The sequence below is a fragment of the Rhinopithecus roxellana genome, chromosome 10 (assembly GCF_007565055.1).
Source record: "Rhinopithecus roxellana isolate Shanxi Qingling chromosome 10, ASM756505v1, whole genome shotgun sequence".
In the NCBI taxonomy this organism is placed as follows: Eukaryota; Metazoa; Chordata; class Mammalia; order Primates; family Cercopithecidae; genus Rhinopithecus; species Rhinopithecus roxellana.
The window spans coordinates 4,331,400-4,403,488 of record NC_044558.1 but is presented as its reverse complement, the minus strand read 5'-3'; the positions used below and the strand labels follow the sequence as shown (position 1 = coordinate 4,403,488).

The window sequence follows — 72,089 nt, the reverse complement described above, 5'->3', positions numbered from 1 at the left end:
TCTTTCCATTTCTTTTTGTTTAGTCCTTTAACAGGAAAAGTCTCTCTCTCTCTTTCTTTTTTGTTAAAGGAGCTTCCCTCTTGTTGCCCAGGCTGGAGTACAATGGCGCAATCTCGGCTCACCACAACCTCCGCCTCCCGGGTTCAAGCAATCCTCCTGCCTCAGCCTCCTGAGTAGCTGGGATTACAGGCATGCGCCACCACACCCGGCTAATTTTGTAGTTTTAGTATAAATGGGGTTTCTCCATGTTGGTCAGGCTGGTCTCGAACTCTCGACCTCAGGAGATCCGCCCGCCTCAGCCTCCCAAATGGCTGGGATAACAGACGTGACCCACCATGCCCAACCATTTCTGGTTATTAATAGGAACAAGATACCAGGGCATGCTTGGTCTAGGTCAGTCCTCATTCTTCACTGTGGATCAGAATCAGCTGGAGAACTTGTCAAAATTCCTGGGCTCTGAACCCCCGAGTTACTGACTCGGTAGGCCTAAGAGGCCTGAGAATTTGCATTTCTATCAAGCTCCCAGGTGATGCCGATGCGTAGGTCAAGGACCACACTTTGAGTAGCATCAGCCTGGAACACAGTGTTACCAGGTCTTGGTCTCCATCCAGTGCAGTAAACACTATGCAGATAACAACCTGGGGGCTCTTGAGCTTATAGGGAACAGTCAATGCAATAGAATCACTCGCTGCTAGGTCTCCAAGGAAACAGGGACAGTCTCTTCTCCCGCTGTTAGTTAATGAGAGTGTGGTTGTAACTAAACTACTGGCTAATTACCACGATTGTGGGAAGCGTCCCAGGTTGGCGCTATGAGCTTCTGCCACTAGGGGGAACCAGGGCTATTTCTCTACAGGCTGCAGGGTGTGAGAAGAGGTGTGAGAAGAGGAAAAGTACTGAGTGAGCAAAGCCTTTCAGAAAATACTGCAACACTGCGTGCCCGAGGCCCCCGCACATCGCTGCAATCTTGATGTGCACAGACACCGTCGAGAACCAAGGCTTGGCAGGGAGGGGGGCTGGCTTATTTTCTAAGTTGCTTGGTTTTCCTCCCTTTCCTTAAAGCACATCCACATTAAGCCCTTCATGCGACGGTGACCTGTGGTATGAGAAGAAACACAGGTCGCTATCCTGGCTTTGCAGATAGAGTAAGCTCAGGAGAGAGGAAAAGGAGCTGGGCAAGATGCCAGGAAGGGAGGGCTGAGCTGGCGGGACCTAGATGTTCCCTGCCCAGGAGTGTCATGGAGGGAAGGGGAGGCAGGCCTGGGGTTTGGACTGGCCAGCTTGCAGGTTGCTGTCAACCCTGAATGTTGTGGCATAGGTCAGGATGAGCTCCCTTGCTGTGGGGAAGGCAGAGGAATTCCTAAGGGAGAAAAATACAGGAAAGCAGATTTTGAGGCTAAGAAGACAAAATGACTGAGAGGGTATTTTAGCTGCCCTGAACTTGCAAACAAGTATGGATCATGAACTCTTGTGAGTGCTGCCGCACACCCTGTCAGCTGCTGTCTTCTGGGGGCATGCATATGCTGACCGCCACAGAGGGCAGCCTAGCAGCCACGGCATTCGCTGAGCGGGAACCTGCCACCTAACCTGTTCGTGGCGTCCTTGCCTTGTCCTCTCTCATTAAGGCCTCTTTCCCCGAACCACAGCTTTGGAAACAGCTTAATCTCTAACAAGTGATCTGGCAGGGACTTGCGTTTCAGTCCCTAAAAACCACTTTGTTCCCTTTCTTGGCATGACAGTGGCCTTCTAATGGTTTTGGAGATAAGATATGAGCCCAGGTGATGTTGGGATGTGTGGAATCCGTGGTGGGCTGCATATGTATTAATTCGAGGAACAAATTTCCATAATGTGTGTGTGTGTGTGTGTGTGTGTGTGTGTGTGTGTGTGTCTTTGTGGGCATGTGGGTGTACACCTCAATGGCAAATTATAATAGCAAAACATGAGTTATAAACATTTAGTTTGAGGACTTGGTGTATAGTTCCATCTCCAATGATCTCATTAGCTTACTAACATTCACTTGTCCCTGTGACCAACACATGCAACTCACTGTTCAGAGGGAGCCCCACCACAGCTAAACAGAGGGACCAGGAGTCATCCTTCTCAAGCTGCAGCCTGACTTTTCTCCAGCTTACTATGATAGTTTCTTGGCATGAGCAAAATAAGCAGACCCTGTCTCATAATTGAAAATGAAAAGTGTGTGTGTGTGTATGCATCCTTTTCATATTCCTTAAAACATTTTTAGCAGCTAAAATCATGTCTGTATGCTATTTTCTCACTGCCAGCCACAGAAAGGATCTTACACAAAGAAGTCCATGGGGCTCCCCTTCTCCTGCACTCAAGTCCTGGATAGGAATTCTGACTTTCTGAGTGACAGTTCCCAAAAGGGTTCCTTTTCACCTTTGTTGAGTGCAGAAGCAGTGGCTCTTCAAGAGAGAGCATCTCCCTCATCCCTTAGTCATTCCGAGCTGTTTGGCTCACAGGTACTTCCAGCATCAGATCTGGTCCTGACTCCAGCTTCCTCTGAGTGCACATCTTTAGGGCCTGTGCAGGGCAGAGCACCCATGCCTGGGAGGCCTCTCTCTCCCTGGATCCCTGTGGCCACTCCTCAAAGCTCTTATCGCCAAGCCAGGGATCTGCTGCTCCATGCTGCTATCTTGAGCACTGGCTGGCTGCTTGGACCAGGCAGGGTCTCCACAAGTCAGGGAATGGAGAGAGGTGTTTGCTGCAGACTGCAATTCGGATCCTTTCCCTGTCCTTGAAGGACCCCCTCCTCCCCTATCTCCCTCGCAGGCTTCTCCTGTGCGGGAGCTGACCCGGAACATCAGAGACAGGAAAGACACTGCTTCAGTTGAATTTTGCTGCAGTTTCTTTTTTTCTCCCCTAGATGCTGAGAGCTATTTTTAGCCAGGGACTTTTTTTTTTTTTTCCAGGGGATCCACAGTCTATTTTTAAAGGCCTTACGGAGGCCAGATCATTCAGTATTTCTCACAGGGACGTCAGGGAGAGTTAGGTGGGACAGGCCAGGGCAGTGGGGATGGTGGCACGTTCCTGAGGATGAGAGGGTATCAGGAGAGCCCTGGGGAAGGTTGGGAGAAGCGTGGTCCCAGGCAGGCAGAGTGGGGTACTTTCTCATACTGGAGAGCATAGGAGGAACCCACCATGTCCCTCCCTCCCATCACCCCAGGCTTCAGGGCCGGAGCCACCTGACTGTCTTCCCATCCCAGCGGCCACAATGACATTGCCCTCCAACGTGGCAGTGGGTTTAACCGACTGTGCTTTCCTTTCTTCTTCCTGAACTTCCATGTTCAGATCTCTTCCACATCTCCTCTTTCCATGGCACTCCCTTGCCTCTGCAAACTGAGCTGTGGAAAGTTTTGGATCACATCTTGGGCCTGAAGCCAGTCCCAAGTGGGCAAAGCTGAAGTCCTGGGTGAAGAGGGGACCTCGTGTGTCACAAGATGGGGACCAGGGTGGATAGGCTCCTGCTGCGACAGGGAGGCTACAGCCAGGAGGTAATTTTGTCCTGGGCTCCCCAGGAGGGAAAGAAGAAGGAGGAAAAGGAGGAATCAGAGGAGAGCCATTCAGAGTGACTTGGGCAAAGAGAGTAACAGGCTGCGGTGTCCTCAGAGACTCCTCTAGACTCACCCTTGCTCCCACTCCTGAGTCCAGCCCTTAGTGCATCACTCCAAGGTCTGTGGATTTGGGGTTTGGATTCACAAGATCAGGATAGAGTAGTTAGGGAGAAGGGGCTGGGTGGAAAATTCCAGACAGAGTTGGTGCAAATACTTCCAAACAGAGCTCAAGAGCTTTCCTCTCAGTGAATAGACAGAGGGCTGTCCTCGCAGGAGTCCCGCGACCACCCCATTGGATGAGCCTCTCACACTTCTCCTTGCTGTCTCCTTGCAGAACTTAGTGCACAGGGCCAGGGCCTGGAACTGCTCTGAAAATAACTGGGGATTCTTGGTGCTCTCTGAATCCCCCTGCCAATCTTCAGTTGTACCAAGGAGTGAGGAGGAAGGAGGCAGTGAGTGAGGAAGTCTAATTCTGGCTCTTTAGCCAACACCTGCACCACCCTTCAGAGAAAGGCAGGCTGGGGATGCTGTTTGTGCCCCCACTTGGGGTGCCAGGACCCCTGGTAAGGCTGCCTGCCTTGGGTGGGAGCTGAGACATAGCCTGGGCACCTTCTGCAGGGTGCATGGACCAGGACAGCCTGGCCTTCCTGGCTCCGTTGGCAGGTGAGGAAGGGGCGAGAGTGCAATGTGCTTCTAGAAAGATGTTTATGCTCCCCACATCAAAACCTCCCACCATCATCTTCTGAGAGCCTCAGGCCAAGCTGCAGGACCCTCTTTCCCTGTTCACATCGATCTTCACAACAATCCTGGGATGCCAGGTCTTCCCTTATTCTGAACTCTCCAGAACCCCCTAACTTTATCAATGATCCCTGTATCGGTGAGGCCCTTCCTGACCACTCTATTTAAAATAGTCACTTCCCTCGCTAGCACCCACCCCCCACACCCTCCTTACCTAAGTTACGGTTTCTCTCATCTGCCATAGATCTCATCATAGATCTCCCCACCTATGGTTTATTATCTGTCTCCCGACATGAGCTCCACAAGGACGGGAGCTCTTGTCTCTTGTTTATGGCTAAATCCCTCAGTGCCTAGACCGGTGCCAACATATGTGAAGCACCAAATATATGTTTGCTGAATGAATTAAGAAAAAGAGCAAAATGTGCCACGGCATAATCATCCCTGGGGAATCTTTCTGACCTTCTCGCTCCAGCCCAGCAGAGAATTTAGGGAAAAGAGTGACCTCTCACCCCTGCTGCAGCAGATCAGTTCAGGTCCTGTAATAATCAGCAGTTCAGAACCTCAGCATATCAAAGCAGGAAGGGGCCAAAGAGATCATTAGATTTAAGCCTTACATTTTTGTGGAAGAGGGAACTAAATCCCAGAGAGGTGAAGAAACTTTTCTAGAGTCACACAGCCAATTGGTGACAGCAGGTGGAACCCAAGTTCCCTCCTCCTAGGCTAAAATTCCTTCAATAAGCTCAAGTGGCCAAGAACCTCTCTCTGCTTAGAAATGTGGAATTAGCCAGGTACGGTGGTGTGCACGTGCAGTTCCAGCTATTTGGGAGGCTGAGGCAGGAGGATCGCTTGAGCCCAGGAGTTTGAGGCTGCAGTCAGCTATGATCACACCACTGCACTCCAGCCTGGATGACAGAACAAGACACTGTCTCCAAAACAAAACAAAACCAAAAAAAGAACAGAAAACAATCAAACAAAAAGCCCAGAAATGAGAGAAAGCATTACATTCCCTCCCAGGCCAAGGAGGCCAAAGTCCTCTTGAAAAGCAGGATAGGATTATCCTCACACTTGGGGCTAACAAACCCAAAATCCAGAGTGACCAGGCTCTGCCAGCTGGAGGGTTCTGGGAGGCTGTTGAAAAATGTGTCTTGTAAGATGTCTACTCTTGGCAGGACCCAAACTACACGTAGGGAAGAAACCACATCAGCAGGGACAGACACTGCTTCGAGAGGCCATCAAGGACTGACTGTAACCTCCACCCAGTGGAGTTAATGTATGTCTGTATTTGCAAGGAAGAGCTAGAAGCTGACCAGAATATAAATATATATATTTCACAAGTCACCCTGAATGGGAAAGCAGACCCGAACTCTTTACAGCCTCTCAGTTCATTCCCTTTCCCTACGCAGCACCAAGCAGGAGCCAGGCTCAAGTCCATGAGGCTGGCAATCTGAGTGACATGCCATATCCCTCTGTTTTCCACTCATGCGGCACCATTGCACCTAGATGGAGAGTGTGTTCAGCCTCCAGAATTAGTTCATTCTCAGAGGGTATCAATGCCTCATACGAATCACCTGCTGTGTTAGATTCTCCCCAGTGGGCCTTCAGATATGTGCAGATGAGTCTGAATTTATGTTGAACCCAGTTTTACATCTCAAGCTGATGTTTTGAGATGAGTCTGATTGGGGAGGGAGCTGGCAAGCTAGGGAGTTCAAACACCATGAGGACCTATGAAAGGTGTTAAAGGTTGCAATATAACTGCATTAGAATGTTAAGAGCATTTTCCTATTTTCACAACACATTTGCTTACACTGGGTCATCCTCTTTCTTTTAAGTCTCCGTGATGATCCACCAGCTCTCCAGGGAAATTTTGCTGCCTTGGCAAGCTCTGGAGTGGATTGGCCCTGCAATGGGATGGCTTAGACCTGAGCTTCCAGGTCTGAAGATTTGCAGCTTCCAGGAGGAGGTGGTTTCAGAAAAGAACCAGGGCTGAGCTAATAGTAACAAGTGCAGGGTGGAAAAGCCCTAGATTAAGTCTCATTAGTAGAAAAGTCCTTTTGTCTCTTTATGTCTCCAATGCAAGTGTCTTACTTGGCTGCTAGTTTATTTATCTGATCATAGTGTGGGGGACTTGCAAAGTCAGAGTTATTAACTGGGTTCTAGAAACCTTCAAAACCTGTCTTTGCCAGTGTTGGAGGATGAGGGTGGATGGCACTGAATTATTTCCTGAGACTTTTCTGGTCTGAAGAAATTTCCACTAAGGGCTGAAGAATTCAAAAAGATGTGTGCGAAGATACTTACTTACAGCCCAAGATATTTATGTGAATAATGATGATGATGATGATCTGAGGATGACAATAATAAAGATAAGATGATGAAACTAGTATAAGCAAATGTTTTTTATATGCTAACTCTGTCCTGGGCATTGGGCTGAGTCCTTGACGTGCAATAACTCATTTAATCCTTACAGTAACCCCAGGAGGTAGGTTCTTCTAGTATTCCCATTTTGCAGATAAGAAAACTGAGATTCAGAGAGGTTAAGCAACTTGCCTGAGCTCACATAGCAGGTAAGTGCTGGAGCTGAGCCTCACATGCAAGAAGTCTGCTTCCAGAGCCTCAGGGATGAAGCAATACCTTCTACCATGTTTTCAGTTCCTGGTTACCCCTCATGCATTCCAGGTCTGTAATCCAGGGTAATGGCCTCAACTCTCCCCTAAGAAAAAGTTAACGCTTTTTCTTGGCTCTTACCCAATAAAGGGGACACAAATAGTGTGCAGGCAATAATTAGAGCTGCCTAGACAGCGTATATGGAAAACAGCCACAAGAGGAGGTAGTGCGCAAAAGAGTGGAAGGAGAAGAAACTAGAGAGGTGGGTTGGCTGAAGAAATGAAGGAGGTTAGGGTTTAACTGCATCCTGGAGGCATTAGGGAGCCATCAGAGGTTTTGGAGCAGGGAAATGATGAGATGAAGCTTGTACTTTAGGAAGGCTTCAGTGACTACGATCTGGATGGTGTGGTTTTATGACTCTATCTGTATCTCTTCATGTCACAGCAGCAGGAAGGCCCTCTCTTCCACGCACTTCTGAGGCTGTGAGGCCTGTGAGGTGGAAAGCAGTAGAGCATTCTCCCATTTTATAGAGAAGGAAGTTGAGGCTCGCTTATGGGTTCCATGTCATTCTGGCTTCCTAGAGCACTGGGAGATGAGGAAATACACCTGTGCAAGCAGTGGTGTGTGGGTGAATGCTTAGCAACTGACCCTCTGGTGGAAAAAAGCCCTGACTAGAAGCATTTGCAAATTCCTGTGGTAAATACTCCCACGGATGCTAATTTCAAGCTACAATATGATGTCCACTGGGTTGCAGAACTCCTGAAAATTTAACAATGAGTCCTAGCAAATCAGCATGAGCTGGCTCCAACACCTCTGCGTGCAGTCTAGTGGCATCGCGGGGCGTGTATTCATGCAGACCTAGAGAGAGCTTGCAGCCAGCTAATGAGAGAGGCAAGGTAACTTGCCCAGGCCACAGCTGACTTGGAGATGCAGGAATTGAATGAGGGGTGGGAGCCGGCATCTTAGTTCCCAGGCCGTGTGTTTGTGCAGGCTCTGTTTAGGAAGGCAAAATTTGATCTTTGCCTGGTCTCCCTTCAGAAGAGAAGGGATAACAACCTTTTTCCTCTGGCTCCTAAGAAATATGTGTCAGCCACAACCTCCTACCAGAACTAGAAAAACAATGTCATGGAATATTTTTAATAGTGAGTACAAATCCCATACAGGGATGGATGAAGTGTGAAGATTCAAGTCCAGAGTGTCTGCTAGAAGATTACAAATCATTTTTCAGTTTGCATCATGCTTCTATTCATTTGCTCATTCATTCGGCCATTTATTCCATCATTCAGCTGACATAAATTGGGAGCCCCGAAATGGAGGTTATTAGCAACAGAAGAGAAGGACCACCAGTCGTGTACTGATGAGCGAGCAAGGCCAGTTGGTGGAGGGAGAGTGTCAGACATCAGAGGTCAGATGGCAGGGGCAGGCAGTTGATGATGAGTCTATGCTTGCAAGACAAAAGTTAAGAAGTCAGCAGTCTATCGCAAGAACAGAAAACCAAACACCGCATGTTCTCACTCATAGGTGGGAACTGAGCAATGGGATCACTTGGACTCGGGAAGGGGAACGTCACACACCGGGGCCTATCACGGGGAGGGGGGAGGGATTGCATTGGGAGTTATACCTGATGTAAATGACAAGTTGATGGGTGCAGCACACCAACATGGCACAAGTATACATATGTAACAAACCTGCACGTTTGTTACATGTACCCTAGAACTTAAAGTATAATTAAAAAATAAGAATAAAAAATAAAAATAAAAAAAGAAAGAAAGAAAGAAAAGCACTTTACAAGCAAAAAAAAAAAAAAAAAAAAAAAAAGTCAGCAGTAACTAGGGTTTCAAGAACCAATCGGTGAGAAGTGCAGAACCAGCAGGTGGGAGGGGAGTACTGAGCACCAGTGAGCAGAGAACGTCGCTCTAAGCAGACTTGTCCCAGTCACTGGCACTTACACACTTAAAAAAAAAAAAAAAAAAAAAAAACTATTTATTTATTTTTTAAGACAGGGTCTCACTCTCTCACCCAGGCTGGAGTGCAGTGGGGTACCATCTCAGCTCACTGCAGCCTTTATTTCCCAGGCTCCAACGATCCTCCCACCTCAGCCTCCTAAGTAGCCTACAATCCTAGCACTTTGGAAGGCCAAAGTGGGTGGATCACTTGAGGTCAGTTGTGTACCACCACAGCTGGTTAATTTTTGTATTTTCGGTTAGAGACAGGGTTTCACCATGTTGGCCAGTCTGGTTTTGAACTCCTGAGCTCAAGAGATCCACCAGTATCAGCCTCCCAAAGTGTTGGGATTACAGGCGTGTGCTCCTGCACCCAGCCTACACACTTCTTGTTGGGACAAGAGATAACATCAGGTAGGGGATTGCACAAAGGTGGAACAGGTAAAAGGAAAGGAATGAACGCTTGTAGAGAGACCCTGGCATCCATAGGCACTGTATGAGATTTGTTTTTTCAAGTCTTATCAGCAAAGGGAGATTTTTGTGAGATATGTGGTATTACTATTCGCTTGAGAAAACTGATGCTCAGAAAGTTTAAGTGACTTGCCTATGGTCACACAGCTAGTAAGTGGCAGAACCAAGGGGGATGAAATAAGCAGAGAAATACAGATTCAGCCAGATTGGCAGCTGAGTCAGTTAGGTGTCTCCCTGCACATGAGGGCTCTTTGGCTATTGGTGGGTTGGAGTGACTAGGGGCAGACAGGGTTGTAAGAAGGATAGCAATATTTTCATTCTCTCCAGGCCACTAGGAGCAAGGTGTTCACTGTCCTGTCCATGTGTCCTCCCTGGAGGAAGGGATTTGAGTGTTTACACAAGGGCACATTTCTGGTACGCTGAGGAGGGCCAAACTGTAAACGGAGATCGTGCCCCCAGCTCGGCAGATGCCTGAGAATGAGGCGCTCGCTGACATGCTGATGGAGAACAGGGACTTCTTGTTTACCCGGCTCACCATCTGGACTCGTGAAGCAGTGTCCAAGGAAGTGGCTGTAACTAAAAGCTCAGAGCTGCCTCCCTGGGTCCCTCCATGCTTGCGCTACTGCCTGTCCAGGGGCTGTGTGGCTGGTAGGGGAGGGAGGGCAGGGGCTCAGAACAGGGGCAGCATGGGGACACTGCCGTGGAGTCTAGGCAGGGTGGATGGTAACTACGAATGTCTGGGGGTGAGAAGCTGAGCCCATTCTCTCTGAGGACTTATATGAGTGAATGGACATCTTTCAGAAGAGAAATTTAGATCAGACAAGTGGGAGCACTTCCTCATTAAAGAGTTGGAAAACAGTATAATGTGTTAAGCAGACCATTCAGTGAAATGCATCTTAAAAAATTTTTATTTTAGGTTTGAGGGTACATGTGCATGTGTGTTACAGGGATATATCACGTAATGATGAGGTTTGGTCTTCTAGTACGTATACCCTTCGCCCAAATGGTGAACATTGTACCTAGTAGGTAATTTTTCAACCTTCACCTCCCTCCCAACCTCCCCACTTTCATAGTCCCCAGTATCTCTTATTTCCATCTTAATTTCCATGTGTACCCAATTGTTTAGCTTCCACTTATAAGTGAGAACATACAGTGTTTGATTTTCTGTGTCTGAGTTATTTCCCTTAGGATAATGGCCTCTAGGTACATCTATGCTGTTGCAAAGGACGTGACTGTATTCTTTTTATGGCTGCATATTACTCCACAGTGTATATGTACCATGTTTACTTTATCTAATCCACCATTGATGGACATTTAGGTGGATTCTATGACCTTGCTATTGTGAACAGTGCTGAGATAAACATAAAAGTGCAGATGTTTTTCTGATAAAATGTGTCTTTTTGATTTCTTTTCCTTTGGGATTGCTGTGTCAAATGGGGTTCTATTTTTGGTTCTTTGAGAAATCTCCATACTGTTTTCCATAGGGTTTGAACTAATCTATATTCCCATCAACAGTGTATAAGTTCCTGGATTGCTTTTGGGATTGGTGGAGAGAGACGGCTGGGAGCAGCGCCTCTGACTGGTTGGGAGGAGTAACTGATGAGGGTGACTCTCTCCCAGCCTAGAACATGCGGTTTGGGAGATATCAACTTATTCCACTTGAAAGAGCTGAGGAAACTGGGGAGGGCTTGAATTGTTGCATCCTTTATGGGGACGTGGGTGTGAAAGTAGGTCACTCGTTCCCTTGCCCTATGCCATTCCTGCCCTTTAGGGAGCACAGTGATCTGAAGAATCCAGAATTGTGAGCAATCCTCAAATTGTTTCTGTTTGGCATTAGGATGCCCTCTTTAATAGCTTTGGTTCAGGCTAATTTGAAACCTTGCTTTCATTTTGTATTGGTCAGGATAGAGTTTCACCAAATGATCCCAAAATCTCAATGGCTTCACTTGATAAATTGTACTTCTCACTCACATCACAACTGCATGTGAGTTGGTAAAAGAAGGAGGGCATGGGGGAGGCTGTGTTCTAGTAGTCATTCAGGGATCCAGGCCCTACCATTCCCCAGTCCCATGGGTTTCCACTGCTTGTTGCTGGGAGGTGGGGTAGGGAGGGAGAAAGAGAGTAGGATTTCTCAGAAGATTTTTTAGGGACTAGTTCTAGAAGTGACATAAATTATTCATGACTACATTTCACTGATGAGAATCAGTTATATGGACCCATCTACTGCAAGAAGGATTAAAAATGAAGTGCCCAGGAGGAAAAGGACACTGGGTTTGGTGAACTTATAGCAGTGTCTCTGGCCCACATGTCCTGAGGTTTCTGGGAGTACAATGCGTATTTGTATTAGGGCAATGGGTTGTAAGGTCCTCTATGAGTTCCCTCACAGACACAGGCTGAAATAAGCACTGTGTGGATAACTCATAGCTGTTTTAAAAGGGTCATGATGCATTCTCTTGGGAAAGCAGGACTCTCCACTCTGCGTTGTGGAGACACCTTGTACTGGTGGCAGCTCTGTCCTTGTCATTGGGAAAAGGTTGTGAATCTGGGACTTCATATGAATTGAGCCTTTGGAGGGTGGCTCCACGGTGGTTCATTTACAGTTCATTCATCTGAATGACTCAGGCATCAGATCTGGAGACTTTCAGGACCTGAGCTCAAGAACTTTAAGAGGTTTTGCTAGCTTCCTGGGACCATTGCACTAGATTGTATTTGTAAGATAATAGGTCTAAGATCCCTGTAGACTCTAGGTTCCAATCCCCTCCTGTCTACAGGACATCCAGGCCTGTCCATCATGGATTTTCTAGCATTTCTACCTAACTCTACGTAGAGAAGCTCATAGATGTGAAGGAAAAATCCCTTTGACTATCTGCAACCTATGGATGGGATGATCACTGTCTTGGTTCGCCAGGACAGCCCTGGTTTATGCTTATTGTCCAGGCATAATGATTTACAGTGCCTGCTTTTATTATTGAAAGTGTACCAGTTTGGACAATAAGTTATACAGTCACCCTTCTGAGAAGAGACTCATGACCTAGGCTCCATCCTGACTCTGTGATCAGATGCATCCTTGCAAGCAGCCTGCACACAGAGCCTGACGACACCACCATGATGCTGGAGTTGGGCCTGCATTCCCAATACCCTTGTCATTGTCACCCTGTGACTTCTAGTTTCTATGGGATCTTGGTCTCCTTTCTTTCAGGCCTCAGAATCACAGGTCTGTGTTCAAACAGTATTCACTAAGCAGACAATAAAACAAAAGCCCATTATGCTTAGGAGTTTACTGAAGCATGTATTATTAGTTCTAGTTTACAGGAGTATAAATATTTAGAACCACGAAGATAAGTGATATTTCCGAAGTCAGACGAAGCCCAGACTCCAGTTCTAACCCAGACATCCTGATTCTAGGTGGCTTTTTTCCCCCCATGCCAGATAAAATGTCTCAGATGCCCCTTACCCAATGGGAGGTCCAAGTTCATACCAGGCAAAATTCTACAGGAGGGCCAAAAACCAAACTAATAACTAAAAGGGATCTGTGGTATGGTTAATTTATATATATTATTATAACTTTCTGGATCCTCTCTCTGAGTAATTCATCTTTGTCTCCAAAAAGCCTTGTTTGCTTGGAGAAATACACATAGGCCCTAAGCGACATGTATTCCCGGCTCTGCAAGTGAAAGGCTCACAGAGCACCCCTCTGAAGGCAAGGATGGCATTTCTGCTCCATGAAGGAAGAGTAAAATATAAACTCTTAATTAGTTGAATATCAACATCAAATAGAGTCCAGGATTAGTACCATTTGGTGGTGGGGAGAACACGCAGTGGTGTGTAATCTGGTAGTGATGAATGTTGCCGCCAAACCCACATATTAACCAAATTGAGCTCTCCAAATTTCCTCACCTGTTTTGGTTATGGTTTTACATTTAGTTTGGATGGACTGTTTATTAACCTATTTTGGAACTACAAGTGTGATCTTTGGATCTCTTAGACTGTGCTTTCAGCAATCTGGAACCTTCTCTGCACAGAGTTTCTAGGAAACAAACACAAAGGATGGACCGGAGAAGCAAAGGACATCTATTATACATCTTGGAGTCCATTGCTCGATGTTCCTCTAGTCCTCCTGCTTGATTTCTTTGGGGCCTTGGCGATATCATGCAAAGCTTATTTCATGAAAACACAGACTCTTTGGAACTGGAAGGGACTTTGGAGACTATTCAACAATTACCAGACGTGATATATTGTATCACTGATGGTATGCTAGGAGATTCCAGAAGTTACACAAAATTCAAACATGTATACAGTAAGTCCTCACTTACCGTCATCAGTCATCATCATCGGCAGGTTCCTGGAAACTGCACCGTTAAGGATAAGTGATATAAACAAGAGTGAAGTTCCTACAGTATATTTCTGGTTTCAAAAGAATCAACACATTTCTAAGTAAAGACCCAAACACTTTTAATATTAAACATTGAAACAAATGTGAGCTAGTCATATAATTAACAAAGATTAATAAAAACAAGTAAGATAGTTATTTACCCAGTTATTCCACCTATGTATCGCAGGTGGCCAGTGCTTTCAAGAGCTCAGGGTGCCAGGCAGGAATCGGCCTAGTGCAGGGCACATTCACACACGCAGTCATGCTGGGACCATGTGGACACACCAGTTCACCTAACAGGTACAGCTTTGGGATGTGGGAGGAAATCGGAGTGCCCAGAGAAAACTCATGCAGACATGGGGAGAACATTCAGACTCCACACAGACTTCCTTTGTGGGAAACATTTTTTTTCTCATCAACTTTATAGGGAAGCAACATAGAATGAAATGACATCATTTGAGGACCTGCTGTATTTCCTGAGTGTCTAATTAAGTGTAACTTAGAAAGAATATACAACTACAACATCAAAGCCATTAGTCTATGAATGGTATTGATGAAGACAAGGCAAGCAGTAAGTAAAACAAAGTCAATTTGAAGAGAAATGACCAAGGACATTAAGGTTGACACATAGATATGTAAAAAAAAAAAAAAAAATGTCAAAGTGATGCCAAATGAATGCATTTTGGAAAATTCTGATTTGGTGTACTTCTCTTGTTTTACAGATGAAGAAATTGAGGACTGATTAAAAAAAAAAAAGTAGATCCAGGACTTGAACCATAGTGCCCACCCCCTCCCTACACACACCACCTTCCTAGGCATGCTTTCTGGGGACCATTTCCCCCAGGACTCACAGCTAGAAATTAATGTCCAGTCAGCATTCCCCGGCCCTCACTGGTAGGGCTCCTCCCGGAGACTTGAGTCACTGTTCCCTCCTAGCATTGAACGTACTCCCCATCTTCATTCCACCAGACACACATTTCCTATCCCGTGGAATATGTTTTTTTTTTCTTTTTTTTTCTTTTGTGGATCCAAGACAGGAAGGTAGGACCTTGCCTGTGGACTCAGGACCCTTAATGTTTCCTGGATGTTTTAGAAAAACCAAAAAAAGATTTCTGTCTGCTCATTGAATGAAGAGCCAAGTGCAGCGGCCAAATGCACAAGCAGATCATCAGCTTCAGCAGGGGTTGGGGTCAGACCCCTCGTTGCTAGAGTTCCTCTGCCTCAATCTCTAGCACTGTGATCAGGAATCAAGTCCTGGGAGAAAAATCTGTCGAGCATCTTCTGGAAGAAGGCATTCAATCAACCACATAGTGGTTTGCATTGGTTCCCTGGGGCTGAGACCTTTTCTCTCTGTTCCAAGGAGCACCCTCCCCACCTACATGGAACTATAAATATCAGTAGGCAGAAGCACTGCATGTGCTTAAGCTTTAGAGCCAGGATCTCTCTTGGCCATCAAGCACTAGCTGTGCACGGACTTGCAGGCTGGCAGGTGTCTGCAACACTCACGCTGTAAAATCCCCCATCTCCGGATGCAAACTGGGGGCTCTAACAGCTTTCACGAGCATTGAAACTTCTCTTCAAGCTTCTGGTTTCAATCTGGATATTTGGATATATGTGTCATGTGGCCACACTAGCATTACAGAACCCAAGACCTTGGTGGAGGAGAATGAATGAGAAAAAGGACAGCCTAATGTGATGGAAAGAAGAGTAACAGCAATAGAGCAAGGTTGAAAATGAAGGGGTGGAAAATGCATGCCAAGCAAATACTAAGAGAAATCCAGGATGGCCATATGAATACTAGCCAGAAAAGATCCGGGAGGAAGACAGTTTTGAAGTTAAGAGTCATTCTTTAATTACTAAAGGAATAATTCATGAACAATATATAATAATTCTGGGTTGAACTATACCTAACAATTCAAACTAAAACTGTATAATGCAACTATTGCCAGTGTTCTAAGGAAGAGTTGGCAAATACATTTAAACACACCTTTCTAAAAACTAATAGATCGAGAAGGCAAAAAACAATAACATAGAGAAGATTTGTACACCATGGTTAGCAAACTTTGCCCAATGTAAGTGTGTAGAATCTGGCCCTCCAAATTTAGAGAGGTCAGTCTTTTCAATCAAACATGGAACAATAGCCAAATTTACTGTAATTTTTAGTTTTCTTTAAATTGATTGACTTTTTTTCTAAAAAGTTCCAGATGTTTTAAATCACAACTTCCTTTCAGGTAGCAGGTGCAAATTGATTGACTTTTGTCTTTTAATTGACTACTTGTCATTTTACAAGGAATACCACCCATAAACTGTTAAGTTTGATGTGATAGTTATTATGTTTATATCCAACACATATTTTATTATGTAATAAGTAGTACACATTTAAAAGAAGTGCTCCTCAGAATTTGCTTTTATTTTACCCGTCATATATGTAAGAAATATGTAAAAACGCTGAAATTAATGAAATAAGGGTCCAACTCCAGAAGTTATAAAAGAACAATGAGTAATCTAATGGAAGTAGAAAGAGAAAATAGTAAAGATAGGAGCAAAATGAACAAAACAAGAAAATATAGAAAGAAATGACTAAAAAAGTTGGTGATTTGAAATAAGTAACAAAATAGGCAATCCTTAGGCAATATTGATGAAAGAACAGAGCACATAAATACAAAGTCATAGAAATGAAAACTGAGAATTAATTCCATTTACAGTATAGATTTTAACATTATGAGATAACTATAATTAAATGTATGACAATACATTTGAAAATCTAGGCAAAGTATTAGTATCACTTATCAAGATGGAGTAAATAAAACAATAGGTCACACGAGTAGATCTAAAACTATTAAAGTGCATCAGTAGTTAAAAAGTTACCTATGAAACAAGTAAACAGCAAAACACCATACTCAGATAGTTTTACATTAAATTCTACCAAAGCTGCAATGAAGAAATAATTTATATCCTATATAAATCTCTTCAGAGAACAAACAGGAGAATTGTGCAACCTTGATATCAAAATCAGCTAAGATATAAGATGGGCAAATTATAGACTACTTTCACTTATAAATAGATGCAAATGGCCTGAATAAAATATTCTCAAGCCAAATCCATCAATGTATTAAAAATACACTGTGACTGAGTTAAATTTATCTGAGGAATTTAAGAATAGTTTATTGAAAGCATTGCTAATGTAATTGACAACATTAGAGTGATAAGCTATTAGCATCTCCGAGATATAGAAACAGTATTTTAAAAATTCAACACTCATTCTTGATTAAAAAAAAAAAAAAACCTTAGCAAACTAAGAATTGAACAGAATTTCTTTAACGTGATAGAGAGTTAAAATTCACAGCAAAATCTTACTTAAAGATCTGATCAAATAAGCATTATCTTGAAAGTTAGAAACAAGACAAGGATGCCTGCTATTGCCACTTCTATTAAAAGTGATGTTTACACAAGGAAAAAGAAAGAAAGAAAGAAAGAAAGAAAGAAAGAAAGAAAGAAAGAAAGAAAGAAAGAAAGAAAGAAAGAAAGAAAGAGAAAGAAGGAAAGAAGGAAAGAAAAGAAAGAAAGGATATAAGGAAGAAAGGAAGGAAGGAAGGAAGAAAAGAAGGAAGGAAGGAAGAAGGATTGGAAGGGAAGAACAAGTTTCTCGTTATTACAGATGAAATAATTGCCAATATAGAAGATAAAAGTAATCTGTAGACCAACAATTATAAATAAGAAGTATTCATCAAGGTTATTGGATATAAGAGCAGTAGTCAAACCAATAGTATTTACATCTAATCAACAACAAATGATGAATATAGTTTAGTAAATGAAATACTCTAGAAAGGATGAAAAAAATGAATGAGATCAGCCTGTATCAGCAGTGATACATCTCAATTACCAAACCATACTGACTTTAGAAAAGCAAGTTGCAAACTGATATGTACAGCATGATACCATAAATACAGCAAATGCATAAAGACATGCTTAGGAATGACAGAAACCTTTCAGGGTAGTGGTATGTCTGGGGACAGAGGGAAAGAGATGGAGGGTAGAGATTCTGCAGAACTCTTAATGTTCTTTGGAAAGGAGGTTTGAAGTGAATAGCATAAAATGTTTGATTTTAGTGTCTATTATATTATTTCATTACATTTTTACATATTTTTAAAGTTCCATTATTAAATCTTCAAAAGGAAAAAAAATCTCTAGTGGCAAAACTTAAGGCATGGCTCCAAGTAGGTGTTGAGAACCTTCACCAGCAGGCCTGGGGCAGTTCACTTCCTGGAAGGAGTGAGGCATATTATATGGAAGACATCACGTGGACTTCCTGGCCACATCTGCCACATGAAATGAGCAGAATGAGCTTACCTGCACTGCAGCAGAATGCTTCCCCATACCATCCCCCATTCCAAACTCCCACCCCACTGGGGCTCGTGTCTAACAGGGGAAGCTACTGCACTCTGTATTCTGTAGCCACAGGATATTGTGAATCTGTTTTAGACTAAGACAGGTGCTGTAAAATATAGCCCAAGGCAACCAATTATGGGATTGAGTCCACTAAGAAAAGAGAGCAGAAACATTTTATGGAGGGAAAATTGAGGTAAAACACAAAGAAAGGTATTTTATGTCCATGGTTTCATTTTCGTGTTATCAGTCTCAGATTGAAAGGGATAATGTGAAACCTGGCTTAGCAGGTGAGGAGGAAGGAGTGATTTGAAGCTATGTCTTTTGGATTCTCTTACTTGTAAATATCCCTTGAAATGTCCTTCCCATAAGAAAATACAACCACAAGAAGATAAATGAGCTGGCGTCTTGTGGGCGGTGCACCAGGTCTCCTAGAAGGAAGAACAATGTAAAGAAAACGTGAAGTGTTGCAGTCTTGGCAGACTAACCTGGGAGCACACGTTCCTCCTTCTCCAGATTCTTGATAAGTTTTGCTCATTTGGGGAGCTTTTTTTTCTTGCAAAGTGATTAATTTTCCTCCGAACATTGCACTATAGTGGGTAAGAAACTGAGGTCCAGTTGGAGACATGTTTGGATCTCATCCCTGCTTCTGCCTGTGCACTTGAGTCTGAGTGATTCTGGGCACTGCCTGGGCATCAAAAGATGGATATAATACCATTGTAGGACCTAGTGACTTTGAAATCTTATCTAGCTCTAGGTTTTCTTTTGTCTTTTTCCACTATTCTACTCTGGGACTTTTTGCACTCTGAATTCCTACAACTCCAGATATAGCCTTCACTTTGAAAATTCTCTGATCCATCCTTCAGATGGGCAATAGCAATGCCTCACTAGTCCGGATCAAAGCATAGATTTTTCTCCCGAGTATTTCCACAAAACAGTGAGCACTAGTATACACTGTTAGAGGGCTGGAATATAGGCCCATGGTACTGCGAGCCTCTTTAGGACACAGCAGATATCCTGAATGTCTTTATCCCCAAAGCTAGGTACTGGGTCTAGCACACGAGTGTTCAGTAAATGTCTTATAACAGTGAATGAAGAAATAGACGTCATTGATTTAAAATGCTTTATGTCGTGCCCCAAAGACGTTTTTTCTGGGGCTATTTCCAGGACAGTAACTTGTGTATAGACAAGATAACTACTTCATTGCTAGGAGCTTCCAGTATGTGTTCACGGATTCATCCTTGACCCTTTATTGTGGGTTCGAATTTTAAGTCCTCTTTACTCTGGGATAGAGGCAATTCCTAGGGAAGCAGGTAAATAAATACTCCGTAAGCAGTAATGCTAGGGGTTTTCATAAGGTGGTTTCAGGGTATATTAACCACATCTTTTATTTTATTTTCTGTATCCTGATGCTTTGACATCTGGGGCCTTGCAGACCCTGGAGGGACCGTCCCTTCCAAGGTCAGTCAATTTCTAGAGATAATAAAGAATTCACCCACAAGCATGCCTGTCAAATGCAAACCAGCAAAGCCAGAGTCCATATCCCCAACCATCTCCTTTACTGGGCTCTCACACCCCAGGTTACTATCTATCTGACCTAGTCACCCCATGGCCATGATCAGGCAAATAGGGACAGCCACTGCACCCAGAGCCCTCTGAAATTGTTCAAACCAGCCAGTCCTAAACCCTCTCACTCTCCTACACACATTCTTTCTTTCAGAAACCATAGTCATGGCTGCTGCCATGGTTACTTCCTCTCCCTCTGCCTGCTGACCAGTGCCGGGGCTCATCAGGTGGCCCCTTGTGGCCTGGTGTGCCTGCTTCTCTTGGGCTCTGTCAAGATGGCAAACCACCTTTTCAGTGGTAGTTGTTTCTTGATCTGTTGGCTTTACCGTATCCAAATCATAATAAAAACCCATGAACTTATCACAACACCCTGGGAAGCAAGATTTCACAAATCAACAGCTCAGGCAAGTGAAGTGACAAAAATGAGACAGGAAGTAAGTGATGAAGCTTTGATTGGAACCCAGGCCTAGAAGCCCTAAATTCAATGTTCTTTACACCACAATGTGTGGTAACTGGGTCTTTTGATGGAAAAGCACTCTACAATAAGCATTTTTAAACATATACAAGGGAATATGGACATATACGCATGTTCCTATTTGTATACAGAGGTCCTGTGTTCTATATGGTGCTTTCCACCTTGCTTTATTTTCTTGAAAGAATACGTCTTAGGTTTCTTTGTTTTTAACCAAACTTTTTTTCTGTTTTAAAGTGGAGAGGAACATATTCATCGTGTGCGTTTTCCCCAGTTTTAATACTGACCAAATACAGCCTGCAGAGACCAGGATCAATGTAATTTGGAGCATAATATTTCCCTGGCTATAACTGTCATGTAAAAATCATAATCACAATCACAATCATTTCAGTAAGAGGCTATGTGCCAGTCACCGTTATAAGCATGCATCTGCTCATATACTTCCTCAAGAATGCTGAGGGAGAAGCAATTATTATTCCCATTTTGAAGTTGTGGAAACTGAGGAACCTGCCAGTATTAGGCCATTTTCATGCTGTTGATAAAGACATATCGGAGACTGGGCACTTTACAAAAGAAAGAGGTTTAATTGGACTTGCAGTTCCACATGGCTGGGGAGTCCTCACAATCATGGTGGAAGGAAAGGAGGAGGAAATCACATTTTATGTGGATAGTGACAGGCAAAGAGAGAGCTTGTGCAGATGAACTCCCGTTTTAAAACCATCAGATCTTGTGAGACCCATTCATTATCAGAAGAGCACGGGAAAGACCCATCCCCATGATTCAATCACCTCCCACCGGGTCCCTCCCACAACACGTGGGAATTATGGGAGCTAGAAGATGAGATTTGGGTGGGGACGCGGAACCAAACCATATCACCGCCAAGGTCGCACAGTGAGAAAGCGGTGGAGTCCAGGACTCCACCCCCAGCTGTCTGATTCTAAAGTTCATGCACCAGGTCAGTGTTTCTCTAACTGATCCACATATGACTCATGGAGGGATCTTTCTAAAATGCAGATTCTAATGTGAAAGGCCTGGGGTGGGGCTCCCAGGGGATAGTGGTGCTGCTTGTCTGCAGACCACACTTTACACAACAAGGTTCTCCACTATTGTGGAGAGCCCATTGGCATTGCCTGTGAGCTGCAGTCCTTTAGTCTGTCTTTCAAAGAATGTGCCATTTGGGTGTCCTTCACTGCTTATTTCCAAACTTCAGCAATTCTCCAGCTGTTCTGTGAAAACACAGTAGCCTCTGGGGATGATGTTGGGTGAGGAGGAGAAATGAATCTCATCTTTGCTCATGTAATTGGCGGCTATGGGGGAAAGATGAGAAGAAATGAAGGAGGACAATGTTTGAACAAAGAAAGTAGAGGGTAGAGGATCCTTTATTCCGATAGAGACTGAACTATTTTTCTATTTTGGCAGAAGGAAGCTTCAATAAAATGAATTTCCACCAGAGCATATTTAAGCTCCACTTGTTTTGATGGAAGATCTAATTAAAGACCATTAGCAGGAAAACATGGAGGAAAAAACCTATCCTCAAAACAAACTCACTGCTGATCTATACGGAGAGAAGATACTTCTCTGCTCTCTTGCAATGGACAGGTGCTTTGTCAACAGGCAAAGAATTCTTAACGTGGATCAATGATTTGCAAAATATCTTTTCCCTTGTGCATCATTCTGTGCTACTTCACAAGTAATTAGAAGTACAGGTTGTATTTTATTTCCTCTCCTAAAAGAAAATTTAAAAGGTGGGCATAACTAATGGGAAATCCATGGCTTCCACTGCAAGGCAAAATATATATAGCCTTGTGTTTCAATGATAGGAGGTAATGCATAGCTATACTTCAACTTCCTTAAGGAAAGCACTCTGACGTGATAATGGCTGGAGTGATCACAAAAGTTGTATTGGTGAAGTGCTCATCTTCACAACTCTGGGATGGCAACATCATCAGGACCCCTTTATCCCCCTTCACGGAGCAAATGGCCACAGCTCCTTCTTCCTGTTTCAGCTGGGGAAAACTGTTCACAGCAAACTTAGAGACCTTTCCCTTTCTCTCTTTTCTAAGGATCTGGAGAAATTTGTCTATTTATTCAGTAAAAATTAATGAGTACCACCTTTTATGTACCAACCATCAAGGTATGTTTATTTAACCTTACATCTAATGATATTCATGTAATAATTACTACTACATACCTACTCTGAGAATAAATTAAAAATATATCAAATGCTCAGGCTTTTTGTTTGTTTCTGTTATTTATTTAATTTTATTATTATTATTTTTGAGACAGAGTCTCACTCTGTCGCCCAGGCTGGAGTGCAGTGGCATGATCTTGGCTCACCGCAAGCTCCGCCTCCCAGATTCACGCCATTCTCCTGCCTCAACCTCCCAAGTAGTTGGGACTGCAGGCGCCTGCCACCATGCCCAGCTAATTTTTTTGTGTTTTGTTTAGTAGAACCAGGGTTTCACCATGTTAGCCAGGATGGTCTCGATCTCCTGACCTCATGATCCACCCGCTTTGGCCTCCCAAGGTGCTGGGATTACAGGAGTGAGCCACCGTGCCCAGCCTGTTTTTTTTATTTATTGACATTTTCCTTCTACAACTGAGTGATAGCATAATATTCCAGGCTTCACTTTACATTCAACTTTCTTAGCAAAGTCATAAACATGCAAGTTTTACAAAAATAATAAAAGATTTTATTAATTTTCCCAAGAGACTCTCTTAAGTTTTTGACAATTATATCTTTCTGCTTTTAATTTTCATCTTTCTAGCATCCTTGTAGAATTTGTTTTTCTATTGTTAGCTTGTCTTATACTGCATTTATCAATGGTCAGTGCATATTTCTGAAGGTCAGGTCTTTTCATTTCAGTTTAATCATAGGCTTTACTTTAAAAAAAACTTTCAACTATGATCAAAATCTCTGGCTCTTTCCACTTTTCCTGACTCCTTGCTGTATCCATGTCCCTGCTAGGCCACATTCAAGGACTCCTTACTGCCAGTTGGAAGGGTTCCCATCTGCCACTACTTCTGCCACATCCTCGAGGGTCTACATGAATATTTCACTCTAACAACCTGGAAATACGGATGTTGAACTCAACAACTCTTTTGAACCAAACAGTAGGTTCTAAATAAATACTTGGTTGATGTGTAAAACCACAATATTCAACAACTCATTGCAATGTAGAGATTGTGTCTCTCCCATCTCTGGCCCAGTCTATCTCACCTCTAATTAAATTCAATATTAATTTTCATCCTGACTCTGTCACTATGAACTATAAGCGTAGCGTAGGTTACTTAACTCTACCAAGCTTGAGTTTATTCATTCCCCTGCAAAGTGGAGGCAATAACATCTAGAAATTAAACAAGTAGTACATGTGCCTGGCACATGGAAATTTCTTAGCACATCCTAATTCTCCTGCAATCTAATTTCCTAGTTCTTCTCTTTTTTTCTCCTGGGAATATGGTTCATTGCTTGTGAAATAGCTTTGCAAATAAAATATTGCAGAAATGTTGCTCCTATTAAATGATGTTTACGGTATAATTTCTCCCTTTAACATACATTTTCTAATATAATATTAAATAGAATGATGACCAAGTTCCCTGAGCCTTTGTTTGTCTGTCTTTAAAATTGAATGTTATAAATATGGAATGTTATAAATATTCAGGGAAGTCACATTTGTTAAGTGTCCTACACAATATTTGATACATAATAGGGGTTCAATAAACAGTAGCTGTTACTATTATTTTATAATCACTCCCATAGCTTTGTGCATTTCACCAGTTAGTCTCTGCAGTTCATGGTTTCCTGTACTCCTCACCCTCCCCTTTCAGTATAAAATTTGATCAGGGAGTGAGGAAACCCAGGATGTTGAGATGCACTGAATATACTTGGGATCCTCATAATGAGCTGTAACACAAGGGCTGAAAAAAAGTCCATAGTTTGCTGGGTCCAGCACATAAAGTGGATGGTTATTTTATATAACTAGTCATTGATTCGTGGTCCTCTAACATTTTCTTTCCCCAGTATAGGGTAACTAGGTAACATTTTCTTTCCCTAGTATAACAAACAAGCAAACAACAAACTTGTTGACCTCTGAATGCTCCTATTCTCTGAGGTCTCCCATTGAGAGAGAAAGAAGATTTGTAGCTAAGCCTCCATGCTACTCATTTCTTGCCAGAGGAATGCTGTAACACTCACAACCTTATATGGTCTTATGTGTAAATAGGGCAGTTTTTATTGTGTCCAATTTGCAATAAGCCCAGAAGATTCTGTTATAAAAGAGCAGGAGGGAAGGTTCAGCATTGAAACTCAGATGCCAGTCAGCATCTTGGGCTCTGCATCCCAGTGGTTACAACATCTGCTCAGGGCCCTGCCAGATGTGCTCTCTGGCAGTTGTCTCTGCCGTCTCTATTTGTGAGTGAAGCTGCAAGCCTCTGAGAGTCAAACTTGAGCAGAAAAGGCGGAGGGAGGAGAAAAGCACCTTTAGCTTAAATGTGCTTGGCCTCTCCTTTCAATCCTTTGCTGACACCTTAGACAGCTGCTGCACTGGGCTTCAGTGCATACACACAGAACTGAAACTCAGCCATCAACCAGTTAGGACCAGCAGATCCTCACCATGCACCAAGGCAAGCCCCAAGACTTGTGAAATGGTGCAGAGAAAGGAGACCAATCACAAGAAGTTGCAGATATTGATACAGCTTATTTGGAGTAAATGACTATCACAGCACTTTGTAACTTGCACCTGTGTAATGTCATCTGTAGTCCATTCTCTATTTTGCTGTTCAAGGAATCTTCCAAAACTGCATCTCTGTATTTGAACACTTTGTATTCAAATAGATTCCATGGCTCTAGATGGCTTCTCAAATAAAGTCTAAATTCTGAAGCCCAACATTTGACAATCCATTTCAAATCCACATGTCTGGGTTTATCTTGGATTACTCTCCATGATGAACCCTTACACTTCAGCCAGACTAAACCACATGGCACCCAGGGGCTTGCAGGACACCCCCTTCCCTAAACCCAGTCATTTGTTCATGGTGTTCCTTCTGCACACATTGTCTTTTTGTTTCCTCCCTCCAAACTGCATGTCTCAGACACATTTGTCTCTCATTGTCCAGCTCACAGGCCACCCCCTTCATGATATCATCTCTGAGCTCCCCAGTCAGAATTTATTTCTTCCTCCCCTAAACTTCCCTAGCACCTTTCATGGCCTTGTACTGGTGTAATTGATGAAATCTTTCTTCCCAAACTATATTATAAATCTTTGAGGGCATACTTTTATATCCTATCTTGTGCCTAGATTAGTGAATTACATTTAATAAAACACCATAAATATTAAACCAGTGACTACATACTGTCCTCTGTACTTTTCAATTGGAGTTAACATCAATGATTATTTGTATATAAATCAGGCAGTTTTTATCATCTCCATTTTACAATGGGTGAAACTGAGATTCAGAAAGTTTAAGTAACTCACCTAAGGGTACACAGATCAATGATCCTGGAGTTAGGAAAATAACATGAAAGAATTCCTTGTTTTAGTACTTTTACTCAGCCCCAAGGTGAAAATAGTTTCACCTGCCATTCTCAGTGCAGGGCTCTGCTGGGGAATGGAGAGGTCTGAATTGTTCGGTGAAGCAAGCAGTGGATTCACAGGGAAGACAGAAGTGGATGTTCCAGGAAGGAGATAGTGACAAAGGCGGACATGAATATATTGTGGTTCACAGGTGAAAAATATTTTCACTATGCCCATGGCCCAGCCTAGTGCCTGGCCAGTACTGAATATGTGTTAACTAAAGACATACGTGTTAACTAAAGGGAAGAAGAAAGGGAAGTGGTGAGGAAAGTTTGGAGGAGGAACACTGCATCTAGATTAGTGAAGAAGTACAGAAATTACCAGCCCAGTGCTGGAAAACATGCTGGGTTGTCAGTGCAGCTTTACTGCATGGGAGGACAAGTCCTCTCTGGCTGAGAAGAAGGTACGTGCTCCATTCAGCACTGCAGAGGGACAGAGCTCCCTAGGCCATCGCCATTATTGTTGGCATCTTTGCCCCATATGAGTATCAGTGGTAAATGTTGTCTGGTTTTGATAGGTGAGAGACCCCAGTGGTGGGGCCCACTAGAACCTACTTTGCCTGCTACTAAGCCACTCTCCCCAGCCCATTTCCTTGAAGATCCTGATGGCTCTTGAGCATAATAACGCAGGTTAATGTAGGGAAGAAAAACGTAGACTAGAAAGCAAGAGACTTGTGTGGCTTTAGGCAAGTCAGTTCTCATCATGTCTTTTGGCCTTAGTTGTTTCCCAAGTGTCAGATAGGGATAATAACATCTGTCTTAACCTCACGGATCATGAGGCTGCAATGAGAGACAGAACGGAGGTACTTTGAAAGTATGAAGCCACGCATAGCATTGGAAACAAGGGTGGATTTCTGCTCTAGAAAAAATAATTGGAGTGCTCATTCTCCAGGTCTGACATTTTGATTTTACCTTGCAACCTGACCTGAGAAGTAAACCACAGCCCAGTGGGAGGGGCTTTGCGCATAACCCACCCTCTGGATTTATGACAGTACAGAATACTCCCATACCCTTAAAGACCTTTCCTGGAGCACTACCTGGGAACCACCGAGTGAGGTCTCAAGTCCAGCCCTCCATGCATACATTGCCTGACCTACCTTGCTGACCATTTTTCGTTCATTCCTTATGAAATAACCAAGACAGCAATAACTCAGCTCTTTATCTTTTTATTTCAATGAAACTGGAGTTGCTATATACATTTAACCTAAAGAGTCCATATGGTGTGACAAACGGCAGAGCAAAGAAACCCCATGTGTTCTTCCTCTTTGCTTTCTTCCTCTTGCGCATGCCAGCTTCCCAGTAAAATGCAATCTCTAGAATTGTCGATTTGCATCAGCATTGCAATTAATAATCACTGATATTAGTATATCTTCTACTCCAGTGGCTCTGCATCCCTCAGGAACACCTGGCCACAAGTCTAAAAGCACTCACTGCAGTCTGTGAAATTCTTACCCGGCTGTTATTTCGGAGCTCTTGGAAGCAGCACGCTCAGATGGCTGACGGCATCGGAATGGGAAATACCTGCTCCAGAGGGGGCCAGTCAAACAATCTCGGTTGGTTTTATTGCTGCCACATCCAGGAATCAGGTGCCTGGAAAAAAATATGCTTACAGGATCAGACTGAGGAAGCTGCAATGCCATCTGGGGTCAGGAAAAGATTTTTGTCCAAGTGCCAACTGCGGGGGCTGAGGCAGTGTGACGCTCCGCTGGCATGGAGTCTGAAATAGCCCAGGAGGTGCTGGGGAAGCAAGGAGGAAAGCTGGCCAGAATGTTACCAGGGGAGGACTGGGGACTTCGGTGGGGATGGGGAAAGATGCGGAAGGCTTGAGCCTTCTACACTGGGCAATTTAGAAAATGTTCCTTTTGGGAAATTTTGAAACATACAGGGCAGTAGAGACATACCATAAGAAGTCCTCAGGCACTCACTGCTCAACTTCAACACCTACTAACTCTAAGCCAATCTCGTTTCATCCTCATCCATATTTTCTTTTGTTTCCCAACCCCCAACCTCACTGGGTTTTATGGAGGCAAATCCTAGACATCATATGAATATTTCTTTCTTTCTTTTCCTTCTTTCCCTCGCTCTCTCCTTCTTTCCCTCCCTTCCTCCCTCCCTCCCTCCCTCCCTCCCTCCCTCCCTCCCTTCCTCCCTCCTTCCTTCCTTCCTTCCTTCTCTCTGTCTTTCACAGAGTCTCACTCTGTTGCCCAGGCTGGAGTGCAGTGGCACGATCTTCACTCACTGCAAGCTCCACCTCCCGGGTTCACCTCATTCTCCTGCCTCAGCCTCTTGAGTAGCTGGGACTACAGGTGCCTGCCACCATGCTCTGTTAATTTTTTTAAAATTTATTTTTATTTTTTATTTTTAGTAGAGACTGGGTTTCACCGTGTTAGCCAGGATGGTCTGGTTCTCCTGACCTCGTAATCCACCCGCCTCAGCCTCCCAAAGTGCTGGGATTACAGGCACGAGCCACTGCACTTGGCTGCATCCATGAATATTTCTGCAAGCATCTCTAAAAATGAAAACGTTAGCTATCGTACCATTATTACATGTAAAAATTTACAATCATTCTACTATATTGAAAAATGCAGTATTCAAATTTCCCAAATTGTTTCCTAATAGCACTTGATATTTTGATCAACCTGAGCTAGAATTAAAGCTAATAATTAAAAAGGGAAAATGAGAGACAAAAGGCAAACATCGTAAGGGAAAGAAAGAGGGAGAAATTAATGAAGATGTATTTGTTGGATGTCTGTAATATATCAGGCTTTGTACTGGGTTCTAGGGCACTGTGACCTCATTTTAGGAGATAAGAAAACCAAAAGGCAGACAGGTTAAGTCATTTGTCCAAAGCCAGTTCACTTGTAAGTCTTGAAGATGTAATTCCAATTCAGGTCTATACAGTTCCAAAGCCTGCCTTTTTCTTCTGTACCACATTTCATCTGAAATAACTAAATAATCTACTAGGAGTTCTTGGAAAGAAGGAGAAGAGAAAGGATAAGGGGAGTAAAATTCTATTATCATCAAAAAGTAGTAAAGTAGAATTGTTTTGGAGCCAGATGTTCCTGGATTTGAATTTCAGCTCTGCAACTGAGTGGAGAAGTTTCTTGACTTTCCTAAATCTTACTTTCTTCATAAGTAAAATGGGAGGTAGCAAGGATTAAAATAAAGAATTCAAACATTTAATAGTGGTTGTTGGATGGGAGTGGGGATGGGAAAAGAGAAGACAAGAAGTAGTCAGTATTTACCTCCTTCTTCTGCAGACTAGGGCTTCCCAGGCACTGATAAGAATGATATAACTAAGAACTAGACAAGGCAATCCAGCAGTGATAACAAGAACAACAGGGCTCCCTGTAGGAGTGGAGAGGTGCAGAGGCAGGACGGATCAAGGAAGTACTCAGCCAATGCCTGTCCCTTTCTGAGCACAAGAGCAAAGGAGGGGAGTGAAGGTGAAGATGTTGTGAGAGTGGGAGAGTCAGGGGACCCACCTGAATTATGGAGTGGGTGGGAGTGGCTCAGCAGAAGTGGGGAATAAGACTGGATTGACGGAACCTCAAAAAGTGGGAGATAACAGACATACTCCTTTAAATACTGTTCTTGTGTATATTTAAGGTGTACAGCATGACGTTATGAGTTACATATAGATAGTAAAATGGTTACTATAGTGAAGCAAATTAGCATATCTGTCATCTCACTGAGTTACTCCAACCTGTTTTTTTGTGTCAAGAGCAGCTAAAATCTACTCATGTAGCAGAAATCCCTCATACAGCACAATTTTATTACCTACGGTCCTCATGTATACATTAGACCTCTAGACTTGTCCATCCTACATCCTGCTACACACACAGACGCACACACACACACACATACACGGGTTCTTCTCAGACACACATCTCTTTATTTTCTCCCTCCCACTCCCACGGCTGGTAACCGCTGTTTTATTCTCTACCCAGAGATATTCTTAATCAAACAAAAGGTTTGCTCAGAACTTCAGGAACATGAATCCAACTCTGATATACCAGTCAGATTGGGTGAGAGAGAGATGTGGGGGCAGGGACACTAATATAGTAGGTGTTGTAAATCCTAAAGCAGGTCTCGAGGTGTTGGGATGAATACTGATTTTATAGGTTTGTGCGAAGTTTCCTATGCCCAAAGATTTTTGAAGCCTATTCACAGAAATTCTTTTTTTTTTTTTTTTTTTTTGAGACAAGGTATTGCTCTGTTGCCCAGAGTGGAGCACAGTGGTACCAATGTGGCTCACTGTAGCCTTGAGTTCTTGGGCTCAAGCGATCCTCCCACCTCAGCCTCCAAGGTAGCTAGCACTACAGGCCTGCATCACTATGCAGCTACTTAATTTTTTTTTTTTTTTTTTGTCATGGAGACGGGGTCCTGCTATTTGCCCAGGCAGGTCTTGAACTCCTGGCCTCAAGTGCTCCTCCCACCGTGGCCTCCCTAAGGGCAGGGATTACAGGTGTGAGCCATTGCTTCCAGCTGATGATATTATGCTAATGTTCTGATAGTAATGTCTTCTGGTTTCAAGAAAAAAAGAGAGATGTTCAGATGTCCAAAGACACCTTGACCAACCATGGCCCCTTTGCAGAAAGAACCCACTGATCAAAGCCAAAACCCTGTCCACCAGCAACTGCAGACAGAAGTCATGATGAATGAAGAAGATGTTGCCAAAGATTGCGCCAGCAAAAATATGCAAGGGAGCCGGGCGCGGTGGCTCAAGCCTGTAATCCCAGCACTTTGGGAGGCCGAGACGGGCGGATCACGAGGTCAGGAGATCGAGACCATCCTGGCTAACATGGTGAAACCCCGTATCTACTAAAAAATACAAAAAACTAGCCGGGCGAGGTGGCGGGCGCCTGTAGTCCCAGCTACTCGGGAGGCTGAGGCAGGAGAATGGTGTGAACCCGGGAGGCGGAGCTTGCAGTGAGCTGAGATCGGGCCACTGCACTCCAGCCTGGGCGACAGAGCGAGACTCCGTCTAAAAAAAAAAAAAAAAAAAAATATATATATATATACACACACACACACACACACACACACACACACACACATACATACAAGGGAGACACTATGTTATTATCATAAAATAAACTCAGAGACCCAACAAGCTCTGAGAATCTTGCTGATTTTGGATACGTGTTCAAATAGACACTTATTTTAAGTCTCTTAAAATGCCATTTTGGAGCAGCGGCTTTAGTGACAGTAAAATTTGAGCTGATGACAATGTCAAGGGTTTCCTCCATGACCTTTAGCTATTAAAAACAATCTCATTGTCTCTTAGGAAGATTTTCTTTTGATCCAAATTGAGGTTCAGCTATTGATTTCCAAAGAGTTAGATTACTAGGATCGTTAGGTTGGAATGAAATACCAGGGACATCTTGCCTGTTGTCATTTTCCTGCAGGAGAGCCCGTGTGTGTGTGTGTGTGTGTGTGTGTGTGTGTGTGATTTTCTAGTGTGTGTGTGTATACATATATATAGATAGATAGAGAGAGTGAGAGAGAGAGAGAGAGACAGAGAGAGAGAGAGAGAATCATAAAATCATGGTAAAGCTTAAATGCTGTATGTGAAGGCTATTCCACCAAATATTTTTATTTGCTGGTTTAACAATACTCACTTTCAGGAAATTCTTCCATCTATCTTGCTTGCATTCCATTGTTGTAATTCAGGTCAATATTCTAGATTTGCAAGCACATTTAATAACCTTTACATAAGCACTTTAAAAACATTTAGTCAGAGTACCAGGAGAGAATTGTGATATGATAGGGCCCATTTATTGAGACATGAGGATTCACTTTCAGCACTAAATGATGGCTTAAGGTCACTGATAGCTTTTGGTTCAAACCTACAATCTTGATTAGACTTTAAAGTGGTAGAGAAATACATCTGGTTATACCTAGTTTCTTCATTTATTTCTTTGTTCATTCCTTCATTCTTTCTTTTCTCTCTCCCCTTCTATTGATACCTATCAACCACAGAGATATTATAAGGCAATTTTCAAAACAGGGACTTTCTAATCTATCTCTTGTTCCTTTGTCTTTACTCCTCTTTTGAGAAATATCTTCTCTAAAGAATCAATTTTTGGAGCAATAATTTTTTCTGAAGGGACAGCTGAGAATTCATTTATTCTGTTCTTTGAGCAGTAGTGAGAAAAGAAATAGTGATTAACTTCAGTTCCTGTGTCATGCTAGGTGTGTGAACCAATCCTTCTCTTAAATACAATTAAAAATTTGGCAACAATTTTTTTAAAAAGCATCTTCAAAACCAGATGCAGAAAGAGTCCACCAATCAAAGCCAAAACCCTATCCACTAGCAACTGCAGAAACAAATCATGATGAATGAAGAAGATGTTGCCAAATACTACGATGATGCGAGAGAGATGAGATTAAGATCAGGAAAATGATGACAGAGTAAGAAAGATCAGGAAAAATATCAGAGAGATAATCAGAGCTCCAAAGCTGCCTCAAATATTCTTGATTCTAACAAACCTGAGCTTCAGTTTTGGGAGACATGAGGGGTGAAAGGGAATTATTTCAAGGATTTAGTCTTACTCAAAGTGGGAAGTCTGATAGAAAATATTCCCTCCATTAAGTGAGGACCCAAAGTGAGTCACCATTAGAATAAGAGGAATAAGAACTAGCCCCAAGTCCAAATCTTGGAGAAAGTTGCCCTGATGCTGAAGAGGGCAGAGGAACAAAGGCAAGAGAAACATCCTCAGGAGGTTGTGGAAATAAGACGGGCCTATAGGGATTTGCAAGCATGACTGGTGTTGTCTAGGGGGTCCAGGGAAGCTGAAGCAATGAACTTGGTTAACATTACCTAGAACAGTAGTGCTTCCAGGAGCCTAGAATAAATAAACAAAAATTCTTACTGGATGAAGATACTCTTTATCCTAGACCTCAAAAAGTCCCCCATAAATGCATTTTGCAAGGATAGTGAACAGGACACAGTAAAACACAATTAAGAATAAAAAGGGGAACAAGGCAATATCAGTGAGAAGCAGCAGAAACGACAAATAGTAGGAACCAGTCCATAAAGATTTTAGACATGAAAATTATCAGATACAGGCTATAAAAGAACTATGCCTTATTTCTGGATTACAAATATGAAAGCATGAAATTATAAGATGTGAAATATTTTTTAAAAGGCACATTGGAAAGAATTTCTAGAATTGAAAAACATAATAACTAGAAATAAACCTAAATGGAATGAATTAACAGCCAATTGGATGAAGGGAGAATTTGTGAACCAAAAGATAGATTAAAAATTAACATAGCGAAACAAAAAGATGAAAAATATGGAAGAGAGGTAAAGCAATCTAGAGGATATAGTTCCAGAAGGAAGAAGGAGAGCATGAGGACAATATTTGCAGAGAAAATGACTCATGAAGGACGTAAATCCACATACTCGAAATAGCAAATAAGTTACACAAGATGAATAAACAAAAGTAAACCACACGTGAATTTATTAGAGGACAATTTCAGAGATCTAAAGAAAAGGAAAAAAGACAAATTACCTTCAAAGAAGCAACAGTAAGACTAAAATTAGACTTCCCAGCAGACACAGTGGAAGCCGAAGAAAATAACTGTTAATCTAGAGTTCTATATATAACAAGGATACAAGCAAGAATAAGAAGTGAAGATATTTTCAAACAAAACAGTAAGTTCAATGCCAGAAGACCTGCACTAAAGAATGCACTTCAGGAAGAAAAGTTACCTCTAATGGGAAGTATAAGATGCAAGAAGGATTGGAGAACAGAAATGAATTAAATAGAAAAGATACATATAGTAGAGTAGATGAACAAATGTAAAATTGATTCTTTGAAAAGTCTAATGAAATTGACAAATCTAATGGACAATTGATCATAAAAAGCAAGGGAGGGTGCAAATAAACAATGTTTGGGATAGTAAGCAGACATAACTATAAGTATGCATAATTAAATATATAGTAAGGAGATACCAATAGCAACTTCAGTACAACAAATCTGAAAATCTGATTTCTTTGAAAATACATATTAGCAGTCTAAAACAAATCCAAAAATAGCCACCTTGATTAATCTTATTACCTTAAGTTGTTAATCAAGTTCATAGGTAAAAATCTTCTCATAAAGAAATAATCAGGCTTAGTTGACTTTGCTAAAGAATTCTACCAAAATTTAATAAAAAATTCCCAACGTTACACAACTCTTTCTAATATACCTCACGGAAGACTAACAGTTTCCTAACTCTTGTTATGAAACTAACAAAACCTTGATACCTATCTGAAGGAAGGAAAATCACAAGCCAGTTTCACTCATGTATCTCCTATAGATACAAAAATTCTAAACAAAATAATAGTACAACAAACCCAGCAAAGTTGGGTTTTATTGAAGAATGCATGGGTTGTTTAATAATAAAGAAAATTAAATTCACCACATGAACAGATTCAAAGAGAGATGCTATGGACTGAATATTTGTGTCTCCCCTTCTCAACTCATCTGTCGAAATCCTAGTCCCCAGTGTGAGGGTATTTGGAGATGGAGCCTTTAGGAGATAATTAGGTCATGCGGGTTGGATCTTCCTGACAAGATTAGAGCTGTTACAAGAAGAGACACAAGAGAGCTTGCCTCCTCTGTCTCTGTCCTTCTTCTATGTGAGGATACGGCAAGAAGGGGGCCGTTCAGAAAGAGAGCCCTCACCAGGCACCAGTTCTACCAGTGCCTTCAACTTGGACTTCCAGTCTCCAGAACTGTGAGAAATAAATGTTTGTTGTTTAAACCACCTATTCTGTGTGATTCTATCACAGCAGCCCAAACTGACTAAGATGAGGGAAATACTATAATTATTTTAAAAGATGCAAAAAGTCATAAAATTTAACATCTATTAATGCTAGTAGCTATCAGGAAAATAATGTTAGAGGGGAGCTTCCTTTATCTAATAAAGAATATTGACATAAACACAAAAATCATAAAAATTTCCTAAGGCAAAGATTGTACTTTATAGAGGGATGTCAATCCTTCTCGCTACTTCTAGTCATTCTCCTAGATAGCACAGTAAGTCAAGAGAAAGAAATACGAGGTGTAAAGTTTTCAAAGGAAGGAATAAATCTATTATCAGTTGCAGATGCCATATTTCTGACCTAGAAAACTCAAATGAGACTACAAACAAATAATTAGAATTAATTAGATAATTTAATGAGTTTGCTGAGTGCAAATCAACATAAAAAATTAATTGCATTTCTGTATCCTAGCAATAGTTAGAAGCTGTATATTTAAACTTCATGTCATTTGCAATAGCATAAAAATAAAGTAGCTACAAATAAACCTAATAAAATTATAGAAGACTTTTATGATAATATTGTAAAACTTTTATTGAAATACATTAATGAAGACCTTTTCTCAAAATTGATCCTTTACATTCAATGCAAACAATAGCCCCAGTTTTGTTTTTATTTTGAGGGAATTTGGCACAATGTATATAGACCAGCAAAAGGCCAAATAAAGCCAGAATATTCCTGAAGAAGAAAAGGTTCAGAATGACTACGAAGTTATGGTAATTAAGAAATTTTAGTGTAGGATTGATGAAGGTATACAAAAATATAAATCACTAATACAGAAATAGAACGTGCAAACAAACCCACACATATATTTATACTGCAGCATAACAATGTAGATCAATAAGGAAAATAAGGTTTTTCAATAAAATAAGTATTTGGATAATATGTTACTGTTTGCATTAAAAATGAAACTGGGTCCCTATGTCATGTCAAAAACAAAATTCATTGCAGATGAATTTTCACATTTCAAGTGTTAAAGTGAAAACTATAAAAGAGTTAGAAGACAATTTAATATACTTATTTTTTTGCCTTGGGTAGGACCTTCCCTTCTTAAATAATTCAGAAGAAATGCAAATTGTAAAGAAAAATATTCATTAAATTGTTTATTTTAAAATTGAGAATTTCTCTTCATAAAAAAAAATATAAAGAAAGTGAAATTAAGCCACAAGCTGGAAGAAAAAAATTATAGCAATAGAACACAGAGAGAATTAATATCCAGCATATATTAGGTTGGTGCAAAATGTATTGCAGTTTTTGCCATTAAAAGTTATGGCAAAAACCACAGTAGATTTTGCACCAACCTAATATAAAGAACTGTTACAAACTAATATATAAGAGACAACTCAAGATAAAAATAGGAAAAGACTTTCAGGTATTCAATTAAAAAAAGGTCATTATGAAAAGATTTTCAATTTCAGAAAGTCAAGGAAATAAAAATTAAAATACAATGAGACATTGCACTTCATTCCCATTAGGATGGCTAGTATCAAGAAACAAATAAACAAAACTAGAAAATAACGAGTGTTGACAAGGATGTGGATAAATTGGAATCCTTGTACACTGATTGTGAGAAAGTAAAATGATATGGACACTGTGCAAAACAAGATGGTATTTCCTCAAAAAATTTAGACAGAATTACCTTATGATTCCACTTCTGGGTATGTACCCCAAAGAACTGAAAGTAGGATCTCAAACAGATATTTGTACACTCATGTTACAGCAGTGTTATTCACAATAGCTTTAGGATGGAAGTAACACCAGTGTCCCTCAGTGGATGACTGGATTAGCAAAATGTGGTATATTATACCATGGAATTTTATTTACTCTTAAAGAAGAAGGAAATTCTGACAAATGTTGCAACAAGGATGAACCTTGAGGACCGTGTGTTAGGTGAAATAGGCCTATCACAAAGTGAAACATACTGTGGGTCCAGTATGTCCAATATTCTGTGAGGTACTTAGAGTAGTCAAATTCATTGAGACAGAAAGTAGAATGAACGAATGGTTGTGGCCAGGGGCTGGAGGGAAGAGAGGAAAGGGGAGGTATAATGGGTACAGAGTTTCAGTTTGGCAAGGTGAAAAGCATTCTAAAGATGAGGGGTTGTGATGGTTGCACATCAGTGTGAATGTGCTTGATGTCCTTGGATTGTACACCTAAAATGGTCATGATAGTAAATTTCATGAGATGTATATTTTACCACAATTCCTAAAAAAATTAGATATTTCATATCCATTAGAATGGCAAAATTTTAAAAGTTTGGACAATAGCTAGTGACGGTGAATATATGGAACAACTCTAAGTCTTATATACTGCTTGTGGGAGTATAAGATTCAATAACTTTGGGAAAATAATTTGCCATTACCTTATAAACTAAATGTCTCTGTACCTGATGGTTCAGATCTTCCATTCCAGGTATAGACCTTAAAGCAAATCTTGCACATGTACACAAGAAGATGCCAGCCCTGTTTATAATGGCAACACAAACACACTGAAAATAACCCATGTATGCATCAACAGTGGAATGGATAAATACATTGTATATATTCATAAGCTGAATTATTACACAACAATAATACATGACTGAATTCCAGGAACACAAAATTGACTAGAAAAAACACATGACAAAACAATACATATTCTATTTGGAATATTCTGTTACAGGTTGAGTATCCCCTATTTAAAATGTCTGGGACCAGCACTATTTCAGACTTTGGATTTTTTTGAATTTTGAAATATTCGCATATACATAATAAGATATCTTGCAGTTGAGACCCAAGTCTAAAACAAAATTTATTTATGTTTCATACATACTGTACACGCATAGTCTGAAAGTATCTTTATACAATATTTTAAATAATTTTGTGCATAAAACAAAGTGTGCGTTACTTATGTGTGGCATTTTCCACTTATGATGTCATGTTGGTGCTCAAAAAGTGTTGGATTTTGGAGCATTTTGGATTTGGGATTTCAGATTTTTGGATTAGGGATGTTCAATATGTGCATTCAAAAGTCCACAAAAATATGCTACCTGAGACTATAAAACAAACGTTGTAAAACTATACTGAAAAGGAAGAGAATGAAATGAGAAACTCTGGGCAGGGATCAGGGAGGGAGTAGAGACACAGAGAGACTCCTAAGGGTTTAAAAGGTAGTGGTAATGTTTTATTTATTAAACCTGAAGGTTGGTACATTGTTGTTTACTGGATTTTCTATACCTCAAACCTGTTTTCTAAATATTAATTTATATATTTTCAATATTTAACAAAGTTTCTTCAACACTGGCCCATGGGTGTGCTGGAAGGTAGATCAGGAAGTAACCAACTATAGGCACAAGTATGTGTTTACATTACCCGTGGATATGTGTACATATGTGTAATGTAGATACATGTTCTTTCCTTTTCAAGACAGGCATTTTTACAAAACGGTAGGGAAAAAGCCTTCCAGAAGGATCCACTTAAGAGGGAATTTGAAAGTACAAGGGAGAGAATTTGCGGGTAATCCATGGTGAAGCTTCCTGAGAAGGTATGTGGGCAGAGGATCCAAGTTCAAGTGGAGGCACAGGCCTTGGAGAAGAACAGGCCCAGGCATAGCTGGGCACAGGTGTTTGCTGGATAGAAATGAAGTGTGGGAGTTGCCTTCCAGTGGATTCTGGTTTTCTCTGTAAAGTAGAAGGCAAGGGTATTTTCTGAGAATGAGGGATTGGATGCAAAATCTTTTCAGAAATGATTAAAACTTTGGAAGTGAGAACAGGGTCATTGGACCTTGTTCTTGGGAAGGAGAGACTGGGAAGGCTATAGGGCATGAGGATTCCAAGTCAAGGTGGTCTGTCTTAAGTTCCTAGTAGTTCCTGGTCTGAGACCCTTCTGACATCAGAGATCTGAGAGCACAGTGGGTCAGAGTCTACAGGGAGGGCTGGAAAATGAACCCTAAGGGATAAGTGCTGGCATTGGTCACAGGGAGAGACCTTTGGGAACTGGGTTATAGTCAAGTGGGTCATGGCTCTGAGCTGAATAAGAAGCTGGACAGTGCTGACAGAATCAAGGCAGGGTGGAGGCCTTAACAGCTCAGAAGAAACAAACACATACGGCAGAATTGATTAATTGATGAAATAGATGAGTTGTTTGTTCTATCAGGCTGCCAAGAGAGGAGATTTCTTCCTAACGACAATAGGTAAAGCTGTTTCCAACAGTGCTAAGATTTTAGAGAAATGCAGAGTTTTGAGGGAAGCACAGAGTGTTCTGCAATTGCAAAATTATTGTGTCTTATACATAAGCTTCTTTGCAGTGGCTTTGAAGATGGAATTCATTTGTCCAAGCAAAAGTATTTAATTCTGTTGTGCTGCAGTTTATAAAATATTTACATTGTTATTCTACATATACACATCGCTTACAATCCGGTTGCATTTCTCTCTGATGCACTTTCAGTAAGACTTGGACTCCTGACAATGTCATCCAAGCCAATTGCTAGGGGAAAGAATCACAGAATCACTGCTGCTCACAAAGCCCCCGGGGATGTCAAACCATCCATCCTGTTGTCTTCAGGCAGAATAGAACGCAAACTAGCCCAAATAAAGAGACTTGTCTCCTAAGCCTGAAAAATCAAGACAAGCTGACCAATCTTTCTTAATTTTCAGCTATCTTCCTCGAAATCAGAATGTTCTGAATATCCCACTTTCCTCTTACTGTAATTACTGTATTTCTTAGAATGTGGTATTTAAACAGAAAACCCCAAAGTTGCTGACAATGGATTTTGAGTTCCAAATGTGTGAAAGCGAATTAGAAGCAACTTAAGGCAATGTGGTATAAAGGAAAAATAATGAACTAGGAGTCAGGGTCCAGTGTATGCTGTCTCTGTCCACATGTCCACATTGCCTATAAACACTTGGAGGGGCCAAGGGCCTATCATCCCTTCCTACTCAGTGTCCTTACCATGTTAGGATAATAAATGCTTTCTTCCCCTACCTCCAAGGGTTTATCTGAGGATTAAGCAATAATACATAAGAGTTTTTGAAAAGTAGAAAGCATGGTATGTAGATAAAGATTTAAAACAATCCATTACCATGGGCTGGGTGATGACTGGCATCAGAAACGCACCTTCTTTCACGATAACACTGAAAAGTGTCTGCAAATTGGCTTTTGTTTTTCCTTCTGAGACGAAAAGCAATTGGTATCCTGTTGATACCAATTCAAGGGTGGATTGCTGAGTGTGCAGGGTTTTCACAGTTCCTTGCTTGCTCTTCCATCTCCCTCCCACCTGGTTTTCTCATTTCACTGCTCATTTACATCTCCACTTGAGTGCGCTTCCACAACTGACCTACTCTGTCCCCGGAAAGGACTTTGCTTCCCACGTCTGCATCTTTGCTCTTGCCTTCCCTCCCGCGTAAATTGCACCCTTCTCTTCCTCTCTGCCAGCCTTTGGGAGACATTGCTCCTGCAGAGCAGCTCCAGCTGGCCATGCTATGAGACCACCTGTCTCCTGTCCCAAAAGCCTTCTTGAACACATTCGATTGCACTAATCACTTGCCTTCTTTTGGAAGCTGTCATTTTCTATTCATATGTCTTGTCTCCTCAACAAAGATAATAAATTTACTGAGGGTATGGGCAATGCTTTTTTTTTTTTTTTTCCCCCTCGCCTTTTCCTCAGCAAAAGACATGTGCCTTGTAAATATTCAGTACTGTAAAGAGTTAATTAGCGGGGCACAGTGGCTCACGCCTGTAATCCTAGCACTTTGGGAGACTGAGACAGGTGGATCATGAGGTTAAGAGATTGAGACCATCCTGGCCAACGTGGCGGAACCCAATCTCTACTAAAAATACAAAAATTAACTGGGCATGGTGCTGGGTGCCTGTAGTCTTAGATATTTGGGAGGCTGAGACAGGAGAATAGTTTGAACCCGGGAGGCAGAGATTGCAGTGAGCCAAGATTGTGCCACTGCACTCCAGGCTGGTGACATAGCGAGATTCCATCTCAAAAGGAAAAATAACAAAAAAAAAGAGTTAATTGATATGAACAAAAAGAAGAAAAGCGCAAGACATTCAGAGTGGGGCATTTTTTTTGGGTGAAATGTGAAAAGACAGAAGGAACAAATTGGTTTGGAAACTCTGAATTCAATTTTTCTGTGGCATTCCTATCTTTAATTATGTTGGATAATTAATCATAGTATTTATTTGTGGCTTAATTGATTGTGTGAATAAAGTGTGTGCTGCATAATCAGTGAGAGAGGTAAGGGGGGCATGTTAGGTTTCATAGTCTGAAATCAGAGCAATAGCATTTTGCTTCTAAATGACTAGGAATTTAAAAAATACGGTATTCATAAAACCACACTGCAACCACTCTGGAAACCATTAAAATAACCACAGTGCAGGACAGACCTGGCTCTGCCTGTTACCTGCCAGCAGCAATTACACGTTGGATTTGTGAAGCCTCTAAAAGCCTAGCACTTTAATAGGGGTTTGAGTATTTGTCACATGACACCGACACCGCGGTTATGGTGAGTTTGTTGTGTAGCAAAGCAATGGTTTAGGGTCCTGTCCTAGGTGGCTGAGAAGGATACTGGAAGTGATGAATTAGAGCATTTAAGGGCTGTGTTTTAAGGATATGGGTTTTTTACTAATGATCTCATCCTAGGAATACATATCTGGGTTGTGAATGAAAGATAATTGTATGCATACAAGTGTGTATATATGCATGTAACCGTTTGATCTGTTTACTTATATTTTACCTCTATGTGAGGAAGGACTTAGGAATTTAAAAAATACATGCAGCCTAAAAGCACACAATAAATTTTGGAGAGCCAGAAACACACAAACATACACCCTCCACACAGAAATGCATACTGTGGTGCCCTATTTGGTTGCGAGAGGAAGGCTGAAAATGCGGCTTTAAAAGTTTACCTGAAGATAAAAAGGCAAATGCAGTCAGCTTCAAGAATTACAGTAACCACAAGACACAACCGATGTTTAAGAGAACCACACCTATCTCGGACATTGAGACGAAGATTTCTTCTTGGGATCCTCATAGCGGAAGACACTGTGTCACATGGTGGATGATGTCCTCCACAAAGTCTAGATGATACTTTCCATCATGCATTTATAGGGTTTTTTCTTATAATGTTCCTCTTTGCAAGCTAAAAGCATAAAAACAATTCTATGAGGGACCCAAACGGTGCTCTCCTTGCATAGAACTCACCATGAGCCTGGATTGACCCAAGGGTAACATCTCTAAGCAGCATTGTCTAATCAAAATTTTTGTGGCCGGGTGCGGTGGCTCACGCCTGTGATCCCAGCTCTTTGGGAGGCCGAGGCAGGCGGATCACGAGGTCAGGAGATCGAGACCATCCTGGCTAATATGGTGAAACCCCGTCTCTACTAAAAATACAAAAAATTAGCTGGGCGAGGTGGTGGGCGCCTGTAGTCCCAGCTACTCGGGAGGCTGAGGCAGGAGAATGGCGTCGATCTGGGAGGCGGAGTTTGCAGTGAGCGGAGATTGCGCCACTGCACTCCAGCCTGGGGGACAGAGCGAGACTCCGTCTCAAAACAAAACAAAACAAACAAAAAAATTTCTGTGATGGCGAAAGTGTTCCATATCTGCAGCATCCGATATGGTAATCACCAACTACACGTGGCTGTTCAACCCTTGACATGTGACCAGGGGACGGAGGAGCAGAAGTTCAATTCTTATTTGAATTCATTTAAACGTAAATAGCCACATGTTGCTAGTGGCTATTGTGCTGGACAGAGCAGCTCTAGGAAGTGTCTGCGTCATAGGCCTTTCAACAATCACGGATGTTATTTCTTGCCACTGAGATTTGACAAGTTATAGGGCTAAGAGAATACTTATGGCAGGGCAAAATTTACCTCTGAAAACATTTCTAGGTGTGCTGCAGCACGGAGAAGAATAGGCAATAGAGGTCTCAAAGCTCCATGCCATCAGGTAGATGTAGTTATTATAGAACATTCTGAGATGTAAGCACTCCCAGAATATGTATTGTTAGTTAGAAGTTATAGTCTATGTTTTGGTGTTCTAATCTGTTTTGTACCTTATAGACATATGCATCATTTTAACAACTGTCTTTAAACCAGTGCTGTCAACCTCCTTTTCTATTCAACACCAGAGATGCTGAATTTTTTTGGAGAAAGATCACACACAAATAGGCGTTTCTCCAAATTCCTGGTTTCTGATCTCAACTGGGCCTTTGATGCTTTCTTGTGAGCCTTTTATGTGTGTCCTTCTTAAGGCTTCATTCCTCCCACTCTCACCCCTGGTGGAGAGGGGATCTTTTCCAAAATAACACACTTTGGGTGCATGAGTGGTTCTGCGGTAGAATTCTTGCTGCCAAGATAGCACAGTTTGATTATCTCTGTGAGAGGTGATCAACATTAGCAAGAGAGAAGGTAGCTTTTCTTTCTATGATCCTTTCTGAGGGCTCCATCATTGCCCTGCTGAGATAAGCATAAGCACAAGTCTCTCCAGCTCAAATATGGGGGACAGAAAGATTTCTCCAATCTGCCGTAGAAGAAGGGCACGATGGAGTGGGGACCTTGAGAGCAAGGCAGAGGAGTGAACAAAGAACAAAAGGGATGACAAGGGGAGGAAAGACTTCTGGGCTTCCATCTGATGTGAAGTTTGAGTGCATTGGAAGGTGATCCACTTAGAAGAATCACCTTAGAAGGAAGGTAACAGTTAAATAGATTCATGAGATGGAAATACGTTCTGAGAAATGCATTATTGGGTAATTTCATCATTGTACAAACATCATAGAGTGTAGTTACACAAATCTAGATTGTACAGCCTACTGCACACCTAGGCTATGTAGTACAGTCCATTGTTCCTAGGCTGCAGACCTGCACAGCATGTGACTATACTGAATACTGTAGGCAATTGTAACACAATTGTAGGTATCTGTGTATCTAAACATATCCACACGTAGAGAAGATACAATAGCCCTGGCATGGTGGCTCATACCTTTAATCCCAGCACTTTGGGAGGCCAAGGCAGGAGGATCACTTGAGCCCAGGGGTTCAAGACCAGCCTGGGAAACATGGCAAAATCCCATCTCTACACAATTACAAAAAATTAGCCGGGTGTGGTGGCATGTCCCTGTAGTCCCAGCTACTTGGGAGGCTGAGGTGGGAGGATGGCTTGAACCTAGGAGGTCAAGTCTGCAGTGAGCTGTGATCACACCATTGCACTCCAGCCTGGGCAACACAGTGAGACCCTGTCTTAATTTAAGAAAAAAAGAAAAGTAAAAGATACAGTAAAAATATGGTATAAAAGATAGAAAATGGTACACCTGTATGGGACATTTACCATGAATGGAGCTTGCAGGACTGCAAGTTGCTCTGGGAGAGTCAGCGAGTGAATGGTAAATGAATGTGAAGGCCTATGACCCTACTGTACACTACTGCAGACTTTATGAACACTGTACGCTTAGGCTACACTAAATTTATTAAAATACGTTTCTTTTTTCAATAATAAATTAACCTTAGCTTACTGTAACATTTTTACTTAATAAACTTTACTTTTTTTTAACTTTTTGACTCTTTCATAACATAATTTAAAACATAAACACATTGTACAGCTATGCAAAAGTATTTTTTCTTTGTACCCTTATTTCATAAGCTTTTATTTATTTTTAATTTTTAAAAAATCTTTTAAACTTTGTTGTTAAAAATGAAGACACAGACACACACATTAACCCAGGCCTTCATGGCATCAGGATCATCAATATCACTGTCTTCCACCTGCACATCTTGTCTCACTGGAAGCCTTTCGGGGCAGTAACACTCACGGAGCTGTCATTTCCTATTATAACAATGCCTTCTTCTAGAATACCTCCTAAAGGACCTGCCTGAGGCTATTTTACAGTTAACTTTTTTTTAATAAGTAGAAGGAGTATGTGATAAAATAAGAATAATAATTATAGCATAGTAAATACATAACCCCAGTAACAGTTATTTTATTATTACTAGGTATTATGTACTGTACATAATTGTATGTTCTATAGTTTTATATGATCAACAGCAAAGTAGGTTTGGTTGCACCTGCATCACCACGGGCAAGGGAGTCATATGTTACATCACCATGTCACTAGGCAGTAGGAAGTTTTTAGCTCCATTACAACCTTATGGGACCACCATCTTAGACATAGTCTATTGTTGACCAAAAGGTTGTTATCTGATGCGTGACTGTACATTATCCCCGACATTGAACTCTGATTGATTTGTGATTTACTGGAGTAAGACTGGGTCTTTATGGAAATGGACTACACACCTTCCAGATGATGTGGGGCAAAACAGCAAGGTCCCATGTGTTTTCCTAATCCTCTCTCTCTTCTATTCTTCTTTGGGACTCTCTTCCACCTTTCAAGGTCTCCTTTTCTATGCCCATCAGTAGGTAACATCTATTTCACTCAGAAACTAGAAACCTTCAGATGAAATCTCCCTGTAGTTTCTGAATTCACTCTTGGCTCGCAGGTGCAGAAATACGTTCCCATCAGTCCTTGCCTCTTTCCAGTTGATGACAGTGAATAGGTCCCTTACTCTAGAAAATGAATGATTCCAGCTGTACTGTTGATCCCTCTTCTCATTATTCCTAGGGATCGCCATTAATTTTTTCCATTTCTCCACTATAGCGTCAACCTTGATCTCATATTTTCTTCAGTTATCATTCTCAGCATTTAAGCATGCTCAAATCTTTAAAAAAAAAAAAAAAACCCTTGACCTCAGGGATCCCTTTAATTATTACCTCTATCTCTCTCCTGTCCTCTAGTTTTAAATTTCTTCAAAGAATGCCGAGTTTCCCTAACATTACTTGCTCCCTTCATTGACTCCTTTCCTACTGCAACCTGGTATCTGTTCACTGAAACCTCTGCTTCAATGCAAGACAATCAATGGCCAGTTGGTGGCTACGTCTGACTATATTTCTTATTCTAACTGATCTTCCTGAAGTGCTCCCTTCTGTTTGTACATTTCTCTCTAAGATGCTCAGGCCAAAGATCTGGGAGCCACTCCTAACTCTGTCTGTCCCCTGCTTTTCTGGACACTTGTTAATCAACTCCCTACTGTGCAGTCCTGCCTTGTCCTTTTTAACATTGCTCTGAAATCTCCAGCCTCACGATTTAGGTGAGATTGACCACATTCCACCTCCAGGAAAGGGTCCTGATTTCTTTAATCCAATCAGCACATCCCATCTTCCTGCTGCAGTGATTGGCTCAAGGATGAGTAAATAATGCAAGGCAGGGCAATCAGAGTCACTGAGACTCAATTCTGAAACTCTTTTTTGAGCCATCAGAGAGGTGGACTTATTTTCTGCTAGACATGAGGAATATAGCCTCAGGAGTGCTGCAGCCATCTTGGGAACTCACACAAGAGGCCTGCTGGAGAGTAGAGTCAGTCAGGAGGCCTGGAGGGATGGAGAAATGCAGAGGGAAAAAAATAGGTCATGGTCATAGAATTGAGTGCTGGCGAAAGCCTTTCCTGAAGCTCCAAACCTATTCTAAAAATGCTCAGTTTTCTTATCCAGTAAGTCCCTTTTTCTTGTGTAAGACATTTTGGGTCAGATTTTTCATGTCTATAATGAGAACAAGTTCTGACATAAGGCCCTACATCTGACTGGTTTATCCATAATGTGTTGCAAGTCTGTTCAAAATTTTTAATGAGAAGTTCTTTAATGAAATTTAATGAGCAAACTCAACTCTAACTTGAGAATGAGGAAAGTTATTGAATTTTGTAACAGGAAGTTCCACGAGAAGAAGGCTTCATGACTGGTTGATTCAGCAGCCTAACGACGTTGCCAGATTCCAGGGTTTTTGTCTCTCTCCGCTGTGCCATCTTCACTGTTGGCTTAATCATTTGGCCTGGTAACAGCATGGATATAGCAATGACTCATCCAGACATGGCATCTAGACGATGAAAGGAAAACAGTCTTTCTGTAGTGTTTTCCAGTCAGTCCCCTCATCCCTGATACTCAGAAACCACTGATCTGTGTTTGCTTCATCTAGAATCTCATATAAATAGAATCATACAGTATGTGTTCTTTTGTATCCATTCAAATATTTGCTCTTTTTTATTGTGTCGTCTGTCTTCTGCTTGTTGAGTTATAAGAACTACTTATTTGTCTCAATATGAGTTCTTTGCCTGACATATGTATTATGAATATTTTCTCCCAGTCTGTGGCTTGCCTTTTCATCTTCTTAACCCTGTCTTTTGAAGGACAGAGTTTAAAGTTTCTATAAAGTTCATTGTCTCAACTTTTTATTTTATGGTGCATTTGTGTTCTAAATTATAAAGATTTTCTCTTGTGTTTTCTTCTAGAAGTCATATAGCTTTAGCTTTTACATTTAGGTTGTGATCCATTTTGAGTAATTTTTGTATAGTATGTGAGATGGGTGTGAAGGTTTCTGAATGTCCAGTTGTTCTGGGTCCATTTGTTGAGAAGACTGTCTTTTCTCCATTACCTTGACACCTTTTTTGAAAATCAATTGACCATGTATGAGTGGGTCTGTTTCTAGAGTATTCTGTTCTATGGATCTATATGTTTTTCCTTATACCAATACTAAACTGTCTGGATTATTGTAGCTTTAAAGTAAGACTTAAAATGAGGTAGAGTAAGTCCTATAACCTAGTTCCTTTTTAAACTTCTTTTAGCTATTGTAGGTCCCTTGTAGTTTTTGAAATAAGTTTTAGAATCAGTTTGATTTTAGAATCAATTTCTGTGAATAACTCTGATGGTATTATGATTATGTTGAATCTTTAGATATTTGGGGAGAATTGATATCATCTTAGTATTGAGCCTTTCGATCCACGATCATGATATATCTTTCCATTTGTTCATGTCTTCTTTAATTTGTCTCAGCAGTATTTTGTAGTTTCTCATGTATAGGTCTCACATATAACATGTTTTATTACATTAATCTAAGTATTTTACGTTTTTTATTATTTTAAATGCTAGATACATGACTGACTGATTTTTAAATACTCAACTGGTATCCTCCAAGCTTCATAAATTCACTTGTATTCTAGTGGCTTTTTTGTAGATTCCCTAGGACTTTCCATATATGCAATCATCATGATGTCTATAAATAAGGACAGCTTTTCTTCTTTATTTCCAATACATATTTTTTATTTCTTTTTATTGCTTTATTGCATTGGCTAGGTCTCTAATATGACGTTGAGTAGAAATGATAAGAGTACATATCCTTGCCTTGTTCTCAGTCCTCGGAGAAAAGTATTCAGCTTTTTTACAATTAAATAAGATGTTTGCTGTAGGTTTGTGTGTGTGTGTGTGTGTGTGTGTGTGGACGTCGTTTATCAGATTAAAGAAATTCCCTCTACTCTCAGTGTGCCAAAAGGTTTGTTTTGTTTTAATTATAAATGGGTGTTGAATTTTGTCAAATAGCTCTTCTGAATCAATTTTGAATCTCCTCTGAGTCTCTGAATTGAGTGAATTGCATTGACTAATATTTTAATATTAAATGAACTCAGCTTCATAGAGTTGTGTAGAGTTTATCTTACCCATGCACAGTTTAGTGTTCAGCAACAGACTCAAGGGGGACTCCATGCAGATTTCTGGTGCTTTTTCTCTATGTATCTCCTTCTTCTCCAGTGCTTTGTCTCATGATTTTCAGTTATCTCACCCTTCTCAATTTAAAATTCTGTCTGCGTGAGAACGTCAGACTCTGCTTGGGTCTCATCTTTCTGCATAGCTTCTGAAAAGTACCTCCAGGCAAAAAGCCAGGGTGATCATAGGGGTCACCTCATTTGTTTCCCTTTTCTAAAAGGTCACCATACTGTCCTGCCTATTGCTCAGTGCTGCCCCACATATATATTTTAATTTACGGTGGAAAAAGTCCAGTACTCGTTATACTGATATAGCTGAATGTTGAAGCTAGCTGTAAGGATTCTTGATGGTAGAGGGATATTTGTTCTTTTCTCTGATTCTTTAGTATTTATTGACTGTTTTCTCTCAGTGAATATTTATTAAAGACCTGTCTAATGTAATGTTTCCTGACCTTTTTGGTGCCTTTTTCTTTTGAAGTTGGTACTTTGTTGACCATCAACTCTATGCTGGGCACTGATCAGTATTTGATTGTGTTATATACCCTCACAGGAGCCTATGATATAGGGATTATATTTTACAAATAAAGAGATGAACATGTAAAGTGACAGAGTGACTTATCCAAGATCAAAGTGATTTAATTCGTCTCTGATTTAAAAACTTAGGCTTTTGGCTGGGCGTGGTGGCTCGCACCTGTAATCCCAGCACTTTTGGAGGCTGAGGTGGGTGGATCACGAGGTCAGGAGATCGAGACCATCCTTACTAACATGGTGAAACCCTGTCTCTGCTAAAAATACAAAAAATTAGCCAGGCGAGGTGGCAGGCGCCTGTAGTCCCAGCTACTCAGGAGGCTGAGGCAGGAGAATGGCGTGAACCCGGGAGGCGGAGCTTGCAGTGATCCGAGATTGCGCCACTGAACTCTAGCCTGGGTGACAGAGCGAGACTCCGTCTCAAAAAAACAAAACAAAACAAAACAAAACAAACAAACAAAAAACTCTTAGGCTTTTAACTATAATGGTGTAATCTCTCATCGATATTTTGATAAAATTATGTTTGGATCTTGTCCTCAGAAATAAAATTGTAGACATGTACACCCCAAAATATGTGTACAATTTCAAAGGGTTCACAGATCCCTAGAGCTCTTCCACAGATGAGTCTAATTATAATAGCACCAAGAGGACCCCATATTACTCATTGTCATCTTAAATCCTTGGTGACTTCTGAGCTTTCCCTTTCAAGTCCTACTGGTTCTATATTGCCTTTTACAATCATACTTCAAATTTTGTAAGACCCCGTTCCTCTGCTTGTGACACTGCCCTCAACAGGATCAATACTGAGTCCCTGGGCACATTCATGCCTAATATGACCACCTCCTTTTATGCTGTCTCTTGCCTTACCACTGCATAACGCTTAAGAAACTGATCTTAAGAAGGACACTACATGTAGAACTAGTGCACATGTTTTTTTTTTTTAAATAAATAAATGATCATCAGGACGAAATCTATCCTGACTCACTTCCAAGTTTATCTCAGACACCCAGTGCCCAATCACTTAAATGCGTGGTTCCTCACCACAAGTGAGCCCTTGGAGCTGCCAGGCAACCCTGCTACATTCCCCAACTCATTCACTTTCCAGTTCTCCTAAGTGGTTATTCTGCAGTTTCCCCCTCCCATTTCGTTTCTTTTTTCAGAGATGGAGTCTTGCTCTGTTGCCCAGTCTGGAGTGTAGTGGCTCAATCTTGGCTCACTGCAACTTCCGCCTCCTGGGTTAAAGTGATTATCCTACCTCAGACACCCAAGTAGCTGGGACTACAGGTGCACGCTACCATATCTGGCAATTTGTGTATTTTTTATTGAGACAGTTTTCACCATGTTGGCCAGGCTGGTCTTGAATTCCTAACCTTACATGATCCACCCACTTTGGCCTTCCAAAGTGCTGGGATTGCAGGCGTGAGCCACCACATCTGGCCACCCCTCCTATTTCTAAGGCCTCCTTCCCCAGCCTCACTTTCAGCTGATGACCTTGCTTTCCTTTTTACTGAGAAAATTTCTTCTGATTGCATAGGTGAATGTCCACTAACTCCCACAACTTCTACTCAACTACTTGCAGGTGACTTCTGCTCTCTGTCTCTCTCCCATTTCTACAGACAAATTGCCCTTTTCCAAGGCCAATCCCTTATTTTGGGTCTTAGATTCCATTCTCCTTTTGCTTTCTCAAGAACATTGCTCTAATTTTTCTGTTTCTACCACATCAGTATTTCTCTGTTTTCTACTGAATCATTGCCTTTAGCATACAAACATATTGTAATAGCTCTCATCATTTGTTTTTTAAAGTCTCATTGCTCATCATCTTCCTTCAGTCTACTATTCCATTCTTCTGTTTCTCTGAGCACCAAAACTCCAAAAGCGTTTTTTTTACCTACTGTCCTCAGTTCTCTCTCAATCTCTTTTCAATTCAGTTTTTCCAAATCTGATAGTCATTTCTATATTCCTCATTCTACTCATCCTACTGGCAGTATGCGGCAATGTTGATGTCTCCCTTCTTCTTAACATACTGTTCTCATTTGGTTTTGCAGACCCCCACATTCTCCTGTTTTGTTCACCTCATCATCACTCCTTAGTTTCCTTTGGTGGCTTCTTCCTTCTTTTATTGACCTCTAAGCATTAGAGTGTTCCAAGGCACCATCTCTGCACATTTCCTCTTCCCTTTCTACCCTCAGGTTCAAGTGCTCTAATCTGCTACTCTGGATTTAATTACTCTCCACCCCAGTGGTTCTCAGCTGAGGGTGATTTTTGCATTGTCTGGAAACACTTTTGGTTGTCACAACTCGGGGAAAGTGCTACTGGCATCTAATGGCTGGAGGCAAGGGAAGCTGCTGAATATACTAAAATCCACAGGACCACACCCCACAACAATAAAAAGTATTCAGCCCAAATGTGCTGAAGTTGAGAAACCTTGATCTACCCAGACCTCTTCTCTGAACTCTAACCTTGTATGTTTAACTTTCTACTCAACATCCTCATTTGCATATTTATAGGTATCTCAAATGTAACACGTCCCAAAGTTGTGATTCCCCATGCCTCAGCTCAGCTTCCCTAGAAAGCATAACCCAAGACAGGGTTACGTGCTAATACTTTAATGGGAGGTGTGAACCCAGAACCATGAGAGGAAGAGAAAAGGAAAGCGAGACAGGGAAGGACAGGGTGCAGATCCAACGAGAAGAGTTACCAAACTGGTTACTGCTTCATGAGTCACAAAGAGACACAGCCTTTTCATTAGACCATGTGGTTGCTTGGCCATGAAAAGAATAAAGGTAGAGGGAATTTAGCTACGAGCTCCCTCCTAGCTTGCATCTCCCACTGGGCAAGCTCCTCTTGGTTCATTGAGCTAATGTCCCCCTAGGTTTGTGTTGCTCATCTAGGCCTTTTTGCAGTCTTGAGGAATCCAGATTCCACTGCTTGCAGTGTCATGGTGAGCTGCAGAGAATCTGAGGAGATGCCTAAGCTGCCCAAAACAGTGACTACTAAGACACACAAGGTCTCAGACTTCAAGGAGCTCACATCCAGGTTGGAGAGAAACTGTTTGGGACACTCCTGCAGTAAAGGATATTACCATTTATCTGGTTATTAAGGCCACAAGCCTAGGAGACAGTCCTAAAACTTTTCTTTCCTCACATCCCAAATTCTGTCATCTCTATTTCAAGATGAATTCTCTTCCAAAAACTCCTTACAAGCTCACCACAGTCTCCCTCATCTAAGCCATCATTGCTTATGTTACTTAATAACCTCCAACCTTGTGTCTTGTTTCTAGTAGCCAGAATAATCTTCAAGAAATGCACATCATATTACTATATTGATGCATATCCTCCGGTAGGTTCCCATTGTACTCAGAATGAAATGAACTATTCTTACCATAGCCTGAGAGGCCCTGCATGATCTGGGCTCTGCCTGCCTTTCTGACCTACCTTTGTTGACATTATTTCTCGGTCACTTCTTTCTGGCCGTAGTGGCTCTCTTGTTTCCTGAATATGCTGAGTCTGTCCTTGCCTTGGGACTTTTGCCCTTACACCCATCCTTCTCATCCTCCTGTTCCTTGCTCTCTCTTCTTGATGTTTTTCATTCAAATGTTACTTCTGCAGAGAGGCCCTTCTTATCTGCAAACCTATATTTGTCACTCACTGTGCCTGTTTCTTAATTTTCTTTATCCAACACTATAATGTATGAGGTATGTGTTTATTGTCTGTATCTCCCACCAGAACATGAGCTCCGTGAGACCTGGGACCTTATATGTCTCCATTCCAGTGAGAGGGCAGTGTCTGGCCCACAGCTGGGGCTGGGCAATTAATATTTGTTGAATTAATAAATATCTTCAGACCCTTACCAAGGGAGGACTTCCATCAAGGGTGTTGAGTTACAGTTAGCCAGGCGTGATGGCTTGTGCGTATTGTCCTGCTAGCTACTCCAGAGGCTAAGGTGGGAGGATTGCTTGAGCCCAATACTTCCAGGTTGCAGTGAGCTATGATTACACCACTAAACCCTGTCTCAAAGAAGAAGAAGAGGAATAAGAGGAAGAAGAGGAAGAGGAAGGAGGAGGAGGAGGAGGAGGAGGAGGAGGAGGAGGAGAATGCTGAGTTACTAGCTCACAATTTTCTTCCAGTCCCTTGGAGGTCCAGTCCTGTTGTAAACACATCTATCAGAGATGTCGAAGATTTCCTAATATGCCCCCCAATAAAACCCTGAATTTAGGAACCTTGGGTCCCATCCAATCTGTGAATCCCTTCTAGCAAGGCAATCTCCTAATGCTGAGTTAGGGCACATGCATTCACACGAAGCTGGGAAGATGACAATCTTAGGGACATTTAAAGGAAGGCAATGGGTTATAGGAAGAGGGAGGTACAAGACAAGGACAGAGAAAGTGGAGAACAGGGAAGCTCAGTAGTGCCAGGATATGATCAGAAAACCCTTGTCTAGCAGAGTTATCCCCAATAGGATTCTAGCAGCAGCAGCAGCAGCAGCAACAACAAAACCAAGAGACTTCATGTTACTTCAGCTGGGAGCTTCATATTTATATGTCTGTTTTTATTTTTAAAAATAAAAAAATTATTTATTTGCATTAGAGCAGCAGTGCAGGAAGGTAGGGATCCCTGGAGCTATTGAGATTGAAGGATATGCGTGTGGAAGGTGGGAAAAGGGCAGAGTTCAATATGGGAAGGAGGAGTATAAGAGAACTCATTGTTCATGAAAGAAAAGCTGGGGTACGGATCTGAAGGAGGGGAGGGAACATACACTTTTGTTTTTCTGAAGGGAATGCTGGCGTCTGAATCTGGAGGAAGGATTTAACTAGTTCCAGACAGGGACTGTTGCACTGCCTGGGCAGTCCCGCAGGGGCCCCTGCTTTCCACTAGCCACAATAGAGCGGGGAGGATGCAATCATTGGCTTTGATTAAGGAGGTGGGTGGTGTAGGCGGGAGGCAACAGTGGTGAGAAGGGTGGTCCCAAGGCCGAGGGAGGAGCCAATCAGCGGCGACTCTGGGCTCTTGCAGCCTCCTTAGAGACTCCGCAGCCCTGGAAGTACCAAACTGCCGGCAGCCTTTTCTCGCGCTGCAGGCGCTGAGACTCAGCGCCTTTGGGGGCGCAGCTCCAGCCGCACTCGCAGGGCACGGCGCACGCCCCCGGCTCCTGCTGCCATGCGCCTCTGCGGGGGACCCTTTCCGAATAAATTGCAAGCTTTGAAAGTGGCCCTGTAGAGGCACTAGGCTGGGGAAAGAGGCTGCGGGAGGAGGGGCATAGGGTGGGAGGTGAGTAGGCGACTTGCTTCTCAGATTATTCCCAATTAGCACCAAGTTGGCAGACAACCCCACAAACCCACGAAGCCTTCGGTCCCCCACAAGTCACATTCTCTGTATTTCAGAATAATCGGATTGTAAGAAAACTTCAAGTCCCATTGTAGGTTAAAGAGGGACAGGCTCTTAGCACCACCGCCGCCTAGTAAAACTACATGGAACAAACCCAGGGATCCTCAACTGCACAGATCTGCCTCAAGTCTGCAGCTCTGAGAGTCCAGCCGGCTGGGGGAAGCTGGGAGGGCCCCGCAGAGAGCAAGGGCCTTCTTGGGGGAGGAGCGGAACGGGGCGCAGAGCAGTGCGATCGAAGAGGGTTACTGTGGGACTGCACAAAAGCAAACCCGTTGGAGGAGTTTTGCCAGAAACACCACCGCCTGCATTGCGTCGGACCTGACCATTTCCAATGTGAAATTCCCGGGGAAGGTCGCGAGCCGCCAGGGGCCGTGCGTGGGCGGGGCGGTGGGCCACAAGGGAAGTAGAGTTAGTGGTCGGCTTTTCTGGTAGGAGAGGAAAAAGCTGTGCTGGCAAGGGTGGGAACTGAATGACAACCCCGCTCTCTTCCAAACCACCCCCTCATATTTTCCATCCACCTCCTCGCGCCTGCCCTCCCCCGCCCTCCCCAACCCACGCCCGGGTGGGCCAATCGCTGCTCTGTATTCCAGGCGCTTTCTCAGGTTTCTGCTGATCTTGCAGCGCCCAGAAATGGACCGAGCGGACCCGCCGCCGCACGCACCCTGCTCCACTCCAAGCTCCTGAGGGCTCCCGGCGCGCCGCGTAGCCTTGGCGAGGTCCGCGCTGGGGTGCGGAGAGCGAAGGGAACTGGAGAGCCATGTAGATCCAGGCTCTTGCCCGCCCGCCTCCTTCGGAATCGAATCAAGGGCTCCCATAGTGTTAGGAGGGGGCGAGAGTGCTGTTTATCGTCATTTGCCTCTGAGCTTCGGGAGAGGGTGGTATTTTGCTTTTCCGCCCCGCATCCTCCGGAACTCCCTGCACCGGAGAGAGGACGGCGTCTCCAGGTTGCTGGCAACCGGTGAGAATGGGGGTAGGGAATGAACATTTTCGCCGTAGCTCCTCGGTAAAGCGATTGTCCAACTGAGAGGGGCGTCGGACGAGCGGACCAGGGCGGCGAGTTTGCCCGGCGCGTCTCGGATGCTGCTGCTGCGGCGGCCGCCGCAGCTCCCGCCAGGGCACTGCAAAGGCGACCTGCCGCATTCCCACGCGGGCTCTCCGCCGACTCAGCACCGCCCCTGCGCCAAGCCGGCTGGCCAGGTAGGGGGTTCCCCAGCTCGGGGCTGCAGAAGCGGGGGTTGGGGCGACGGGGTGGGGGCGGCCGGGGGTGCGGGGATGCTGCCTGGGACCCGGAGCTCTCTCCGGCGTCTCTCGGCGCTTTTCCGATCTCTAGTTTAACGAAGTTGTAAACAGATCGGCTGTTGGGCATTGGGGAAAGTGGGATGGAAGAGCCCCAAACTTGGATTTCCGGGTGTCTGCGTGTCGTCTGTCCGTGTGTGTGTGATAGCCCTAGTAAACGTCCAGTGCTTTCTCGAGCTAGAGGTCTGTGTTCTTCGGTGTCTGTAGGTCCGTCCCATCTGAATGCTTCTGATTTTCTACCCCCGTATCACTTTCTATTTCTCTGCAGCGTCCATCGATCGCCCTGGTGGGAGCTTAGAAGGCGGCAGGCGAAGAGGGGTAGGAGGGGGGAGAGCCGAGGAGAAGCAGAGGGGGTGGCAGGCGTGGGGATCTGCTGAGCCGGCACTGCACCGGGTCCTAGCAAGGCTCTCGGAGGGGAGGGGAGGCCAGGGCGACCCCCGAAGCCATGACCCAGTCCGCTAGAACGGCACTGCGTTAAGGCACCTGGGATCAGGAAGAAATATCTAAACAACAACAACAAAAAGCCAACCAACCCCCAAACCCAAACCCGACCCTCTGCAAAAAGCGGCACCTGGCCCGCAGGCGAGGGGGATTCCAAATTGAGTAAAAGGCGGGGTGGAGGGGAAGGCAGCGAGAGGCAAAGTCGCAGATCTCCCGACCTGCTCATTTTGAAGCCCCTCCCCCTGGGCGTGAGGGAGACGCGCACTCCGGTGGGGGGGCCGCTTGGGTCCCCCCCACCCCTGGTCCCTGGCTGTTTCCCACCCCGGGCTCTCTCCTGGCCTCCCACCCCCGCGCCCGGCTTTCACCATGACGGTGATGTCTGGGGAGAACGTGGACGAGGCTTCGGCCGCCCCGGGCCACCCCCAGGATGGCAGCTACCCCCGGCAGACCGACCACGACGATCACGAGTGCTGCGAGCGCGTGGTGATCAACATCTCCGGGTTGCGCTTCGAGACGCAGCTCAAGACCCTGGCGCAGTTCCCCAACACGCTGCTGGGCAACCCTAAGAAACGCATGCGCTACTTCGACCCCCTGAGGAACGAGTACTTCTTTGACCGCAACCGGCCCAGCTTCGACGCCATCCTCTACTACTACCAGTCGGGGGGCCGCCTGCGGAGGCCGGTCAACGTGCCCCTGGACATGTTCTCCGAGGAGATCAAGTTTTACGAGTTGGGCGAGGAGGCCATGGAGAAGTTCCGGGAGGACGAGGGCTTCATCAAGGAGGAGGAGCGTCCTCTACCCGAGAAGGAGTACCAGCGCCAGGTGTGGCTGCTCTTCGAGTACCCCGAGAGCTCGGGGCCCGCCAGGGTCATTGCCATCGTCTCCGTCATGGTCATCCTCATCTCCATCGTCATCTTTTGCCTGGAGACGCTCCCCGAGCTGAAGGATGACAAGGACTTCACAGGCACCGTCCACCGCATCGACAACACCACGGTCATCTACAATTCCAACATCTTCACGGACCCCTTCTTCATCGTGGAAACGCTGTGTATCATCTGGTTCTCCTTCGAGCTGGTGGTGCGCTTCTTCGCCTGCCCCAGCAAGACGGACTTCTTCAAAAACATCATGAACTTCATCGACATTGTGGCCATCATTCCTTATTTCATCACCCTGGGCACCGAGATAGCTGAGCAGGAAGGAAACCAGAAGGGCGAGCAGGCCACCTCGCTGGCCATCCTCAGGGTCATCCGCTTGGTAAGGGTTTTTAGAATCTTCAAGCTCTCCCGCCACTCTAAGGGCCTCCAGATCCTGGGCCAGACCCTCAAAGCTAGTATGAGAGAGCTAGGGCTGCTCATCTTTTTCCTCTTCATCGGGGTCATCCTGTTTTCTAGTGCAGTGTACTTTGCCGAGGCGGAAGAAGCTGAGTCGCACTTCTCCAGTATCCCCGATGCTTTCTGGTGGGCGGTGGTGTCCATGACCACTGTAGGATACGGTGACATGTACCCTGTGACAATTGGAGGCAAGATCGTGGGCTCCTTGTGTGCCATCGCTGGTGTGCTGACAATTGCCCTGCCCGTACCTGTCATTGTGTCCAATTTCAACTATTTCTACCACCGAGAAACTGAGGGGGAAGAGCAGGCTCAGTTGCTCCACGTCAGTTCCCCTAACTTAGCCTCTGACAGTGACCTCAGTCGCCGCAGTTCCTCTACTATGAGCAAGTCTGAGTACATGGAGATCGAAGAGGATATGAATAATAGCATAGCCCATTATAGACAGGTCAATATCAGAACTGGCAATTGCACCACAGCTAACCAAAACTGCGTTAATAAGAGCAAGCTACTGACCGATGTTTAAAAAACAAAAGCAAGCAAACAAAAAAGCCCCACTTAGCAGCTCAAAAGACTTAAAAAACAAAACAGAAAACCTGGTGACTCATGTCACGCTTTGTAGATACTTTACTAAGTAGACTTCGAATGCTCTATTTAACTGTCTATGCATTGTTGCATTGAGGATTTTGGGGGTGGTGAACCAGAAGCTTTCAAGATCCATGACAAAATAAACTATTTTCCTTTTATTAAAAATTGGGAAAAGAGAGAGTATTTTCTAAAACTGGCTTAAAAAGATTAGTCCATGAACTAGTCTAGGTAAAATAATAATCATATGCTTCCCCAAACTGGAACATTTTTAATGCTTTGGTTTCTTTAACTTTTTTAAAAACTCAAAACAAGATGATTGCTTAGAAATATAAAATTAAAATTTGCATGGGACTCCAGTAAAAAATCTTTGCAAACTGCATAGCACATTGAAGACAGTGCATCAAATGTATTATATGTAACATGATAGACCAGCCAAAATGGACAATGAATAGATATTTTTATTTCGATCAACTGAACTGCATATTACAAGGTGAAAAAAGAAAACTCCAATTACTTAAGACTGGTTCACAAAGCACCTTATAAATTGGATACTGGTCCTGATCTGTAGGGATTTCCTCCTGGGCCCATTCTCTTTCTAATCCAGATTGTTCTCTAAGAAAAAGATAACTGAATTAAATTAATTGATTCATCTGCAGTGCTGCTAAATTTTCTCAACTGCAGATGAGCCAAATACAGGTCTTTTCTCACCAGGCCTGCACTCCGACCCCTGGCTTTCAGAACTGGATGTAAAACCTTAGCCTCCTTATTGCAAGAGAGCACAAATGAAGTTAAATGTAAGCATGTTTGAATCTGATACAATTTATTTTATAATCGCATGCTGAGAAGTTAGCCCAGACAATAGGGGATAAGCTTAAGTTGAAATCGATTCTTCTAAAAATAGATCCTTTTTCATTTGCATTCACCAAAAGTGCACTCCTCCATTTATTAACTATTTTATTAGTAAATAAAGTACTGTATTTAAGTGCATATGTTAGTCAGATGGGAACAATAACTTTTTGGAGCTCAAAGCATGTTCTCTTATTCAGCATTATGGCCTATTTGACTAAGATGTACCTTGAATTAATTAATGCATGATTTCAGTAATAAAAATTTAAAAAGTAATAAAAATTACAAGTCTGTGGGATGAAAGGCCCAATAGAAATTATGGGGGGTGGGGGTGGGGGCACTCAGTCAATTTTCCTGCCTTTGCTCAGGGAAATACCAGGTTTTTGTGCAGGTATAGGCGGAGAGAGGACCAATATGCCCATCCCTTAAAGGGAAGCCATGTGAAAAACTAAATAAGTCATCAAGGTATATATAGCAACACCTAAGAACAAGTATTCTTTCTAGCTGAAGACAAACACAAGCAACACAAACAAACAAACAAAAAAAAAGGTGCAATACTGCATGTTTTTTGGTGCATTCTTAGGATGCAAATGAAAATGTTTCTCTATTGTATGCATCCAAAGCAGAGCTGATTTTTTTTTCTTTGCAGTCATTATTTGAAGTCTGTAGAGACTTCAGCCCTCCCCTTGAGGCTCCCTGAAGAAACTAAACCAATTGATTTAATAGTTGCTTAGTGCCTTTATCCTGTACCCACAGTGAACTGCAGAAAGTGCCTCCTTAACACAGCTGAGAAGTTAGGTAACAAAAGTGGGGAAGGGTTGGGGCACAGACCTTTTGCTTTTCTTTTTCCATTCTCGCTCTCTCATTTCACCACTGTGAGAAGACCACACCACCCTAAACCCTGGAAAGGAGAGTCCCAGGAGGGTGCTGTCTACTAGCGTTGGTCCCTTTGACAGCCTGACGCTGGATGTGAACTGAGACCCATCTTTGAAGTGGACGTGAACTGTGAACTTGTTTTTTCCTCTTCACCAGAAGCCAAGATAAACTTTTTGGGAATTTGTTTCCTATCGAGGGCCACTTTGGACACACAAGGCTTCCTCAGGTCCAGTGTAGTGCTCCTGGCACCTTTCCTTATTCTTTCTCTGTTAGTAACAGCACTTTGCAAATCTCTCTGATGGTCCAATCTTTTCAGGCATTGTTGTGGATGTGGGAACACTCAGTTCATAATAACCTTTCCCAGGCCTTCCCTCCCAGTCTACCCCTTTCAGATATTTCCTATGACGCTCCTATGACCTTCCCACCTGGCAGTCACTTCACAGGCTGAACATCTAACTTCTGCTGCCCCAGTCACTCAGCCCAGAGAATGGTGGGGACCCTGTTCCTGGCTGGAAGACAGCCACGAACACAGGCCTCTGGAGCTTGGCAGCTGTCCACCCGTGGAGAGGTACTCACAGCCTTTTTAAGGACTCTGAGGTGGGGAATCTTCATTCTGCGCTTAGCATGTGGCTGCCTGTTACCTGACATTCTGGCCCAGCTTCTTCTGAAAATCTGTTTTGTTTCTCCCACCCCTTTTCCCCATCCTGTCCTAGAACTAGCAGTGAGGCAATCACCCTAGAAACTCGAGTTACACCCATTCTGGCTAACTCGATTAAAAGAAAGAACATGGATATCTTTTTTTCCTATGTGACTTCTGTGAATCTGTGAGATGAACACAACACACATCGTGGAAGATGAGGGGCCAAGAACTGCACAGCATTCGACTACAGGGCATTAAACCCTCCCATGTGATGTCTCCTTCTCGTCTGAACCTTAACTCATTCTGGTGATTCCTTTCCTACTTGCTTAAAAATCCCCAATTAGGAAAAAAATGCCAACCTCCTCCCAGTCCTGGGGATATCTCGATCTTTCATTTCAACGTTGAGGTCTAGTGCACACAGAACTTGAAACACCGCACTCTGTCAACAGCAATAATCCACTCAGTACTGTGGGATGGATGGGTTAATGGATGAGAAAATGGCACTGAGACTGACTTTGGGTACTTGGTATACTTACCATGGTTACACCTCTGGAGTGGCTTGATTCTTCTGCATGTGATATAGAAAAAAGTGCTGCATGCGGTGAACCTGTCAGCCTGGGACTGGGGATGAGTTGTTGTTATGAGTTTGGGGTGCTGTGAGGAAAATGAATGCTACTTAGCTTATCTGTAGCTCACTGCAATGAATTCAGTAAGAATGGAGTACAGGGATTATCTGTGTAGCATAGGCATGCGATGTTTGACCAAGCTCTTATCCCTCGCACTGTAATGTGTTGAAATGTCTTTGTAGACCTGAAGGTGCACTTAACAAAACTGCCTATTAAGGGATGACTATTTTTTGGTTTACTTATTCTTATTTATTTTAGCAGGCTTTTTACCTTTTCTTCCCCTTCCTAGGCATGGAGCTCTAACAGCTCATGTCCTGACTATGTGTTTTCTCCAGGAGAAGACTGTTGATGTGCTGATAGCCATAACTCCTCTCTTCCAGTCAACTGGGGCCCTAGTTCAATAGGGTGGCATTGGAAGGGTTGGTCACAGCAGGGCTGTTAGCCATCCCAGAATCTCTGAAGTGGTTAACTCACCTGAAGTGATCTGAATCAGAGAGACCAAAGACATTCATTTCCTCTGTCCTCAGATTTCTAGAAGACAAATTCTAGCCAGGAAAACTTTCTGTTTTTGCATCTCCCTTTTCCCACTTGTGCACAACTCCCCTTGCACTCCCTGGAGACGTGAGTTCTGATTTTCAGTTATATCAGTTCATTGGGAGTGTGTTTGTGGGTGAGCCTTGCAAAATCAGATACACCAAGAGCAAGTCCTTCTCCCGGATTCCGGCCAGTGGGCAGTCATTTCCCTGAAATGGAATTGTAGGGCAGGTTTAGATTCCACCATGGTGGACCTGAAGCACAGGTGGTGTCACAGTCTTGATTCGCTTGAGAATTAAAAACATACATGTAAATGGTAAATGAGGAATACATGTTTTTTTTTTTTTTAAAGTAGAAATTTGGTTGAGCCTATAAAGGGCCTTCTTCACATTATGTAGAGTTACACATTTTTCAAATGAGTTACCATCTAAAAGTTAATAAAAATAGTTTCCTAGCCCTCTCATTCAATATAGGAGACCTCAAAACACATGCTTTTTAAAAATTTTACATTTTAATTCTTAGTTTGGTAGATTGGATTGAAAGAAAGGAGAAAGAACATTAGCAGAAGGCACTTTCCCATTTTCTTCCAGGAATGACTTATTCCTGGGGTGGTGAGAATTGGTGGGTGGTAACCATCCATAGTATAAAATTGTTAGAAAGAATATAAACTGCCAAACAAGCATGTTATCTTCAGGCTTTTCCAAGGAAGAATGGAGTCTTTTGATGTTTATGTTCATTTTAAGAAGACAAACAAACTAAAATTTTAAGACCAGATGCAACCCAAGTTGAATTGTGATCTCAGGAGGTGACCTCTCATCCACCATGTGGCATATTACTACTTGTATTTATATCATGGAATTTCAGGGTATATGTGAACATGTCTAGTATGACTCAGGTAAACCTTAAAAGAATGTATGTTACTTACCATTTTTGTAAAGAAGCAAACAGGAGCTGAATTGTTAACCAAAACTGTTCCATTACCTTGGGTCACTGTGCAAACTAATTCAGGGTATAGATGTAAAGTTTAGAAGCCTTGGGATTAAATGCCAGCCTCTTTGCTCAGGCAAAATGACCCTGGGCTTTCTTGGGAAGTCCAGCATGTATGTAAGGGGTGAGGCCCTGCTGACCTCAGGGCTATTAGCTTTAAGGAGATTAACCCTAGTCACAGTGATTTTCATTTAGAAGCTAACTAGGAGTTTACTTTTTATGATGTGAAACTTCAAAGAGTATAGAAAACTTTTGTACCACAATCAAAGAAGAAGAAGAAATGGTGTATGGAAATAAAGCAAAACAAAACAAGAAATCTCTTGTAAAATATTCCAGGTCAAAGTTGTCTCCTCTCCAAACCTTGCAGAAGCACCTTTCTTCTCTTCAGTGCACTGTTTTGGGACTGTTCATGCATCAGATGTAAGTAGACAATATGGACTCCATGTGACATGCCTCTAATAGTAAAGATAAAGTATTACTGAGGTTAAAAATAAAAATTGACTAGTATTAACTGAAAGTGCACCATCAGGACAACAAACCATTTAAGCTGAAAAAGTGCTATTTTATTTCTTCAGTTTGCCAGTTGCTTCACCTTGAGTTAAGGACATGTCTCATCTTCACCTACTGTGCATTTTCCCTTCTCTAACTGTGTAATATGTCAGGTCAAGGACATTGAATGTTATGAATTGAGAACCTAATTGATGCGCATAGTTTTCATCTATGCAATTTTACTTGCTTCTGTCACTTTATGATCTGTTCATATTTGGCATCAATTAAAGATAATTTTTAAGGATCTTATCAAGGAATATATTGACTGGTTATTTGTCTCTTGTTTAACTGGTGTTTTGGGGGCCCTTTTCTTCTGTGGGGTCTCTTTAAATAGTGGGATGAATACAAGATCAGATCATGAAACAGCCTTGTTTCCTTTGGCCCACATGGTCTGTTTCTGCTGTCCGAGGACATACCCTGGGGTTACGTTTTGAGGATAAATTCAGTTTGGTCTCAGGTAAGATCCCAAGTGAAGACCATTGGAATTTGGCCTGTGGAAGTTAGAGTGGAAGGAGGATCAAGTTTTTAAAATAAAACAAGAAATGAGGCTCAGGGGAGCAAAGTAATTGGTTATATTCACTTAAGTTGTTTTGATTTGAAACTATTTTTTATGCACAGCCTGAGAAGCTTTGCAGGAAAGATAACTGCGTGTGTGTGTGAGAGAGAGAGAGAGAGACAGAGACACGACTGTGTGTGTGTGTGTGTGTGTAACAGTGTTGTGGTCTGGAATCAACTGACTGCATAGTTGCAGTGCGGTGTTAGGAGTGATTTTGATGTGGAAAAACAATGTGGTTCCTATCTATTCTTTACATAGGCTTTTTCCATGTACTTCTACATGTGGTTCACATTTCTTTCTTCCTGTTTTTTTTTTTTTTTAAATGACTCGGTGGTGCATTTTCTTTTGAATCTTCCTAAGATTTAGATCTTCTCTTTTCCTCCTTGTGAATATCACATTTTCTACACATTCTTTTGTGTCAGAGCAAACAGGCGGAGGTGCTCTTGACAGGGGTCTATTACATGCTAAATGTACTGGGTGGCTGGTGCATCATCGTAGAAGAGTATTGCACTGTGATAGGTTCATGTTACAAGATTTGCAGATGAATCTTTCTTTTGCTGTAGAAGTTGCCACTGAAAGTAGACTACAAAGCTGGGCAGGCTGACCATTATTTTTCTGTTGTGGTCAGGAAACATGCCAGGCTAAGCTCTGACAGAGAAGGTAAGAGACAGCCCAAGACACACCAACAGCAGTGGATGTTTCTCAAAGCTCAGCCTTAGAATGGTCTTCTTGAAGCAGAAACAGATAGAACTAGGTAGCTGCTAGGAATAGGGCTGTAACTGGAAGCTTTGTTATTTACAAAGCTTTAAAAAGAAGTCAGGTCAGTTTAAAGGGGGGAGAACAGAGAGCAGATGTGATCTGAAGTCAGCTACTCTGCCACTGGGTGGGAAGCTGCCTGCCGCAGTCAGTCCTGATTTCTGGATTCTGACCAGGTTTGAGTGTGGAGGGAGGGCCAACCCTAAGGCTGGTGGCAAAGTACTGAGTGGATAAGACACAGCATGGCAGGTAGTATACCTGGAAAGCAGCTCTTTGAACCAGTTTGAAAACAGACAATTTACGACATCTTATTTAATTAATTAAATCTAAGATACCATTACTTGTAAGATGCAGTGTTAGCTGACATGGTTGTAAGAAAGGGAGAACACTGACAATTATGACCTGCCATTGCATTGATTCGTCCCAATTTTACAGATGTAAAAAGGTAAAAAGAGGAATCTTTGAATTGATACACTATAGTGATTCTAGTATTTCCCTCCCCCGCTTTTATTTCTTGGTGTGATTAAATGTTTGAATTCTGATCCCTTAAATTTGGCAGTTTTGTGCAGATGTGAGCCCTGAATAGAACCGTCAGATCTTATTTTAACTATATTTTTATCCCTCAGTATTTTTCTTGGCCCTGTCCCTGACTTAGGCTTTGTGCTAGGCATTGGAGATGTGTTAGTTGACAGAGCAATGTACTCTACAGATCCTCTGCCCAGCAAAGGACTTAGACTTAATTGTGATCTATGGAATGAGGCTGGTCTTGTGTTACTCCCTCTCTCGCCCTAGAAAAGTGCTCCCTCTATCATCAGATGTTCAGAATCGTCAGCGGCCCTTTGCTCTTAAAGTTCAAAGCAGCTGGGCACGTTCATTCCCAGGAAGGTGCTAACAGCAACACTTCCAGTCTGGATAGCTATCTTTGCAGTTTTCAAACCCTTTCCACGTTAGTTATATTGCTTTATTCTACTTGGTGAATTAGATTGGGCTGATATTGCTGTCTTCATTTTATAGGCACAGGGATCTGCCTCCAAGATTGCTGGGCAGATGAAGCAGGCCTGGGTTTATTGATGATTCTGTGGGCCAGTGTCTGGCACACAGTAGGGGCTCTGAATGTTTACTGAGCTGATCAAATGTTGGAAAGTGTAATGTCACATGGTAAAAACAAACCAACGGATTTCGTGTAGGCATTTAGCCTTTTTGAGCCTTTAAATTGTCCTTTTGTTTTTGAGATGGAATCTCACTCTGTTGCCCAGGCTGCAGTGCAGTGGCGCGATCTTGGCTCACTGCAACCCCTGCCTCCCAGGTTCAAGTGATTCTCCTGCGTTAGCCTCCCAAGCAGCTGGGGTTACAGGCACGTGCCACCAAACCCTGCTAAATTTTTGTGTTTTTCTAGAGGCAAGGTTTCACCATGTTTACCAGTCTGGTCTCGAACTCCTGGCCTCAAGCAATCTGCCCACCTCGGCCTTTTGCAGTGCTGGGATTACAGGTGTGAGCCATCGTGCCTGGCCTAAATTGCTCATTTCTAAAATACAACTATAATAGCTCATAAGGTTGTGTGGATTAAATGAGATCATATAGGTCCACATGTTTGGCCAATTCTAATGAGTTTTATCAATGTGAGATGTTAATAGATATGTTGTTAATTACAACGACAAAGGAAAGAGCAGGAGGAGGCCACTGCGTCATTCGTCTCTAGAGGGGGAGCCACATTTTGAAGGAAGACTCCAGGGAGATCAGGTGCCTAATTCAAAGGATGTCTTGTATGATGGCAAATCTGAAGACTTGGGGCTGAGTTTTTTTCAGTAGGAACTTCAGTTCATCTTGCACATAGTGCCAGGCATACAGCGGCCTCCCAGGACCCTCAGCCACTATGTCCAGTCTTGTTCCTCCCTTGCCCGGTGGTATTAATACTATTTCACATCTTCAGACCCCCAATGGGAAGGTTAAGCTGTGCCATGCAATACGCTGAGGACCAAGAAGGGATCTTCAACAATTACATCACTTCTGATCACCTCATTTCTCCTATGTGCAAAATGTTGTCTGATTTGATATTTTTTCTTCCACCTGTGAATATTGAAAAATCAAGCAAGATGCTTAGGAAGCGTTCTCATATGCTTGTCTGAGAGTCATTTTATAAACATAAAAATTTATTATAAACTGTCCTCGCTAAAAATAAAACAATGCTCACAAGCATATATGAGTCAATATAGTCTTTTCTTGAACAACACATACTACACAGATGCTTATAAACATTTATAATTGTAATATCTCTGCAGTGGTCTAGCTGTTTCTTCTTAAAACTGACTGGATTTAAACAGCAGTCAACTTTTGCCTGCATTTCTTTAGGAACTTCATTGGAATTAAAGTAAGGAGTTAGAATCAATCTGTTAGAATCTTGGGTTCACAAAACATTTCTCTAGAGGATGATATTCAGGGGCTAGATTGAATTCTTTAAATCTTAATCATTTTTTAAAATAGATTTTATGCAGTATGTTCATGTGTGCTAACATATTCTCCTGTCTCAAGTGTTGAGCATTAAATACACTGTAGGAAGGTTTCCAGATAAACTAATTCCAGTTGAAATTTATTTTTTTCAGAATTGAAATCAGAGGATATCAATGAGTAGGGACTAAGTTTAGAATAATTACGTTTTTGGGCTCAAGGCCAAATTCAACTTTTGTTAAAAATGCTTATTCCTCAGTATAATGAATTAAGAGTGTTTGGAAATCCCAAATGCTTTAATTATCTCTATAGTGATGACACTTTCTTTGTTTGCATTCCACTCAATATCATTATTTCACTGCTTCAGAAAGAAAGTAACTTTGTTTTATGTGAGTTGTAAAGGGAATCTTTCTGAGACGAAGATTCACTGTACATTGTATTCCTCTTTAATTAACAGGCAAAACATTTTTTAATATTAAGGAGAAAGATGTGCATGTGTCAGCCTTAAAAGATGGAATGCTCACCTCAGTTTTTGAAAGATCAAAGGATATTAGCTTATTGTTAAAGGAAGTTTCTAGTGAAGATGGAATAGCTGTCTTAAGTTTACACAGGGTGAAGATCACTTTTTTGGCATTTACAGAATAATCCTCACTCCTAATGGATAAAAACGAGTACTCAAAACATAATTTAATCATGGTGTTGGTGATTCAAGAAAGAAAATTATTTAACTTTATCCCATACAAAGTAATTAGTGTGCTGGAAGAAGAGTGTTTGCCCACTGCAAGAATTTCCATGTAGTGCATTAGAACAGAATGTTTTAAGCCAAAGACACCCACCAGGTATAAAACAAGGGCAAAAGAAAGTTGCTTAGCATGTGAAAGTCAAATCCTTTGTTTTAGTTATAATGCCCAAGAATTTGCAGCAAGAGTATGAAGGGTAAAATGAGGTTGATGACGTTTACCTGACCGAAGGTGGTTAAGTTTGGCCAGGGCAACTTTCCAGTCTCCGGTTTTCAGATAGATGATTAGGAAGCGGACAGATACTGGGAAGATTTGACATCCTTCTTACCTGTTGAGCAATATGCAGTATATCAAGTCACTCAATACTTACCCAAGGCTAAAATGGTGACTAAAACAATGACTCATCAGTTAATGTTATTTATTGTTAAGTGATGGACTCTGATGCTGTTTTTAAAAAGCCGTGTAAATCATCCCACGTGTCAATTTTGTGTGCTCAATGGTTAGCCAAATATGACAGAAATGGTTATTGGACTCTGGACTAAATGATCTAGGAATTTTGCTGGTGTTCGGTAGCATAGACTCTTAGTTATCACAGATTTTGTAGACATAGTCTTGCAGAGAAGAAGAGGAATACATTAGATGACTTTAAGATGTGATCTTGGGTAGCCTTAAAATTCTAGTGTTTGATACTAAAGGGCAACATTTCATTAGTCCCAAAGCTACATACTGACCTAAGTGGAAAATGATTAAAGATGATTGTTAAAAAGTAGAGTCTTAAAATGGCTATACAATAAGGATGATTGTTTTTCATTTAAGTACATTTTCTTTATACCTGATGAATGTATTAGGCAAAATATTTACCATTCACATAAATTACACAATCACTCTGTGAATGAAAATTCTGAACTTCTCGGCCTGTTACAGAAATTCCCAACTTCTCTGGTTGGGCTGATATTCAACTTTTATTATATTGAGTTCAGTTCCCCAATTCAGAAAACATAGTAATTGAGATTCTCAACAAAAACCGTTGTTCTTAGTGTCCTCTTTTTTGGGGAGGAATCTTTATTATGGGTCACTTTGATAGAGTTTGTTGTTTTCATCAAAATAGTTCATTATTAATTGAATTCCCTCTCAAAACCTGCAGCCTGAACATTTCCAGAGAATATATTTCTTCTTCCTTCTGCTTAAGACTGACTGGTGCATTCTCCACATATATCCCTGCTTTCTTCAGAGATCAGAGGTTGGCAGTTAATTTTGCTAAAAATGGTTTAGTAGATCATCTGGGATTTGATTTGTTAGAGCATCATCTTTTGGACTGATGAGTGTAGACATTCTAATATTTCTTGAGAGTCTTAAAAGTTGTTTTATTGTCACTTTAGTGAAAGTGGGAAAAGGGAACTCGGCACTTAACTTGAAGATCAAGAAATGGGACTCTTTAAATAAGCATTGGTAGAGAAGTCTCTGGAATTTGAATTACAGTTCAGATGTATTTCATCTCTTGCATAGGCTTTAAACACCCATACATCACTTAGTTGGGGTCCCTGATACTTGTGTCTCCAGGAAAATACCCATTCCCATCCCTTGTTCATGCATACATGGGCGCACATCATCATACACAACCACATGCATGCACACACACCTATACACCTGTCCATGAACCTGTTGGTATCATCCTTGCTATAGGGCAGGTATGTGTTAGCCCCAATGAGACAGCACTTTCAACTGATACTAAAGATTTGTCAGTTGAACACATTGGCTCATGCTTGTAATCCCAGCGCTTTGGGAGGCCAAGACGGGTGAATCTCTTGAGCCCAGGTGGTGTTTGAGATCAGCCTGGGCAACATGGCAAAACCCCATCTCTACGAAAAAATACAAAGTTTACGTGGGTGTATTGATGCATGCATGTAGTCTTGGCTGCTTGGGAGGCTGAGGTGGGAGGATCAACTGAACCTGGAAGATGGAGGCTGCAGTGAGCTGTGATAGCACCACTGTACTCCAGCCTGGGCAACAGAGTGAGACCCCACCTCAAGAAAAAAAAAAAAAAAAAGATTTGTCACGACCCCCTTATAATTAAGCAGAACAAATTTTCATAAAGAGATCATGATAAAATTTTCCATTTGATAATTAGAGAAATTGCCATTCAAATGAAGGAAAAAGCAAAACCGAAGAGCAGAAGTTGAAGATCCCAGGATATTTTCCTTTGGGCCCATGGTGCACATCACAGTGAATGTGGTGAGGAGCACTCTGATTCTTTCCTGCCTGGTCTATGCTCCATCTGCTCCCCGGACAGCTCAAGTGCACAAAGACAATGGGCCTGGGGCGACAAGATGTATGTGAGGCTCTGACCCAGCTGGAGATGTGGCCATCTCTGAATACTGGTCTATTCCTGCCTGGGCCGTTGCCTTCTACTTTGTTAAATTCAAAAAGTGTGTATTTACTGTCCTATGGACTGCTGAGAAAGTGACATTTCTAAGTGGAACACTAGGCTTTAAAATTTTAAGCTTTAATTTATCACCTTAAATTTGCAGAATTTGGGTTTGTGGGCCAATTTCATGCCTCTTTACTACCCCAAGACTTTGTTTGCTGGTTTATAAATATATGTGATAACAAGAATATCTGTCTCAGCAATGCTATTTGGCTGAATTACTAATGCTACACTATTTTGATTCTTTTTGAAGAAAAGTGCTTTTCCCCTACAAATCCCAGTGACACTCTTCAAACTGGATTCGTGTAAGACTTGTCATAAATGAATAAAAATGTAAGTGATATAATATGCTAAAGGCATGCCGTTTTAGTATTATTTAAATTCATGCCTTGGTAAGCTTGGGCCTTCTGGCTTTATTTAAATTCTAACACTGCAGAACACAGGAAAGGTATACATTTGTCTACCCTATGTACAAATATCACATAAGTTAATGGCGTCTTAGTTAAAGAGGAAATAAGTGTTTCTTTTATATTTTTTACAATTCATGAAGAGCTTTCTCATACATCATCCTATTTGACCATCACACTAGACTCTTGAGGTGGTGGGTAAGTTATATGTATTTCTTTCTGCATGAAAATTGAGTTCCCTGGGAAACAGACTAGGAGATGAAGAATACATGCAGGAAGATTATTAGGGAGTGCTCTTGGTATGATACTTGAGGGGAGAAAGGAAATGCTGACCAGAAGGAGAAGCAGAGCTGCAATGCAGTCAACACAGAGGCCAAGTCCTCCCGGAGGGAGCTCTGCAGAAGCCGGGATGGCCCTGCAGAGTTGTCCTTAGTTGGCACATGGAGGTGAGGACTTCACACTTCTCTCATTGACCTGTCCATGGGTGCAGCTGCCCTGGGAAGGAACATGACCTTGGACAAGGTAACTCTGTTGTCAGAGGCAATTCCCCAAGAAAGCCGATGGCTGAAGGTACTTCTAGCAGCTGGGGGATAAGTTCTCCAGTAGTGAAGGGGATCAGGGTATGACATCAGAGCACTGACTATGGCAGTATAATACACTTGTTTGTGGCCAGAGGGAAGGCACCAAGAAAGAAAAAGATGAACAGTAAAGCACAAGGAACATTCATGCAAGGGATCATCAGTTTCTAATAATCAAGGGTGGACTGTAGGTTATAAATTGACTTGTTACATGTACAAAGTGCTCTGCAGCCCCTGGAGATGACCCTTTCTAATGCATACCAGAAGGCAGCCTCCAGACTAGCCTGAGCTCTCTTGTATGGATCGAGTTCAATTATTAATCAGAAGTGATGGGTGGTGCTGGCTAATGCTGCCTAATGGCACAGACTGGGTAATTGTGCTCTTCTGTAATGCATGTTCAGAACACAGATTTGAATGGAACTGATACAGCCTGCTCCTCCCTTGTCTAGGCCCCTCAGTGGTATAATGCTTTGAGGTCCCAGTGAAATGCACCAAACCGCACCTGTGACTTAATGCATCTGTGTAACATTAGCACTTCCTCTTAATGTGTCATATGGATGATAAAGAAGTGCCTGGAAGGGAGCTGGTGGGAAGGGGGCTTTTAAAAGCAAACCCTCAGCCCGTGTGGTATTATCACCATGCCCCTAAGTGTTTTTGTGGCCAGTTTAGAAGAACTCGGCATGGAATTAATACACCTGGATCTTCTTTAAGAGAGTTAACTTGGCATTTGGTCCAGAAATGACAGAGCTATTTAGATTTTTCATCTGAAAACAGATCTCAGGGGAACTAATTGTTTGGGCAGCTTTGCACTTGGATCTGAAAAAACCTGTGTGCTATGTGATTACTGGTAATTGCTCTATTACTCTGTGCCTTCAAACTGTTAGCAAGGACTTTGCATTTTGCTAAAATGTCCAACTTGTTTCACCAGAAACAGAGTAGATTTGAAACTATTTGGAAAACAAATATGGTTCCCCAAACTTCTGCCATTGTGTAGTATTAAATCACAGTTGTGTTGGAAATCTAGAATTCATATTTTAAATCCTGAATCTTAGCATTTTAATGCTTGAATTTTGGAATAAGATACCAACTTCTTTTAGTTTAGGTATCAAATCATAGATGCTTATGGACTCCTGCAGTTTACAAATGAACCATTTAAGGAGTAAAATTGAATATTTTAGCCATATTTATGGCAAGCCATTTTCAGAGGTGTCAAAGACCCTATGATATTTGGATATTGCCAGAATGACTGAGGCCCTGAGACTACCAGAAGCCTGCAGATCTCATGAACAAAGCAAGAGAGAAGATGGGGGAGCCTCCACCTCAAAGGTTTGGCTCTCTGACCTCCACACTGGAAATACTGTCGGTGTGTGTGTTGCTTTGCAGAGCCTTTACTTTCTTACTTACCTTTCTTTCTGACTTTTCATTAAATTTTTCCAACCACCAGTAAAAAATAGCTAGTTATGACCTTATTTCCAAATCAGGCTCTTCT

The 72,089-nt window shown here is 42.3% G+C and overlaps 1 protein-coding gene across 1 annotated transcript; it reads left to right on the top strand.

Moving 5' to 3' along the window:
* Window positions 1-54,608: 54,608 nt before the first annotated feature.
* On the top strand, window positions 54,609-62,942 carry KCNA1 (potassium voltage-gated channel subfamily A member 1). The gene is made up of 2 exons (XM_030939270.1): window positions 54,609-55,179; window positions 55,547-62,942. Exon 2 carries the CDS (start codon window positions 56,086-56,088, stop codon window positions 57,571-57,573), a length of 1,488 nt encoding a protein of 495 aa, XP_030795130.1. The 5' UTR covers window positions 54,609-55,179; window positions 55,547-56,085; the 3' UTR covers window positions 57,574-62,942.
* Window positions 62,943-72,089: the final 9,147 nt, after the last annotated feature.

What these genes read in the sequence shown, in the direction of transcription:
- KCNA1 (XM_030939270.1), top strand. Translation starts at nt 56,086, where the DNA reads ATGACGGTGATGTCTGGGGAGAACGTGGACGAGGCTTCGGCCGCCCCG.